At 33.7% G+C, this 57319-nt stretch overlaps 2 protein-coding genes across 2 annotated transcripts; one reads left to right on the top strand and one right to left on the bottom strand.

Annotated features, from left to right (window-relative positions):
- The first annotated feature begins 201 nt into the window (after positions 1–201).
- LOC132739732 (superkiller complex protein 2-like) lies at positions 202–34830 on the top strand. Its single transcript, XM_060727520.1, has 26 exons — positions 202–283; positions 2986–3132; positions 3718–3824; positions 4074–4191; positions 6970–7087; positions 7671–7742; positions 8323–8525; positions 9222–9422; positions 10683–10828; positions 11498–11644; positions 12326–12410; positions 14496–14602; positions 15090–15236; positions 16033–16126; positions 16548–16760; positions 20244–20354; positions 21134–21231; positions 21766–21898; positions 22310–22471; positions 26222–26335; positions 27083–27495; positions 28673–28883; positions 29854–29964; positions 30680–30898; positions 32061–32198; positions 32509–34830. Exons 2-26 carry the CDS (start codon positions 3007–3009, stop codon positions 32707–32709), a joined length of 3795 nt encoding a protein of 1264 aa, XP_060583503.1. The 5' UTR covers positions 202–283; positions 2986–3006; the 3' UTR covers positions 32710–34830.
- A 651-nt stretch (positions 34831–35481) lies between these two features.
- LOC132739733 (WAS/WASL-interacting protein family member 3-like) lies at positions 35482–53721 on the bottom strand. Its single transcript, XM_060727521.1, has 10 exons — positions 53499–53721; positions 47133–47311; positions 45986–46147; positions 45415–45483; positions 41817–41885; positions 40005–40058; positions 39304–39369; positions 38854–38922; positions 37762–37875; positions 35482–36724 (listed from the first exon to the last, which is right to left on the bottom strand). Exons 2-10 carry the CDS (start codon positions 47293–47295, stop codon positions 36693–36695), a joined length of 798 nt encoding a protein of 265 aa, XP_060583504.1. The 5' UTR covers positions 47296–47311; positions 53499–53721; the 3' UTR covers positions 35482–36692.
- Between the last annotated feature and the right edge of the window lie 3598 nt (positions 53722–57319).

Raw genomic sequence — 57319 nt, 5'->3', positions numbered from 1 at the left:
CTTACTAGTCTGGAGTTCCCTTATATTACGTTCTTTAGTAAATGTATGCAGGGAACCAGACTAACTCCTTACTTGATCAGCACAGTTCCTTTATTTGTAGTTTCACGGGAGACTCTTTTCGATAAATTGATTTACCATTTCGCGGAAAAGGGTCTTTTCTGGTTTCAGATATACCGGTTAAAGTACGTGACATAGGTATGGGTTTTAAACTAGGCTGAACATGAAAGAAAGCGAAATTAAAATATATCGGCGTTTTTTTTGCAGACTTATGATTTATTTGGAGGTAGGAGACAACAATCATTTAATGTTAATATATTGCTGAAAGCCTATTAAATGTCAACACGCTACATAAGAGTGATACACAAAGCTGCCGGCTTACAAAAATAGCGGTATTCCGGATAAGACAGTTGTCCGAATTATTATTTGTTTTCTGTAGGCATCCAAAGATGTCTTGGGCAATGCCAATAAGGAAAGATAATTGTATTGCATCACTGTTGGCATAAAATAAACTGTTATCCATAAGATTTCCCTTTTTGCCCCACATTTACACAAGTTTTCCCTATAGAATCTACTTCTTGTACTTCTATGTTGAGCTCGTCTGTAAATCCGCTGTGCAGACATCAGCGACGAGTAGTACTATTGCAGATTGATTTAAACAAAAGGGTTTACAATACACCAATAAACATGTTCCCATCAAACAGACGACAGGCTATTCTTATCAGTAGTTTATCAAGTAAAGATAACTGGTTGCGTATCCAGTGTTGCATCTAGAATTTCAAAATTATGGGGGATTGTCCCCCACTCAATTGAAAAATGTGGGGGATTTGAAAAAAATGTGGGGGACATACATTTACCTTACAATATGACATACCGAAAAGAATTAATTTATTTTCCGTTCAGGCATTTTTGACAGTTATTGTCCGCTCAAAAACGGAAGTAGAAAAAATAAAATATTGACGAATACTACAAAACACACGCGAGATGACTCAGTCGGCTGCTACACACGATTTAGTACGTATTTTAGTCATAACCACGAGTGAAAACAAACATGGCTGAAGTGTTTGAGATATTTCTTAGATACGATGAAGATAAACTGAATTAAGTTGAAAAGATCGTCAGATGCGCGACTTGGCGTGCACTGACTTCATTGAAATGCGCGATCTGCATAAAAAATGCGCAAATCGCGCAATCGCGCGGCCTAGATGCAACACTGTATACTCGCTGTATAAATCATATGTAAAATAGTCTGACATATGGTAGGTTTAACAGTTAATTTAAATACTTTTGTGTCAAAAGATGTGTTGAAATATATACTGTGACAAAACTAAGGTCCAAAACTTTCCATTGATGTAGTAATTTATAAAATCAGACATTTAATCACAACAAACTAGCGGTTTAAAAACAGTTTAATTTGTATTGTTTAAGCATAAGAGATACCGATTTTACTCGAAGATAAGGGAAACAACTTGTTTTTTTTCACTCGATATACCTCGGTTATTTACGTAATTCATATCAAAAGTGTTAATGGGTGTATTAATTGTGCAATATGGTGTCGCTTTTGCGAAACCCTACTAAGTTTCGGTTCGTTTGGAACCATTTGTTAACTTTTGAAACGTATACCATACAGTGCTACACCCCTCTCCATGGGCACTCACTGCATTCCCCAAAAAGTGCAAAAAAGCACTCAAGATTATGATTGATTGATTGATTTTCTTTAGACCAGGCGGTCAAGGATAACCTTTGAAAGTGCAAGCACTTATTTCCAGTAGGGTCCTTACCTCAACAGACTGCAGAGACAGCTATGAGATACAAGGAAATCCGGGAACCAGTCCCTTGCTCTTACTGAATAGATTCCTTGGTTCTTTTACATGCCCAGTGTATAGTACTGATACATGCGAGGATTACCTGGGTTTCCTACCAGTAAACCTCTAGTTAGGTGGGAAACACTAAAGTGTTTCTGAAAAATCCCAAGGGTGTTACCCAGGATCGAACCCGGAACCTCAGGACTGACAGTCAGTGGTCTAACCAACTGAGCTATTGCGCCACCTGTAGATTATAGTTTTTTCATGACATCATATTTTCTGGCAAATATTATGAAGATAGAAAGAGAAAACAAGGTAGATATTACAAAAATAAACTTAGACTGTTGTTTTTAGAATTTTTTTTGCAAAATGGAAGACTGTATATATATTTGCTGATTTTATGAAAATTATTGTTCAGACAGTATGGGCCCAGACAACTGACAGTTCTGATGCATGCCGTCATCATGGCCTGTTTTCAGTTTGAACTTATTAATTTATAAATTTTACCAAAGAATGGCTTTGTCAGATTAAATAATGGACAAGTCCAATTAAGATTTTAAAGCGACTCCACTGAGGTTTAAAAGCCTAAGAATATAAAATTTGAATTTTCGTACATAATGAGCTGGGGCACTTTAAACTGAAATATATGCAAAGATAGTCAAGAAATATACTTCGAAATAAATTAAAAATTGTATTTTTATGCTTTTCTTTGCTCGGTTTTTGTGAAAAGCGTTTAAACGCATTTAATTTTTTGGTCATATTTTTACAATTTGAATAATTATTCTGGAAAAACGAAGTGCCCGAATGATCTGAAATTTTGCACAAAAATTAGTGGTCTAAATCTAAATCAAATGGTACATTTATCTGGAAAAACATTTTCAGTTCCATCATTTCAAAAAACCTCAGTGGAGTCCCTTTAAGCACGATGAGGGTTGGAATGTCAACAACCTTTTTTTCATAAATTCATCCCTGAATGTTGGCATTTATCTTGTTCAGTTGTCAGTGAAATTCTTAAGGATGTTTAAAAAAGATTCTTTATTAAGGAAATTTTATCAGAAAATTTGGAATAAATAATGGATTTCATAGTTGGGCCTCAATTATATGAGGGTGAAAATGTCCTGATTTACTGATATATATAAAGATATCTTATGGTCAGGGGGTGATTGTTTGTTTTTATTTTCAGAATTTATTTTAAAGTGTAGTAATGGCAAACGGTGAACCAGGATTCGACATGAACTTTGACCTTGTAGAAGTAGGCGTAAGTGGTTCAGTTCAAGTGTGTCCAAAAATAGACAGGTCAAAAGAAAGGATACAGCTGCCATTGAAAACAGTGAGGAAATTATAATTATTTATACACTCAACAAGACAATACTCAACTGGAATAAAATCTTTGATGGAAAGCTGTCTAGTTTAAAGTCATTACACTGCATATAAGTTGATAACTTTTACATCTAGATTAAAACCTGTTTATAAAATGTTAATTCGAAGTGAGATAGTGCAACTGATTCTTCCAGTTCTACCAGAGCAATTCAAGACCAGCTGGCTGATCATGTTTTGCACTGTTCGCTTTTCAGATATAGTACAGATTATGAAATATCCCCCAAAATGATCAAAAGTTTTGTCCAGGATGAAAGATGGACAAGTCCATTTAAGATATTTAAAGAGTTGAGGGTTACACAGATTCACCAAGGCAAGCATAGTCCTGTGCTTATAGTTTTAGACTAAATCTTAAGTCCAATTGACATTGGAAGGGAATTGTTTTTTTTTTATTCAAGTCCCTGCTATTCTTTGCGGACTGGATGGGGATCTGGTTTTACAATTGAATGCATATAATGTAAGACTAGAAATTATATATATGTACATTTATAAATAGTTTACAAGGATAGTCATCAACTGTAATTTTCTCTTTTTCAAGGTGCCCCTTGGTTTACCACCTGTCCTTCCAAAAATTGAAGATGAGTTTGAAAAGTTCCTCACCAACCTGGAAGAGTTACCAATACATGATGTTGATAGGGCACAAAAGTATGAACCTGAGTTTAATTTAAGAAATCATTACATATAATGTTTTCATAAATTGTGAAAATTTGTTACTTGAGCTTAAATTCCCATCATAAATTATCTTCATTAGTAAAATATTTGTCATTCCTCTTTAATAGAGGGATGGAACAAGCGAACCCTTGATTACATATCCAACTCTCTTCTTACCAAGTTAAGCTGTCGGAAGAACAGAGGTTAAAACCAGATACTTAACTTAGTTTCTCTTTGATTCAGGTTCATCCCAAGGGTTCCAGACCCGCTGAATTTGTTGCACACAGATGTGACATCGTTGCAGACCACTATACAGGTGGAGCGGAATCCCACTACTGGCAAACTGCTAGGATATAAAGAGGTAGTTATTCTAATCTATTTTGTTTGAAGTCTATAGGTTAGCTCAATAGGTAGAGCATTGGACTGACCATGAATTGGGTGTCCCTAGTTTGATTCCCGGACGATGCAGGTCACTTTCGTTGTGATTGATCATGAAATCTTTAATACGGTCATTCACACTGTACCTCTGCTCTGGCAGTTTCAGTTCCTTGCGGAAGTGAAGGCATCTAGTACTTGTAAACTGACAGCTTGCCCAGGAACAATGCCGTGGCTGAACAGTGCTTTGGTAAATTCAATGTGGCTTACTGTTGTGATCTGGAGTGCAAACTACCAACACCACCACCATCTATTTTATTTGAAATAAGATAATATACTTATGCAATTGAATAAGCATATTTTTGTATGATACAGCATAAAAAAATTAAGCATTGACATGTTGATACAATTAAGAATTCATTAAACTTTGTAGTCTGTGATGATATATAACTATATCTCACTCTAGTTAGCAAATTAAATACAAATAGTTACAAATTAAAAAGATCGTATTTGTTGATCAGAGGTGTTGATTAATCTTATTAAAGACAGACTATTCAACTTGAAATCACAATTTTATTATGAAGGTATTAGTTATTAATGAAAATGTTTTCATGTTAATTGTTTGATGTTTTCTGAAGCTTTTATCAATATAATATGAATTAATCTTGTCTTACGAGTAGAGGGAACTGACTGTTTGTAATACTGGGAATTAATGTTCTTCATGGCTAAATATGGGTAAAAATTATTGTTGTTATGATTGCACAAAAGTTTGTCTCAGTGAATAACCCATGGTAAGAATAATTGATAATAACTCAACATATTGTATCCACTGAAGTTATTGGTAATACATTATTTTGTTATTATGTCGAAGGATGTCATTACTTCTCTAGTTTATCAATACATGTTTCACTTTAATAAGCTTACGGTTTATAAATACATGTTTTGCTTTATTAAGCTTACAGTTTATCAATACATGTTTCACTTAATTAAGGTTAAATGTTTATCAATACGCAGTGTTCAATCTAGAACAAATTCCCAGGGTGCCCTTCGGGCCCATAAACTTTTCAAAAGGGGGTCATTTGAGAAAAAAGGGGGCCCACACTTAAAATGAACATCAAATTCAAATAAGGTATTGTATCTTTTAAGTAACTTGTTCACGTACCATATTTAGACCAAAAACGGTTGCAAAATTCCAAAACAACTCAACTAAAAAAATGACATTAGCGTTGATACAGATTCAATTTTAAGAACTGATTGGAAAAGAAACGCGATGACATAAGTTCAAAGAAAAGTATTAATCTTATTTTAATGTCACCAGGGATATTTGATAATAATGTTCAATTTTTTAATCAACGCCGAATATATAAAGGAAAATCATATTTTGAAATTAGCTTTGTTTATGAAGAATATAAACTTACAATAGTCGCTAAAAACATTTACCCTTCTCAATATATCCAAGAGAAAAACAAAGTGTCAACAGGTGCTAAGACACTGTATATTGACATACCGGTACCTTTGATCTTTTGTCAGGGCAGCAGTTCTTACGTCACGCTTAAGATGTCTGTGTTGATTAATGATATGCACAATGTTTTAGCGCCGACCAGCCAAAGACCAATCAAAGTTAATTTACTTAATTGTCAGACACTCCCTAGCCAATCGTGTTTGATTGCTCCATGTTTAAGACTTTTTTAATTGGATGGAGGCGTGTTCGTAATAATTTATGCACACTTCTCTATAATTAACTCGCACTTTATATTTTTTTCCTTTGGGGGGTTATTACATATTTATTTGTTTTGACCGTGAAAAAACTATAACTACACGCACGTATTGGATTACCTGTGACGATTTGTTTTGCTTATAAAAAACTGTGACTCAAAAGTAAGTAATAGTTACGGTACAAAGAACAAGTCTACATAGTATTTACAGACGCGGACCGAGAGAGCGTAGCGATAAAGGTTTTAAATGGGTTACCGAGTGCGGTAAACTATCTTACCAACATGCTCTTGTTTTTATATACAAACTTCAGTTATTAATATTATTCACAAGAAACTTCTTTTATGTACTTAATCAGGTTTAAAAAAGCATTCTAATGTCATTTAGGGCATTTTCTATGAGTGCGCCCGTCGGGCCCACAGTTGATTTTTTTTTGCGCCGGCGGCCTTTTCAGGGGGTCAATGGCGCAATGGCGCGCTCTAGATTGAACACTGAATACGTGTTTTTGCTTTATTAAGTTTAAAGTTTATAGATACATGTTTCACTTTATTAAGCTTACAGTTTATCAATACATGTTTCACTTTATTAAGCTTACAGTTTATCAATACATGTTTCACTTTATTAAGCTTACAGTTTATCAATACATGTTTCACTTTATTAAGCTTACAGTTTATCAATACATGTTTCACTTTATTAAGCTTACAGTTTATCAGTATGTTTTTGTTTTATTAAGTTTACAGTTTACTATGATAATTAACCTAATGCACAAAAAATAGTGTAGGAGTAACTACACAAAATATGAAGTAGAACAGTCCAATATTAAGAGCATACTATCCCTGACTTTGCTATTTCTTTTAAATACTGAAAGCTGGTCTTTGTTATTTCTGTTAAAATACCGAAAGCTCGACTTAGTTATATCTCTTAAATACCAAAAGCTCTTGACATTCTATGAAAGGTTGCTTCAGGTATGGATACTGCAGAATAGAGGTAACTCTACAATCCTAACTACTGGATCATGTGATATAATGGTTTCACTTTTCTGGATTTTCAGGAGTATTTACCAGACATGGGGAAGACTGCTCAGAATTCACTGTCATTACACAGAGCCCCAGATCCGACGTCTACAGGAGATGTCAGGGGAAGTAGCCTTAATTTTCCTTTTTGGCCAGGTACACCTTTTCCCCCCCTTTCACTTCTTTTCATTTTTTTAACCAGTGTCTGGTATTTGTACAAAGCAGTTATTTTCATTTGAACTGACAAACATCATATGATAATGTGAATGACTTTATGATTTGTATTAATCATTACACAGCTTTATAATTATGTAAAATGGACTTGCCCTGATCTCAATCTGGAATAGTCCATTATTGTCTGTATAGCCTTAGGGTTTTTCTGAAAATGAATTTAGTACTAGATAGAAGTGTTTGGTCTGTTCAGACTGCATGGATTTGCTTGCTTAACTATATAAGGTGATGCCTAGCTCTGTAAGGTGATGCCTTACTATATAAGGTGGTGCCTTACTCTTTGTACTGGTGATGCCTAACTCTGTAAGGTGATGCCTAACCTTATAAGGTGATGCCTAGCTCTGTACTGATGGTGCCTAGCTATGAACTGATGGTGCCTAACTTTGTACTGATGGTGCCTAGCTCTGAACTGATGGTGCCTAACTTTGTACTGGTGATGCGGCTGATGCCTAAATCTGTAATGGAGGTGCCTAACTCTGTACTGATATAATATTATGACATATTATAGGTGGCCAAGATGAACCAGAGTTAGAATCCTTGCTGAAAGCTACAGATAATGTGGACATCAACTTTGAAACTGGTAACTTTAAGTTTTCTCTGCTTTTTAACCTTTTACCACATGAGCATATTGTGAAAAATGGCTGTTTTCATTGAAAAGCCTCCTATTACAAGTTCAAACTGCTATAAAACTATAAAAAATACTTCAATACTGATGGCGCTTGGCACAAATATTGACTGAACCATAACCTCTGTAACAGCATGCTCAATCTTAAATTTCCTGTTACCATGGCAAAGGTGGATGTCTCAAAATTGCCAAAAATCACAATTTTTAATTTTTTTCTTCATCAAAACTGATTTTAAAGTGCTGCAACTTCTCAATGCATTGAAATAGAGTAAAGGGCTTTTCAGTGTTGGTTACACGTTACATTAAGATTGACCTGAGGCCAATTTTAGCCTGTCACATGTCCAAAATTTTCTTGGCGATGAGGAGGATTGCTGCCCCCCTTCAACCCCCCAAACAGAAGGGGGTACATCCAAAGTTTTATTTCTTATGTAGATAAAAGTAGCTTTATTACCCAGTTAAATAAAATATTTAGTTTAATGATCATAAAAAAACAACAAATAAAACAAACACAATGGTTATAAAATCTATTCTGCAGACCTACTTACAGTAGCACCTGGCTTATTAGAAGGTATGAACTTCACGGTTACACCTCAGAAACACACTGTAGAAGATGCAACCTCTGTTACCGAGCAACCAAAGGTCATGACCTTAGCTGATATTATGACCTTGGGAGATGACCTTGATGACCTTGAACTTGGGGATGATGAAGATTATGATAAAGAGATTGAGGAGACTAAGGTAGGTTAATAAAGGACGCTGATATGCTCCATATGTTTATCTCTTTGTTTGTTGACCATTTGAGCCGCGTCACGACAAAACCAACATAATGGGTTTGCGACCAGCATGGATCCAGACCAGCCTGCGCATCCACACAGTCTGATCAGGATCCATGCTGTTCGCTATCAGTTTCTCTACTTGATATAGACTTTGTAAGCGAACAGCATGGATCCTGATCAGACTGCGCGGATGCGCAGGCTGGTCTGGATCCATGCTGGTCGCAAACGCACTGTGTTGGTTTTGTCATGATGCGGCTCATTTGAGTTATGTATACTAAACATAACATTATTGTGTAAATGGTGCTTGTAAAAGTAAAATTTAAAATAACTTTACATTTTGCTATGATTGTGTTCAGTTGTATATTTTGCTATGCAAAAATAATCAATAGATCAGTTAATCAATAAATCACGAAGGAAATTTCTGTCAATATGGTTCAGAATGTAACGGTATTGTTCAATTTTTTAAAAGATTTTGAAAGTCTTTATAAATTGGGTAGTTTTGATATTTTATTCTAAACATTTTTTATCATCATTTATTGGTCAATCACCATTATAATTGTGAATCTCTGGAAATATATTACTAATTCAAGACAACTTGACAGCCACAAAAAAATGAGCATAATGTCATATTAATACTACGTGTATATTCTTTTTCCAGGAGACATCCAAGGAAAGTGTTAAACTTCAGAGAAGTGAAAGTTTGGAGAAGTTAGTCGACACACCAGCTGACAAGGGTAATGATAGTCCTTCATCAGCACCAGTCAGGAGGGCGGAGCCAAAAGAGGAGTGGGCTATCAACATAGATGTTAAACAACCTGTGGATGATTTCTATAAGAGAATACCAGACATGGCTTACACGGTGCTTATTTGTTTACTGTAATAGTAGATATTTTTGATGATGTTAAAATTTAACAAAATCATCATTTTGGACGTATTGGCGACGTTAAATATAAGTGAATATGTACTGTCAGTTCAATTAAATTCATATGATACTTGGGGAGGTATTTTAGGGGAGGGGGATGGGAATGGTCATTTCACAACATTATTAAAATTTACTCCTTTACAACAATTTATGATTCAAACATATCTGACTGTTCAGTATATCATAATGTTACGACAATAAACATAAGCTCCATGATGATAGGCATAATAATTACAAGTCTGTGCCTGCAATATAGAGACAGTCTAGCCTGGATATGCACATTTATGCAGTTTGACCAGGCTTTATGATGTTGGTAGCTCAATTATTGCATTTAGATACTGAAATTCCTTAAACATTGGACAATCCATTTTACAGATTTGTCAGGTTTAGAGCTTATTAAACTGTATCTGTACATATAGTATAGGAGGATCTCATGGCCAAGTCAATTAACTTTCTTACTATGGATTACCTGCCCTTGATTGTCAGGGACATATGAGTCTTTCATGTAAGGAAGCTATCAAGCAAGTGTATGGAAAGTGGATTGTGTGATTTTTCAATCTGACTCAAGTTCAGATTTATTATAAGTTATTTCTTGCATGTAGATTTGATTGCCGCCATATTTGTTCCGCCTTTGTTGTGAATTTGATTTCCAGAGAAAGATATTTTAAGCCATGCAGTCAAATCATCCTTGACAGATAGGCATAAGATAAAGTATTAAAATATCGCTGTTTGTGGAAGTAAAATTGTATGGAAAAAATGTTTGAAGTAATTTGAAACAAAAAGACTGGAAATAATAGACTAAATATTTATGTAATGGACAAGATTGTTATGCCAGTTTACCTGACGTCTATATAAAGGGCACCATGTTTGCTTTCGAAACCGTGAAAATTACCTGCTCAGTATTGGTTTTCCAGTGGTGAAAACAAGAAACAGTGTTGCTTTCAAAAATATGAAAGCTCACCAATGATTGTCTGTTTGAAAGGTCATGAGAAATTGACCTCCTATTGGTGTTTATCAAATCCTAATGCTAAGCGTTAATTAGGAGCTGATTTAAGTCAGATTGTGCCACATTGATGCCTTCTTGTACCTGACATCTGAGGTCTTCTGTTACCAGTAAAAGCGGCAAAATAGTGATATGACTTTTACATTGTCATCAAGGCTAAAAAAAGTAATAAAAAAAAATTTCTTTTATTTTAGTGGCCATTTGAACCGGATGTGTTCCAGAAACAGGCAATACTTCATCTGGAGAGCCATGACAGTGTGTTTGTAGCGGCCCATACATCAGCTGGTAAAACTGTGGTAGCTGAATATGCAATAGCCTTATCTCTTAAACATATGACAAGGTATAACGATATACATGCAATTCATTAACTCTTACCTTGCCAATTGTCTGAAATGGACTTGTCCATCTTTCAATCTGGACAAAACCATTTATCATTTTTAGGGAGAATTTCAAAATGTGTACTGACTGAATAGCAAGCAGTGCCATGATATGTGTTACAGATCAGTCATCATCTGTGCTATCTGATCATGGTCTAAGCTGGTCACATGGGTAGGTTCTGAAGCAGCCAATAAGCTACTGGTTTATATAACACTTTAGCTTATTGTTTGTAGTACTATATGAATATGTAATTACATGTATTTGGAATTAAACTTGTATAGAGCCTTCTGTAAATGCTCTTTCTGTTGAAAGACCTTTAACTACATGGCATTGCATAAAAATTAAGCAGTTTTTGTCTTTAAAAGCCATATTAGAGGTAAACAATGGTTATTTAAATTATTTTCTCATGTCTGCTTCTTTTGACTAACCAGTAGTGGTGTTATGTAAGGAAATAGGGTGATATGCCAACTTGAGCTTGAACCCTAGATCCTAGAGTTGAGTGGCAGACACCTCAGGCTACTTTAACCACTTCACCCCTTTTTAATTCAAAACCCAATAATGTGAATAGTAGTATTATTAATAATGCAGAAAGTTGTTACATGAATACACAGAAAGTTTTGTAATATTTTAGGACAGTGTATACATCACCTATTAAGGCATTGTCCAATCAGAAGTACCGAGATTTCAAGCAAACATTCAATGATGTAGGGTTGATAACTGGAGATGTACAGATCAATCAAACTGCTGCCTGCCTTATAATGACCACAGAAATTCTCAGGTAGGTCTGCTGATTGTATAAGGTATAAAATGTTTGTCAGTATTTCAAATTATCATAAAAGAAGTGTTTTCTTCTAGTAATGAGGTCGTCCCTTTGTGTCCAACCACTTGACTCAATAGGGATAGCATTTGATTTATAATGCAAGGATGGCTGGTTGATCCTCAGGGGAAGAAAAACTTCTGAGTGAGAATTTGATTGGACATGGCATGTAAATTGTCTGTGACAGCTGATTCAGGAAGTGACCATTCTAGTTTTTAGCAGTGAAAATATTTATTATATTCTATTCATTGATATGTCAACTACTAACAAACAGTAAAACAAATAAAACCAGTGAGTTTGTATTATGCCAGTATAGTTATTGGGTAGCTGTTTGGCCAATTTGCATAAAACTGTAAACACTAGGAATGTTCATTATGTGGGACAGTAGTTGGTCTTTTACGAAGAAATTGTTTTTTTTAAAAGCTTTAAGAATAATTGTATTTATTTCAAAAAAACAAATAATGAACTCAAGTTATGAAGTTAAATGGTTGATAATTGATATCTTGATGTCTGTAATATAGTTTTGATTGTTGAGCAGTTTTTGATATTAGAATAAATTATATGTTGAACAGAAATAAGTGTTAATGGGTTTTATTTTCTGATGGTTTTATTTTCAGATATTGTAATATTATAATTTTACAGGTCAATGTTGTACAACGGATCCGATGTGATTAGAGATTTAGAATGGGTCATATTTGACGAGGTCCATTACATCAATGATGCTGAGGTATAAAAGAGGAAGACATTTATTGAAATTTTCAGACCAATTTTTAGCTCACCTGTCACAAAGTGACAGGGTGAGCTTTTGTGATCGCTTTTCGTCCGGCGTCCGTCCGGCGTCCGTCCGGCGTCCGTCCGTAAACTTTTACTTTAAATGACATCTCCTCATAAACCACTAAGCCAATTTCATCCAAACTTCACAGGAATGTTCCTTTGGTGGTCACCTTTAAAAATTGTTCAAAGAATTTAATTCCATGCAGAACTCTGGTTGCCATGGCAACCGAAAGAAAAAACTTTCAATATCTTCTTTTAAAAAACCATAAGAGCTAGAGCTTAGATATTTGGCATGAAACATCTTCTAGTGAGTGTCTAACAAGTTTGTTCAAATAAAAGCCCTGGGGTCATAATTGGCCCCGCCCCGGGGGGTCATTGATTTTCCCTATATGCATATAGTAAAAACTTAAAAAATCTTCTTTTAAAGAACCCAAAGAGCTAGAGCTAAGATATTTAGCAAGAAACATGTTCTAATGGGTGTCTACCAAGTTTGTTCAAGTTTGTTCAAATAAAAGCCCTGGGGTCAAAATTGGCCCCGCCCCGGGGGTGGTCATTGATTTTCCCTATATGCATATAGTAAAAACTTAAAAAAAATTCTTTTAAAGAACTCAAAAAGCTATGGCTAAGATATTGAGCATCAAACATGTTCTAATAGGTGTCTACAAAGTTTGTTCAAATAAAAGCCCTGGGGTCAAAATTGGCCCCGCCCCAGGGGGTCATTGATTTTCCCTATATGCATATAGTAAAAACTTAAAAAATCTTCTTTTAAAGAACCAAAAGAGTTAGAGCTAAGATATTTAGCATGAAACATGTTCTAATAAGTGTCTACCAAGTTTGTTGAAATAAAAGCCCTGGGGTGAAAATTGGCCCCGACCCAGGGGGTCATTGATTTTCCCTATATGCATATAGTAAAAACTTAAAAAATCTTCTTTTAAAGAACTCAAAGAGCTATGGCTAAGATATTTAGCATCAAACATGTTCTAATAGGTGTCTACCAAGTTTGTTCAAATAAAAGCCCTGGGGTCAAAATTGGCACAGCCCCGGGGGGTCATTGATTTTCCTTATATGTGTATAGCAAAAACTTAAAAAATCTTCTTTGAAAAAACCCAAATAGCTAGAGTTAAGATATTAAGCATGAAACATCTTTTAGTGAGTGTCTACAAAGTTTGTTCAAATAAAAGACCTGCGCCCCGGGGGGTCATTGATTTTCTTTATATGTGTATAGCAAAAACTTAAAATCTTCTTTGAAAAAACCCAAATGGCTAGAGTTTAGATATTAAGCATGAAACATCTTCTAGTAAGTGTCTACAAAGTTTGTTTAAATAAAAGCCCTGGGGTCAAAACTGGCCCGGCCTCAGGGGTGTCATTGTTTTTAACTATATGTGTATAGTAAAAACTTAAAAAAAATCTTCTTTTAAAAAGCCCAATGAGCTAGAGCTTAGATGTTTAGCATGAAACATCTTCTTATGGGTGTCTACCAAGTTTGTGCAAATAAAAGCCCTTGGGTTAAATTGGCCCTGCAACGTTGGGGAGGGGAGGGTGGGGGTTGGGGGGGCCTATATACAGGTGAGCGACCTCAGGGCCATCATGGCCCTCTTGTTTTTTTACCCCGTCTTTAAAAAAAAGTTGTTAAAAAAAGGTGCTAGAAATTCCTTTTTTGTTAACCAAAATTGATTATTGGAAATTCACCTTCATCGTTTCTAAGAAAAAGTCCAGCTGTTATAATTGGTGTGCCATTGTCCTTGTGCAAAAACTTAAATGTAGCCCATTATTCTCACATTTTAAAAAATATCAACATGAAGCTTGGAATACTTGCTTATGCAGTTTTAGACAAGGGGCATAATTCTGAAAGCTAAATTTTTGTAGTTATGCCCCTTAGAACTTAAATTTTTTGTAAAAAGTGATTATTTTAACAGATGAGTGTTAACACTACATGCAGTGCTCTTTGTTTCTAGTTTTCTGTAGAATATATGTTTTATTATATTTTGTTCTTTTCAAACATGCTTCTGAAGTGCTTGCATTATATATATATTTACAGAGAGGTGTAGTGTGGGAGGAGGTATTAATCATGCTACCCCAGCATGTTAACATTATTCTACTTAGTGCAACTGTACCTAATACTATAGAATTCGCTGCATGGATCGGGTATGTTATAATTTCATCTCATTCAGATTTTAAAACCTTTAGCCTGCTGGAACCAAAAGACATTAGCCATTACCACAGGTAAGGAGCCAGGTCAGCTCGCATGTCCGTGCAGTCTGACCAGACTCTATACTGTTGGCAAAATAACTTTAAATTTTCATCTTAATAGCCCTAGCGACAGTTCCAAAAAAGGGCTGGTTTTGGTTTGCACTGATTACATGGGTTGATATAAAGGTGCATTCAGCAGTGTACCAGTAATTGATGTTCTTCCTTTTTATATGCCCAAAAGAATTATAATTCCAAAAATGGAACAATCGCAACTTTTTGGATTAATAAACTGAAGCGGTGCCTGAAATACTAATTGGCACCTTAAAAACAAATAAATTGAATGATTTTCCTGACCGACTTCCACGTTCAAAGGCTTTGCCTAATTTAATATTATATTTGTTAAAGTTAGTGATATTGAAATAGGTTACTTTTTGTTTAACAGGAGAACAAAAAAGAAGAAGATATATGTTATAAGCACAACAAAGAGACCTGTACCCCTAGAGCACTTCCTGTACACAGGAAACAGTAATAAAACTAGCAGTGAACTCTTCAGAATTGTTGATGCTAAAGGCAGTTTTAGTACTACAGGGTAAGTTGTAGGGTCATTTCCTTTCCATGTCTTTAAAGGGACTTCACTGAGGTTTTTTGACATTTCTTCATTATACATTTGAGGACACATCTTTTGCACATCTTTCTGTTTTATTTTTTTCATGCTGATATTTTTAAAAACATTAAATTTTAGATTTTTAGGTCTTTGGACTACAGTGGAGTTCCTTTAATATTGTACATTTTATCTGTGTGTTTGTTTTTATGTCAATTTCAATCCCTTCTGGGTCATTTTCACCTAACCAGCTTTCCTGGATAAATAACCAGGAATTGCCAATTTCTCCATAAGTGTTTGACAACTAACCAACCCCATTTGATTTCTGAATCAGTGGTTAGAGATAAACGACCATTAAACTCAATGTCTAATATCAATTGTCTATCCAAGTTACAGCTCTTAGATTCATTACTCCACATTTTCATTCAATAAGGGTGTATGTCGCTACATAAGATAATTTCAAAATTTTTGTATTTTGATATTGAGGTCCCTTAAACTTTGTAATGGATTATTCCAAATTCAAAACTGGGCATATCCATTACACAAATATGGCAATTTAAGGTCGGATAGGGAAGATGTTAGAGTGTGAAGGACTGTGCATAGAACTCATTGTTTTTCGAGCATGTTAGCACTAAACAAAGATCCAGCATTTTTATAACTGTCAAGCTACACAATTTTTTTTTCACACTCATTGACGTAAAGATATAATTCTGGAAGTGTGTTTTAACTTTTACTCAATATTATTATACAGTTTTATGTTAATAGTGCTCTTATATTCCACCAGTTACCAGAAAGCAATCGATGCAAAGAAAGAGAGAGCCTCAAAAAGTTCACAGAGTTTTGGCGCCAAAGGTCACAGAGGAGGTCACCCAAGTCAGGTCTGTTGTGCTTTATATTTGATGTTTATCAACCCATCATTTAAGTCAGAAATGGTTTTTGTACTTTTACATTGATTGTATCATTCTTTTAGTAAATGGATGAACCACTAGGATCTTCATACATGGGGCAAGGCTTTCACAATTTTTTCTGAATTCCAGGTTTTTTAATTTCTTTTTCTGCTCTGGATGATTTGGTAGGATTTTCCCTTTTATATACTAGACAAAGGAGAGAAAAACACTTCAAATTCATTTTGCGTTTTTCTGAGTAAAGCGGACTGACTTTCATTGGAACTTTTGTTTAGGCAGAATTTTATTTACATTAAGTGCTATTATTGTATTTTCTAATTTTCTTAGATCCCACTAATTGAAATTTTTTAGACCACTACTTACTAACAGTTAATAAATCTTCAATTATGTACAGGATAAGAATGTATGGCTGTCAGTGATAGACATGTTGAAGAAGAAAGAAAAATTACCTGTGGTGGCCTTCACCTTTTCGAAGAAGAAAATTGATGAAAATGCCAACAATCTGCATAGCCTGGATCTGACCACGGCCAAGGAGAAAAGTGAAATACATATCTTCTTTCATAGTTCTATCAAACGACTGAAAGGTTCTGATCAACAACTACCTCAGGTAAAAAAAATTTAAGTTTATTACTTGTTGTGGTGGCTGGCATACCTCAATGGAGATATTTTACCGTAAACTGTCCATCTATTATCTGTGAGATTAATTGATGGTTATAGGTGGTTATATTGCTTTCGTAATTAATGAATGGATTATCTTCATACTTTGACACAACAGTTCTTTTGACTAGACATTAAAGGAGATTTTTAAAAAATGACCTATACCTGTAATTGACATTGACCTTCAAGGTCAAACTATTGCATTTTGCTTGAATTGTCAGAACTTTGTTATTAATTATTATTAATTATAATTGGACAGATTTGATTCAAACTTGGACAAGACAACACTTACTGCAACACTGACATGTCGAATAATTTAAATATGATCTTGATATGTAAATGACCTTGACTGTCAAGGTCAGATATGAAATTTTGACTATATTTTGTACAAGAAAATAATGTTTTCCAGGAACATTCTTTGCTACAATATTCTTCCTCCAAATTGTTTGACTTTGGAAATAGAAAAACATAGCGTGGTCTGCCTGGCAGTTTCTTTTGTTATATTTTGAAATTGAGTTTCCTTAAACTTTAAATAGAATGTTTCAAATTCTGAGCTAGGCAAATTCATTTTACAAATTCAGCAGATAAGGGTTAATAGATTTAGGTATGTATGTATTTTATGAAACCATCTTGTATCATATCAAAGCAAGATACCGTATAAGTACTTATTTCTGCGGGCTTAAAATTCTGCGATTTTGTTTAAAATAAGGGGTTTTAAATTTCTGCGTATCTTATTTCTGCGGTGTCATCATTCTCGCATCGATGTTTTTTATTTCTGCGTTTTAATTTAGATATTTTTACAAAATTAACCGATACAAACAGACAACATTTCAAGATATGTTGATGTAACATGTATATTACTTCCGGTAAACATGCAGACGACTTATAATGTGTGTTCATGTGATCACCATGTATCGGTATATAAAATATGATAAACAAGATCAACAAGGAAAGGTGGCGTTCAATGAACACAATAAACAAAACGTTAATAAACAAAAATCAACAACATGCAATGACAACAATTAATTGTAATACTGCATGTGTATAAATATGAAGTGTGAAAAATACAGTACTGGACACGCGAAACCCGCAAAAGTCGCGTTATGCCGCGAGTGTAGTCTATGTCGCGACGGGACACTTCGCGGTAAAACATCGCCGCGTGCAAGTTCGCCGAATTTCGTGGCGGGTCACGAAAAATCGCCGCGATGTATCGCCGTAATTTACGGCGAATCTTCAGCAATAATTGTATTAGAAAGTACTACTTGGTCCTTAATTCCCGTGATCTTTAATTTTGAAAACTTTAAAAAAATCTTGTAAACGTCTTGTATATTTATAAATATTTAGCATTTGAACATGTACAGCGTATACATTTTGTATATTAAAACAAAGCAATCAGGTGCTGGTGAAAATTAGTTAACAATAAAACGAGATTGAAATTACAAAAGGTAATTGGTACTACATCAAAGAACGCACGATAACAAATTGTCCAATTGTTATTTTGATAATAATACAAATGTAATTAAAATCCATTGTTTACTTTCGCACATATTCTATTTTTAGAACAATGCAAAGCGACATTTAGCACCGATTCACAGGTGTAACTAATTATTACGTCTAATACGCTAATTATGATTGTTGAAAATTGTAAAAGTTTTATCACTTAAATTGACATTCTTTACCTTCAATTTCACGAGTAAAAAAATGCCAGGTGCATGAGTAGGTGATGAGAAATGTAAATAAAATATCACAATCAAAATGCACTTACGATTAATAATATGTCAATAATTGACACAATCAATATCCAACATTTTTTTTACTTGAGCAATAATTAAACATGTGTAATCATTCCTTGACAAAAAGAAATGACAGTTTTTTTCTGATATATAAAAAAGAGGTGAAAAACAATCGAGTGTCGGCATTTCTTTGATGATTCGGCAACAACTACAGGCTTGTAAACATCAAAGATTCACAGATTCTTCAGAAGAGCCGACCAGTCATTTGTCAGAGGTCATTTCATGTGTAAATTTTGTATTTATTATTTAACAATGGAAACATTATATTCCTTTTATTTATGGATGCTTCTTTTTGCGCGAGTGTTTTTGTGTCTTTTAGCGCTATGGAATTTCAACAATCGGCGATAATTTTCGGTAACTAACAATTAAATATTTTAACATTTTTAAAACAGGGGTGCAAATATCCGCCATTCAGAAATTATAGCAGACAAATCTTGCGTGTGTTATTTTTTACAAACGTGTAATAAATTGAGTAATGATCACCCGAGAGAACGAAATGTCCCGGTGATCCACTACATTTAGAAATGAACAAGTTAATGTCGTATCAATTATGTATCTTTTTATGTAACCAAATATCTTTTTACACATATATTATATTTATATCTCTACTTTAAACTCAATATGTACCCCCCCCCCCCCCTAAAAATAGTTTTACACGTGTACATGCACACTATTTACCTGCAGATGGAGCCGCATACTTGTACTGCGTCGCATTTATACATTGAGGTCATGATTCCGCCATTCACGGAAAGTTTTTAACGGTGTTATTTTGATTTCGCCGTGGTTATTTATATTTTGCTGTTGGCATCAAAGATAAATAGAGAAAGGGCATTTTAGCAAATTACAAGATTTTCTTGATACAACTTCATGTAGATCTACTAATTAATTTTTCGTACTTGTACATGTATATCTGGTTTCAAGTTCACAGACTACACTTATAAATAGATCTACATTTATTATACAAATGAACATGTATTATTCCCCGCGAATCGCGGCAAATGTTCACGGCAAAATCGCCGCGAGTTGAATTCGCGGCGATTGTCTCAAGTTGCCGCGAATTCGCTCGCGTTATAAAGCATGAGAGTTCGCCGCGAATACGCGAATTGTGCGGGTTTCGCGTGTCCAGTACTGTAAACAATGTAATATCGCACTTAGACACAATATATTGTACAATTACAAAAGGGTAATGTTTATTGCACCCGTCTAACTGTAATAGTTTTATTTTTAAAATAAATCAAGCTTAGGGTGAGCGAAAATCATACAAACATGATATTTTTTAAACAAAAAGAACAAGTAAGGTAACTTTTTTCTAATATTTTATTCATGACGGATACATAAAGAAAAATTATTCCCATCTACAAAAGCTGATAACGGTACATGGTAATGTAATTATGCAATACATGTAGTTGACATATTCCGACATTCATGTAGACATAGCGAAAGGCTTAATTTTCGCGGTTTTTAAATCTGCGGTGTCGTTATAAACCGCAGAAATAGCAGAAATAAAGTTCCCGCAGAAAAAAGTACTTATACGGTACTTTATCAAATTAATCAACGTGCATCAAGGAGTTCACAGAGCTACTTTCTTATGAAGAATATTATCAAATAAATAGATATATTGCCTGCTACTTTTATAACAGGTTTTACACATGGAAGATACATTGAAGAGGGGTATAGGAGTACATCATAGCGGTATTTTACCTATACTGAAGGAGGTGGTAGAACTTCTGTTTCAGAAAGGTCTTGTTAAAGTAAGTGGTTTGAGATAATTTTATATTATAAAGATAAAATTTTGTGGCATCCACAGGTCTTTCATTAATATCGGGGAATTTTTGAATGCCACAGTTGTGGGCCTAAAGTTATTACATCATTTTTTGAAATAATTTCTCATAATGATCTCTACAGACTGTTGGGTAACTTTTGAATGCTATTGTTAAGTTAGTTTTAAAGTATATTGTTAAGTGGTTTTTAGATTTAATGAAATGACATGATGTGAATAAATTCTCTTATTTAATGATATAGAGCTGAAATTTCTTGTTTCATAAGTTAAAACAAGGGATCATTTACATTTGTTTGAACTGTATTTAAGTTGATTGCTTAAATATTTGCATTTTTTATCATAAAATAATACAATTTTTGGGCTCCTGTGGTCATTCAGCTGTGGGTTGGCGTTGTTCTTGGGACACTGCCTCATGTAAGCTACCTGAAGGCTTGTAGTTTCCTATGATAGGAAGCTACTAGTCTTTCGGTAGCTTATAAAAGTTTTTTGTTCTACTTGGGTACCTGCTTGTGCCTAAAATGACAAGTGTCTTTCAGCACCAGTAAAGCTAGAAAAGTCGCTACATGATAACTGTGTTTGTGTATCTTGAAAACCCCACTTGCATAAAAAATAATACAATGTTATTCAAAAACACAACTTACATAAAAAAACAACAATTCAAAAACTCTGATTTTACAGTAATTTTTGTTTGTTAATATTACATTTTATTTTACTGTCTTATTTGAGATATTTTTAATTTTCCGACTTCAGATATTATTTGCTACAGAGACATTTGCTATGGGTGTCAACATGCCAGCCAGAACTGTTGTGTTTGACTCCATCAGAAAACATGATGGCACACATTTTAGGTAAGTTCCACTCTGTTTCATCAGGATATATCGAATAAATTTGAAAAACTCTTATTCCATTAAATGAAATAGTACAGGCAAATAAAACTCTTGTATTGACTTGTTGATTTAGCCAAAGGTTATTCATGTATTGGAGTAAGCACAGCATTAGTTTAAACATGAAATGATTTTATATAAAAGGATTTTTCATTTCATTTTTTATGTCATGAATGGAAATAAAACATTAGGTCTTGAAGGGAATAAAATGAAATTTTCACAGCAGAATTTTGTCATAGGCTTAAACTGCCTAAATTTACAAAATGGTTTTGCCTTGCTTTGAATTTAGTTAGAGCAGTCCATTCCATGTACGAGAAAATATTTGAGGCATCAACAGTGTAGAGCCTGGTCAGATTATATGGAAATTCCGAAGGGCCAGCTGGCGGCATAGGCTTTAGCGCTTTCATTTCCAGCTGGGTAACTTAAAGAAGAATAGATTAGAAGAAAATCAAAGTTTAAATTTCTCCATAAAATTCACGATAATTTTTCAATTTACAGAGATTTGTTACCTGGAGAGTATATACAGATGGCAGGTCGGGCTGGAAGACGTGGCCTTGACACAACTGGCACTGTAATCATACTGTGTAAGGGTGATGTACCAGAAATGTCTGACCTTCATAAAATGATGTTGGTAAGTATTGTTGTACATGTAATTAATCTAGTAATAAATTTGTATTTTGCATCTCAGGGCAAAAAAGTTTGTTAACTAAGCATGGTGATTTAGTTATGTAGATTTTATTTTAGCAATTCAAGCTTATAGACACACTCTGGAATCTGATCCCTGAAACACTTAGCACTGAGCAATAAGTTTAATACTTCTTGCTCAAGGAAGCAACAGCTTGCCCCTGACAGGGTTCAAACCCACATGGCTAACAATCCTTAAATTTCTAGTAAATTTAAATTTAAAGTTTAAATCTCTGTAAACTTGATAACTTTAGTTATAAAATTGTGAGAAAATGTTTTTTCCCTTTGTTAAAAAAGGCTTTTCTCTCAGAAAATGGCCTAGAAAAACTATATTACTAAAAACTTTACTTATTTTAAGGGCAAGCCAACACTGTTGCAGTCCCGATTCCGGTTGACATACTCAATGATTCTTAATCTACTACGTGTTGAGCAGCTACGTGTGGAGGATATGATGAAAAGAAGCTTCTCAGAGTTTCACAGCCAGAAAGACGTGGCAAAAAGAAAAGAAGATCTACAAGTGGTAAAATTTGCCTGTTACTAACATGTTTTGATGTTGAAATTGTAAAACAATTGACAAATGTTTCACACTATATAAAGCATTTCAACTGAACTTAATAGGGAGAGCATGGGATATGTAATCCAGATGTGCTGGTGTGATCCATAAGTGAGGCAATATTTCTTAGTCTTTGCTTATCTTGAACTTGGAGTCTAATGGTCATTTGCCTTACACAGCTGATTCATTTTTAGCTCGACTTTTCTATGAAAAGGGGAGCTATCCTACTCGCCCCGGCGTCGGCGTCGGCGTCGGCGTTAGCGTTGGCGTCACACCTTGGTTAAGTTTTTCGTACCACCCCACTTTATTTCAGAAGTATTACAAGTATGGCTTTGAAACTTACCATACTTGTTCACCATCATAACCTCCATCTACAGACAAGAGTACATAACTCTGTCAAGGTTTTTGACAGAATTATGGCCCTTTTTTGACTTAGAAAGTGTATTGAGCTTGGTTAAGTTTTTTGTACCACCTCACTTTATTTCAAAACCATTGGAGGTATTGCTTTGAAACTGACCATACTTGTTTACCATCACGACCTTCATCAACAGACAAGAGGACATAACTCTGTCAAGGTTTTTGACAGAATTATGCCCCTTTTTGACTTAGAAAATACATTGAATATGGGTAAAATCCACTTATTGCCTTAACCCTTTGAGATATTGCTTTGAAACTTTTAATGCTATTTCACATCATTACCCCCATCTGTACGCAAGAGAAGGTAACTCTGTCAAGGATTTGTGTTTTAAAAATTAAGGCCTTTTATCGACTTAGAATCTTGGTTAAGTTTTTTAGTACCAGTCCACTTTTTGACTGAACTGTTTGAGATATTAATTTGAAAGTTGGAATACTTGTTTACCATCATGGTCCCAAAACATGGGCAGGAGAAGGTAATTCTGTTAAGGATTTTATTTGAATTATGGCCCTTTTTGACTTAGAAACTCAGTTAAGATTTTCATTCTTGTCCACTTGTTGACTTAACCATTTGAGATATTACTTTGGAAGTTGGAGTTCTTATGTGCCATCATGAGACCTATCTGTAAGCAAGAGAAGATAACTCTGTGAAAATGTTTCTTGATTTGTACTTAGAAATTCCTAGTTAAAGTCTTGTGTGCCCTTAACTGTCAAAGTTTTGTTTTATAGGCAAGCACTAAAAAAGTCGAGCGCGCTGTCCTTCTGACAGCTCTTGTTAGCTCACCTGTCACAAAGTGACAGGGTGAGCTTTTGTGATCGCTTTTCGTCCGTCGTCCGTCCGTCCGTCCGTAAACTTTTACTTTAAATGACATCTCCTCATAAACCACTAAGCCAATTTCATCCAAACTTCACAGGAATGTTCCTTTGGTGGTCACCTTTAAAAATTGTTCAAAAAATTTAATTCCATGCAGAACTCTGGTTGCCATGGCAACCAAAAGAAATAACTTTAAATATCTTCTTTTAAAAAACCCAAAGAGCTAGAGCTTAGATATTTGGCATGAAACATCTTCTAGTGAGTGTCTACCAAGATTGTTCAAATAAAAGCCCTGGGGTCAAAATTGGCCCCGCCCCAGGGTGTCATTGATTTTCCCTATATGCATATAGTAAAAACTTAAAAAATCTTCTTTTAAAGAACCCAAAGAGCTAAAGCTAAGATATTTAGCATGAAACATCTTCTAATGAGTGTCTACCAAGTTTGTTCAAATAAAAGCCCTAGGGTCAAAATTGGCCCCGCCCCAAGGGGTCATTGATTTTCCCTATATGCATATAGTAAAAACTTAAAAAATCTCCTTTTAAAGAACCCAAAGAGCTAGAGCTTAGATATTTGGCATGAAACATGTTCTAATGGGTGTCTACCAAGATTGTTCAAATAAAAGCCCTGGGGTCAAAATTGGCCCTGCCCCAGGGTGTCATTGATTTTCCCTATATGCATATAGTAAAAACTTAAAAAAATCTTTTTTTAAAGAACCTTAAGAGCTAGAGCTAAGATATTTAGCATGAAACATCTTTTAATGAGTGTCTACCAAGTTTGTTCAAATAAAAGCCCTGGGGTCAAAATGGGCCCGCCCCAGGGGGGCATTGATTTTCCCTATATGCATATAGTAAAAATTTAAAAATCTTCTTTTAAAGAACTCATGGAGCTAGAGCTAAGATATTTAGCATGAAACATGTTCTAATGGGTGTCTACCAAGTTTGTTCAAATAAAAGCCCTGGGGTCAAAATTGCCCCGCCCCAGAGGCTCATTGATTTTCCCTATATGTATATAGTAAAAACTTAAAAAATCTTCTTTTATAGAACCAAAAGAGCCAGAGCTAAGATATTCAGCATGAAACATGTTCTAATGGGTGTCTACCAAGTTTGGTCAAATAAAAGCCCTGGGGTCAAAATTGGCCCCGCCCCAGGGGGTCATTTTTTTTCCCTATATGTATTTAGTAAAAACTTAAAATATCTTCTTTTAAAAAACTCAAAGAGCTAGAGCTAAGATATTTAGCATGAAACATGTTCTAATGGGTGTCTACCAAGTTTGTTCAAATAAAAGCCCTAGGGTCAAAATTGGCCGAGCCCCAGGGGGTCATTGATTTTCCCTATATGTATATAGTAAAAACTTAAAAAAATCTTCTTTTAAAGAACTCAAAGAGCAATAGCTAAGATATTTAGCATGAAACATGTTCTAATGGGTGTCTACCAAGTTTGTTCAAATAAGAGCCCTGGGGTCAAAATTGGCCCCGCCCCGGGGGTCATTGATTTTCCTTATATATGTGTATAGCAAAAACTTAAAAAGTATTCTTTGAAAAAATCTAAATAGCTAGAGTTAAAATATTAAGCATGAAACATCTTCTAGTGAGTGTCTACAAAGTTTGTTCAAATAAAAGCCCGGGGGTCAAAATTGGCCCTGCCTCGGGGGTCATTGATTTTCCTTATATGTGTATAGGAAAAACTTAAAAAACATCTTTGAAAAAACCCAAATAGCTAGAGTTTAGATATTAAGCATGAAACATGTTCTAGTAAGTGTCTACCAAGTTTGTTCAAATAAAAGCCCTGGGGTCAAAACTGGCCCCGCCCCAGGGGTGTCATTGTTTTTAACTATATGTGTATAGTAAAAACTTAAAAGATCTTCATTAAAAAAACACAATGAGCTACAGCTTAGATGTTTAGCATGAAACATCTTCTTATGGGTGTCTACCAAGTTCAAATAAAAGCCCTTGGTTAAAATTGGCCCTGCCGGGGGAAGGGGAGGGCAGATCATTGTTTTTCATTATAAGTGTGTACATCATGAAACGTCTTCTTATAGGTGTCTTCCAAGTTTGTTCAAATAAAAGCCCTGGGGTTTAAACTGGCCCCGCTCCGGGGGCCTACATACAGGTAAGCGACCTTAGGGCCATCATGGCCCTCTTGTTGGATTAGTAGTAGTTATCTTGTTTAAATTTGCTTTCTTTGCCTTTTTATAAAAATGTGAAAACTAGTGGAAACATCTTTAACATGAAGTGTGCAAATTTTTATGAGCGTCCATTTATCTTATATTTGTGTATTCTTTATTTATGATGGAGCTATTTTAGCTTGAATTTGCATTTGTTGATAAATATGTTTGCAATTTATGTAGACTGAAATTTTTTTCGATAAAGTTGTCATGAAATTATTCAAATGTAACTCACCTCCAAATTTCAGTAATCTACTAATGTAGTAGTAATTAAATGAAATACATGTTATAGAAAATGCAAATATACAATGTATCTTTTTCTACAGTTACATAAGAAAGTGTCTGATCTGGAGGATATAGAATGTTTTATGTGTTCTAATGACCTGGAAACATACTGGGAAGCTTGCAGAGACTATCATGATCTACAAAAACATCTTCAGGTATATTTCTTACAAATTGTACATCTTTGTGGTCATTTAAATACTTTGCAGGAGTTTTTTTGGTGTTAAACTTGAGAGGCCTTTAATGCTAAGTCTGGTAAGCTCAATAGGTAGAGTATTGCACAAATCAGGGTACACAGGTTTGATTCCGGGACGGTGTAGGTCACTTTTGTGATTGATCATGAAATCCTTTCTAGAGTCATTCTCACTTTACCTCTGCTCTGGCATGTACAGAAATTATCAGTTCCTTGCTAAAGTGAAGGCAACTAGTACTAATAAACTACCTGACAGCCTTCTCAGGAACGATGCGTAAGCTGAACTATGCTCTGGTAAATTCAATGAATTTTTATGCAATGATCTGGAGTAAGAACTACCAACACCACCACCATGCCAAGTAGTAAAAGTGGCTAAATTTGTAAAATAAATACTTGTTGGCAATGGGAATGCTTCCTTTGTAGCTAGGGTAATTTTACAGAGAAAAAAGGCCTTTGTATTAGTGAGATATTACTGCTAAAGATAGAAACTTGTACATACTAGATGAAAAGTTTCAAATAACATTTGATAAAGGGTCTTTTATGTGATACATGTTCTTTTATAGTGAGTAAATTTGTGAAACTGTTTATAGCTTATTACGTATGTGTTGTGATCATTTTAAAAAAGAAGTAAGTTTTATGTTTCAAATTTAAGAACCCTAGTTAAAGAAAGATAAAATTTTGACACATTTTTTGTTTGTTTGTTTATTTACAGGGTATTATTTTATCACACCCTGCAGCTGTGAAAGCATTGTCTCCAGGACGTGTAGTCATCGTTAATCACGCAGTAAATAATGAGGTGCTTGGTGTTGTATTAAAATCATCCTCTGGTGCCAACAATGAAAGAAACTTCACAATTTTAGTCATCTGTGATAAAAATAGTGATAGTTCTAAAAATAGTGACAGTGCTATAAATAGTAACAGTGCTATTAATAGTAACAAATCAGAAGAAAGTAATGCTGTGGCACCTGTGATAAAAACGAAATTGTTCCAACCGGAAGGAGCCTGTTGGCATGAAATGGTGCAATGTAAAGCTGACTCTATTGCCATAGTAACAACGAAAACAATAAGAATTGATGGTGAAAAGATAATTAATGATGTGAAAAAGAGAGAGCAACCAAGATTCAGGTAATTTAACTACATGTATTGTTTAAAAGCTTTTCAACAGATTTTAATTTTTCTGCATTATAGAAATATTTATAATGATGCGAATAAATTTCTAGAATTCTGATTGGCTTAACATTTTGTATACTATGTTGTTTATACAGTGAGGAATGGAAGCATGCAAAATAAATACTAGGTATTTGCACATAGTAGATGGTTATTTATGTGGGTCAATAATTTTATTATTGCATTTTGTTCTTAATGGCATATTTCTAGGTTCAAAAAGTCATTACTTCAAAAATTTAGATTAATTTAAAAGTTGCACTGCTAAGATGAATTTATAAGTGAACTACTTTCTATTGACGTCATCCTAGTTACATCCGACATCAAAATTGTGCATTTTTCCTGCGCTTCTTTGAAAACAGTTCAAAGTTGCTAGGTTTTCTTTTGAATTTAGCATCAATAACAATTTGCATAATTATAAAATGGTTATACAAGTTAGTAACTAGATATATGGGAAAATATATAGCCTAGCTGACATAATTATAACCCTCGGCTAGGGTCTCTGGTCATATTTATCTCATTCAGGCTATATTCTCCCACATATCCAACAGCAACTTGTATAACTAAAAATATATCAATGTGCATCATAAACATAAACAGTGACGCTTATATCAATGAATATATATAAAGTTTATGAAGGATATTTTTATATAAATTGAATTTTAGTTAAGATACATATCTTTATATCAGTTCTGACTTTATATTGTTATTTGCTGACATAGATGCATATCATGAAGTTAATTTTTTTCATCATAGCTTTTCTATAACAATACTTTTAATATAGTTCAACTTTATTTGTGCATGCATCTTTTGCTAATTCAATTTTCTCCGATTATTAGACGATTATTAGAGTGATAAATCCACAATGAAATTTTTGTAATCCATTAATGATATTTAAGTGGCAGTTTATTTCTAAACTTGACCCTACTAGAACCAAAGTTGATGTACCTTTGCCACCAGTATAGAGCCAGGCTGGCCAGCAGTGTTGACTGATACTACATGTACTTTTGGTGAACCATTTCAAATTTTGATAGCCCTAAACTTGGATAATGGACAGTTCCAAAAGTTGAAGCTGGACAAGTCCATTTAAGAAATTGAGCAATATAATTGTTAATGAAATGAAAATCACTGTTTTCAGAAATGATCCACCCTCTCAGTCGGTTACCACGGCAACTCAAGAGCTTCTACGTTTAACAGAAACCAATAGCGATGGACTACCTGGCCTTGACCCAATTAAAGACCTTCATCTTAGAGATATAGAGCTGGTGGAGAAATTTCGATCTTTAGAATTGATGAAGGAAAAGTTCTCCAAATATAACTGTGTAAATTGTCCTAGATTCACGGAACATGTAAGTTTCCTGTGACATTAATTTCACTTTCTTATCATTAGTGTTAGATTTTTTTTTTCTTTCAATATATTTACATTTAGTGTCCTAAAAGATAAGATTTTGCTAAATAAAGTTAGAGATTTTTGATACTAAGCACATTGTTGTTTTTGTTAGATAGTTTGTGTTTCTGGTTAGGCTCTTATTAGACAGTAAAATAGTAACAAAGTCTGTAGTCTGTCTGAAGGGCAGCGTGGCTGAGCAGACTAGTAATCTAAGGATTTGCTGACCGCGTGGGTTCAAACCCTGTCAGGGGCAAGAAACTTTTCATTTATTGCTTAGTACTGGTTGGTTCCAGGAACTGACAGATTCGAGAGTGTTTCAATAAGCTTACAGCTTCCAACACAATTCGACTAAAATAAATTTGTATAAACTAAACTTAAGTCTGTAGTTCTGAATTTTTAGGACAAGGAATTGGACAAACATCACTAGAAATTAGAATTATACTCTATACATATTTTTAAATGCATAAAGGAAGTGAGCAACAAGAACATATGTTTTGGGACGTATAAGTTACTTGATTACTGTATATTGCCTTATAGCCATGTATTGATACAGTAACACCTCTGTAGAGCAACACTCATGGGGGAGACAAAAGTTATCGGTTGTTACTGAGAGGTGTTGCTGTAGTGAGGTAGAATTTACAGTAAATTGTTAATTTGTGTGGCTGTAAAGAGGTTATAGGTCTTCAGAGAGCCACTCTACAGAGGTCAGGGGTTACACTATTTATAGATACCTGTACTGTGTCCTTTCTTACAAAACCTGTAAATCAAGTTTGTGGTCGCCATTTGACCATACCAGTTTGACTTGAACTGACTTCAAACCAAACAAAATAGATTAATTTCAATAAATTTAACATTCCAAAATAATAATGCATTTTGAAGTTTTAAACAGGGAAGAAAGACAAATAAATGTTTGAATGATATTTTTTCAGTTTAGTCAGATTAGCTCTAATATGAAGTTAAAGGAAGATTATAAAAGGCTACAGTTCTTGTTGTCAGATGCCAGTTTGACTTTACTACCAGAATATCAGCAGAGAGTTGAGGTGAGTTGGCTATATCAGACTAGATATTCTAGTATTTGAAATTGCCCTGGAAAATGTTGTCTTAAACTCTCTAAAAGCTTTTGTTGGCACCATTCTGCTACTGTTATGAATATAGTCTTAAATGCAGATGTTGGTGGCGTGGCCAAGTGATTAACGCGTCCTACTAGTAATCTAAGGATTGCTGAACACCCAAACCAACAATTTAATGTTATATTTTACCACTATGCATTATTACTCCGATAGACATTCATTATAGATTTTTATCGGGGGATAAACAAGTAGCTGTAAAACTAAAAGTAGGTTAAAAGCTTGGATTACTTGATTTTGCGCATTTTGTGCAAACAGTTTTGTTAAAATTTAATGTAAAAAATTGACAAATTCATTTCGAGAAAATGAAAATTAAACTTGGGTCTTGATTCAAGTGTACGTTGTATACACATAAGGGAAGCAGTTCTGTAGCAGTTTCTGTGCAGTAGAAATCTAGATTTACAGTGAAACATTGAAAGGAATTTCAACAACAGAAATATCAAAGTATATATGATTTTAAAAAATGATACTTCTAGATCAATAGGTATTAAAGACATTACCAGAAAGTGAATAAAGGCCCTGAATTAATAATGCTCTCAGACTGAAGCCCTCAGGTCCATTATTCATTGATAATCACCTTCCGGACCTACTCTGCCATGAATTAATCTCTTATTATCTAAATAAACAGGTATTAAAGGCGCTGAACTATATAGATGAACATAATGCTGTACAGTTAAAGGGACGTGTGGCATGTGAAATATCCACGCACGAGCTGATGATCACTGAACTCGTGTTCGAGAATGCACTCACTGACCTACATCCAACCGAGATAGCAGCATTGTTGTCGTCAATGGTGTTTGAACAAAAAAATTGCAGTGAACCACGACTGATCGATACACTCGAAAAGGTGGGCCTTTACTTTAACTAGTTTGCATTACATCATTTTCCAACATGAAATCGGCAATTGAATTTATCTCATTGCAAGTTTGTAATTTTTTATGGTAATGCATGTTAAATAAATGGTAACTTGCCAAAATCGTGAAATTTGCTGTATGCAAAAATTACCCAATATATAGTATTTTCATGTGCTATGTATAGTCTTCTTAACTATTTCACATGGTTTCTACTGTTTCCATAGTTGCAAGAGTGTGGAAAGTATACAATGCATGTATATGTATGTAGTAATGAAAGTAACGCTGATATGTTATGTCATATACAATGATTGACATTAAGTAAATTATTCTCAGATTAATGTAGGTTTTTAATTTTAAATAACTCTTTTTCTTTGAGCATATAAAGAATTGAAATAAATCATTAATTTTCTTGCATTTTCATATACATGTAATATTACATTGTTTATTGTTCAGATGCTTTGTAATTTTGTAATAAATCACTGAAGTCTATGTTGTATTATTGCACATCCAAACTCAAACTATGCAGTACTTTAAAATGCTATAAGTTCATGTTGTCAAACTTTCCCAATTTTTTTACCAAAAAATGTAATTTTCTTTATTTGTGTATTCATTACTTTGTATCATTATGGTGATGAAAATAGGACGTGTTGAATTTGAAGTATCTTTTTGAAATGGCAGGAGTTTATATTATGATAAAAAAAATGACTAAATAGCAAATTTACTGATACATTTGTGTATACATGTATCTTGATTTTGGTCATACATACAATGTATCTTATCATGATAATTATGAATTCGACCTTGAAAATGACTGGTGAATATTAGCGAAAATCAACGTAATGCAAATAAAACTGGTTCTGCAGTATTTTACAACAGAGTGCTGAAAAGTAAAATGAGCCGCATCACGACAAAACCAACATAATGGGTTTGCGACCAGCATGGATCCAGACCAGCCTGCGCATCCGGGTAGTCTGATCAGGATCCATGCTGTTCGCTAACCAACCCTATTACAAGTAGAGAAACTGAAGGCGAACAGCATGGATCCTGATCAGACTGCGCGGATGCGCAGGCTGGTCTGGATCCATGCTGGTCGCAAACCCACTATGTTGGTTTTGTCGTCACGCGGCTCAACTAAATTTTCCTAATATATTGCAGGGTAGAGATAAGATATTAGAGAAGGCAGGACAAATTAGTAAGATTCAGAAACAAATGGGGATGCAGGTAGATTCAGAATACGAGGAAACGTTTAAATTTGGCCTTATGGAAGTTGTATTTGAATGGGCAAGAGGAATTGTAAGTGTTTATAACATATATGAATTTTAATTAGAACTATGCCAGATTGTTAAAACATTTTTTAAATAATAAAAAGAAAATTTTACAAGAATAGAAATAGTTTAATTTAATAGTTTAATTACTAAATTTCATCATATTTTTAATTCTTGTTTCACATCGAGATGTGGGTTCGAAGTTGCCGTCAAAGGGCAAGTCCATTATACAATTATAGAGATGTAAGGGTAATAAATTCCTCCAGATGCCGACTTCGTTCAAACTGATTATTTAGTTATCTTAATATGAAAATGAGTACTTATATTCTTTATTTCAGCCATTTTCTGAGATCACTAACCTGACGGACGTGCAGGAAGGAATTATAGTGCGTTGTATACAGCGACTTCACGAGACTTTACGAGATGTCCGTAATGCGGCACGTATAATCGGTGATCCCGTCCTCTACCAGAAGATGGAGGAGGCGTCCTCTATGATTAAGAGAGACATTGTGTTTGCAGCCTCGCTTTATACACAGTGATAAAAAGTGCTATTTTAGGATATTATAAATTTAAAGTGACATTGTGCCCGTCTAATGGTATATTAAGTGAGTGAACTGCTGAAAGTCAGAAAAAGTTTAAATTTTGCCATAATTCCTTTCAATTTTATAATTTACTTTGCATGAATGATTAATAACTCACATGGCTCAAGGGAATCACTGTAGATATCCATTGGAAATTACATGTAAATTCAATTTATAAAAAGAGTGTGGCAATCATTTTATATTTAAGGCAGATTTATGTTTTAATCCTAAACATTTTCCAATAAATCATTATTATAATAATCAATCTTTTGAAATATATAGTCAATTCAGCTAAACAATAAAAAAATGAGCATAGTGTCACTTAAATAATTTATTGAAAATTGTGATTACTCATAATGCTCAAACCAAAATTCAAAGTCTTCATGCTACCAATATAAAGCCATCTACGCAGTATGATGAGAGTTTCAAGGTTGGTTGAAAAACTGCCTAATTTTCATAGTGCTAATGTTTATATTGATGAGGGACTGTTTTAAATTGAAACTTGGACAAGTTCACAAAGGATATTATGTGGGTTAGGGGTACATTTTAATGATTTAAAAAAAACATGCAGCTTATGAACAAGGAAAACTTATTTTTGTATTTAACCTTAATACATTAAGAAAATAATCTTCTTTGTTTAATTTTGTGCCATAAGATGAAAAATAATGAATAATAATAAATTGTTATAGTTAGAGACATGTAATATACAGTGAGCGATATGAAAAATATCACACTTCAAGGATTTTAATGATTAACATAGCATGAATGAATATATTTTAGTGTATCAAGCCAAAATGAATGAATATATTTTAATGCATAATGCCAAGGTATTGTTTTAGATTACATGCAGCTGTTAATAAATTAAATTTTTCCAAATTTTTTATGATTTCTAAACGTTTTGAAAAAGCAGATAGTTACTGAGGACTTTCTCATACAACTTCAATAATTGACTGAAGACCGAGATATTTGTTGTTTTGAAACATTCCATGTTCTTTAAGGATTGCGAATGATAAGGCCACTGAGGATTAAATAGATTTCTCTGCTTTTTTTCTCGGAGTAAGGTCTTATTTGTTTAATTTCATCAATTTGAAAGCATCTTTGTGGTGCATCCAGTAGTCTTACTAGTTTATTTATTGATGATTAATAATATTCCTTATTTTCTGATAACTTACTGCTGACTTTTTAATATTATGTATGAAGACTTAAACTTTTTTTTGTTTTTGTTGAATGGAATTGAGTTATATACATGTAGCTGGTTTTTCTGTCTTCATATTTACTGCATTATTTTTGCCTTCTGCTTGAGCTTATTTTGTTTAATGGACATCTTTAACCCTTACTCTGCTAAGACAGGAAGTGATAGACTTTTTACCACTCTACAAAAATGGCTGACTAAACTATTGTCATGATATCCCCAAATTTGATAATGAACTGTCCCAAATATGGAAGCTGGACAAGTCCATTTAAGAAATTCAGTAGGTTAAGGGATAAAGGTGAAACAACATTTACATGGATTGACTTGGGGGGGATTACAAGATGGAAATAAAATGAGAAAAAGTCAGTTTTATTGTTATGTATTGTCCTTGCAAATATTTTAAGTTTCTTTTATAACAAAGGTCAGGAAGCTTTAAACTGTCGTATATTTTCATTCATGTTGTCCATTATTTATGTTTTTAGAAATGCATGAATGACTTGTATGTGACTTCTGAATTAAGTATACATGTAATAATATTCTGAACAAAGAAATACATGTCAAGGTCACAATCAATATTTTATTTATTTATGTTTTTATATAATATATTAGCATCATGTTATGCAATTGATGAAAAAACGTACAAAGACAAAGAAGCACTAGGGTGACTTCCTATATTAGATAAGCTGGAGAGTTGCGTTGTGATCTTGATATAAATGATGTGTTCCTAAGCAGTGAATGAAAATTGAATATAAGATTTTATCTATAGTATGTGGTACTTTAAAACCATACCAAGCTACTTGTCCATCTTGCAATTTTGACAAAACTATCACCTTTAGGGGAAAAATTCAAAAATTCTGACTGAATAATGAACAGTATATAGTATACCATGATATGAGTCCACAAATGTGTTGGCTGATTCTTAGTCTGCACTGGTCACATGGGTACAACTTTGCCCCCCCCCCCCCCCCTGGATACTCAAGATTACATTACCAGAAAAGATAAACATTGAACACAGTAAAGACAGGTCCTAGACACTTAATTCTCTGTTTGATGTAATGTTTTTCTTAATGTCTTTATTTTGAATAATAACCTTAGATGAAATTTAAGTACAATGAAATGTTATATGTGTTTAAGATATGTTTAATACATGTTTATCAGTGTTTATCAGATGCCTACAATAAAGATAATGACTCTAATAAAAAATTCTTTTTATATATTGTTTATTGATTTGACTGCTGTTATGTGTAAACGGTAAGGTATCCATGTGTTTTACTTGGAAAAATATTCACAATTGAAAATTAACAAACATATGCTAACAGTTAATTATACTTTATATTATACTTTATATTAATATCTATATTTAAATTCTAAAAAATACATTTTAACATTACAAGGAACATAAACCTGAAAATGAAGAGGAAATAACTCCGTTATATATCTGGCCCACCAGAAGAATACCAATTTTATATTACAAACAATATTACCCCAAAATAAGTGTCTATATACATGTATTCTTTATGTATAATAAAGAAAATTGCCACTTTTATTTTTTTTTAATGTCAAACAAGAAATGTCCATCTGAATGTCAATAAAAGATGTTCCTCTCTATATGTCAAACAAACAATCCTCTTTTTCTGTGTCCAACACACATAAATGTCAACTAAGTCATTCCTTTTTCTATGTCAAACAAGCAATGCTCCTCCGTGTCAAAAAACAGTGTTCCCCACTATGTCAAACAAGAAACACTCCTTTATTTTAAGAACAAGCAATCTTCTTATTCAGGTCAAAAAGCAATGCTTCACTCAATGTCAAACAATTATTGGTCCGCTTCATGCCAAACAAGCAATGCTCCACTTCATGACAAGCAAGCAATGCTCCATTTTATGTCAAATAATAAGTGTTTCACTTCTTGTGAAACAATCATTGCTCCTCTTCATGTCAAATAAGCAATGTACCACTTCATGTCAAACAAGCAGTGCTCCACTTCATGTCAAAATAAGCAAAGCCTCTCTCCATATCAAGCAAGCAGTCCGCTTAGAACGTTTCATAAATTGCTTTGCTGAGTGAAAAACACATTTACATTTAATAACATACACTGTATATTTCGTCAATTTAAAGTTTTCATTCAAATTGCCACATAGTTATCAAGGGTATATAAACTTTTCATCTAAAACATCACAAAAACAAACAACAAACATTCAAAACAAAACGATTAAAACTTCACATTTTCTTAATTCGGTTGTCAGGTCGTTGCTTAGGAAAGTCAATTTTCTGCATGTTAATTACACCATTTACCGGAAATTAATGACGCTTTACAATGAATGCACGCGCAGATCAACATTACGCAATATATTCAAAATTTTGCTCTTTAATAACGCTACAGTACGCTTCAGAAGATCTAAAATAAAAGTCAGATTGAGAATTACAAATTTACATAACAGGTACATTTTAGTTTAATAAAAACAAATGTATATTACACTATCCTGTCGGAAGTTAACAATTCACTTCCGGCTTTGTTATAACTTGTACACATTAAATAAGTTATTTAATAAGTTATATTCAAAGCGCACAACTCTGCTGTACAACAACTGGCCATCGATACCGCGACATATATTTTAACACCAGTTTCATATATAAAAAAAAACAAATATCCACGGAAACGCATACTATAAAAACGTGTATAAGTTATTGCCAAAAGCGTCTTTCAAAATATTTGGAATATAGATGTCAAGAACCGTGTAGAGAACTATCATAATGCTCCAAGGCTGTCGTCATGATATTCTGAAATGAAAAAAGAAGAGAAAAACAACCATAAAAAAACAGTGTTTAGTTAAACAAAATTAAGCGTCTGTGAAATGATAATATATTTTGAATTTGCTTTACCAAAAAAGCCCCACTTAAATATTTTCATGAACGAGGGCTACGGATCATTTGCATTTGTACCATTTTGTAATATGAGAAAGATTATGAACAGATTGGGGGTTTTCTGTATGAACATCGAACATGTCTTTATGGCACATTTATTATCGTCTTATGTATAAATTTTAATTTTAACTTTCAAAATAAATAATTACTTGTCCTTTAACGAAAACTGAAAAAAGACGTCAATACAAATGGTCAAAGGATGTTTTCTTGTTTTGCTCTGTAACCCGTAATTTCTTAAATGGACTTGTCCAGCTTCCATTTTTAGAAATGACCATTACCAATTTTAGGATTATCCAGAATAAAATTTGAATGTGGCCACTCATTTGGCCAATAGACAATTATTATAATCAATCTGCACCGGTGTGTATTGGTGTGCATGTTGGCCGTTGGTGTTTTTGTTTAATATCAAGCGGATATCTTTTCAAAATGCGCATAAAAGCAAAATTTTAAAGAATAATGGTACTAAAATGCACACAAGTTTGCCACGAGAAAAGAAACCCATTTTATATTAGAACGCTACCTGGTTAAATGATATTTTACCGAGTAGTACTGTCTCGTTATATGAAGTGTGCCAGAAGGTTTTTTTCCCCTTAATTTACTTGAAAACAGATTTAATACAAGCTCTACGGTACAGAGCAACTCCTTCAGAAAACAAAGATGTTGGCTGTTGCTTAAAGGGATTGCTCTACAGAGGTTAACTTTAAATATTGTGAAGGTTTTTTGTTAGAAGAACTGTTCAGTTTTGTTATCACTTTGAAAATGATTTTTCATCAAAGACATACAAAAGTAACATGCCTGAATTCAGTGCGTAAATCAATCCTCTTTCGGAAATACATACATCTGGACCAATCAAAATGCTTCTTATATTCGTTATGGCAAATCAAGATACTTACTTCTAGATTTTCTTTTAGCTTGTAGGCTAGGATATACTCTGTTATCAGTTATTTGTGACGTTTCTGGTTCCGGAAAATCTGCAGGGTCATGGAACCGAAATCTATTTTCAAAATCTGAAAGAATATCATTTTCAAGATGAATATAAAATAACTTGTGTACTATATACAATAGGTACAAGTCATTCAATTGCGGGTAATTCTACTATTATTCTGATGTATTTTTTTCATGTAATAAAAGCCACCTTTACACTTTAAAGTGATGTTAATAAATGAAAATTTTATCAAAAAATAAAACAGTTTACTTGTATGAGTTAAGTTTTTTTATGATTCTTAGACATGTTTGAAGTGCAAATGTTACCCCTGCAAGCTTTAGAAATACAAACGTGTTATCACTAAACGTTACAAGAAGAATATTGAGCCGTGTCACGACAAAACCAACATAATGGGTTTGCGACCAGCATGGATCCAGACCAGCCTGCCCATCCGTGCAGTCTGATCAGGATCCATGCTGTCGCTAAAAAACCCTATTACAAATAGAGAAACTGATAGCGAACAGCAAGGATCCTGATCAGACTGCGCGGATGCGCAGGCTGGTCTTGATCCATGCTGGTCGCAAACTCACTATATTAGTTTTGTCGTGACATGGCTCATTAATGATTGTCTGTATTCACCTAGTTATTTTTCGTGGAATAGGGTTCATATGCTTCTAATATTGTTATAGAATTTCAAAAATTGTCATAGATCGTTTATATAGATAGAAGTTTTATTAAAATTAAATTTGGATTATTTTCAGCAAAGTTTGTATATTCATGTCTACGCAAAGTTCGTGAAAACAATTATTTCTGTATGAGCGGTATTCCGAGGGTTCCGGGTTCGAGGCCCAGCCAGACTGCACGTTTTTCTCGCCCTGTAACAGTTGCTATATGACCAAGAATATGGTCAGTATTACTGAAAAGTCATCGGAAAGTTTTTGAAACCAAAATCAATTAGTTTTGACACATAATTTTAATGAACAAGCCATACGCTCTGATAATTTGATTCATGAAGATGTGATATGATAATATATAAAATAAAATATATATTACAACTTGCCTTCAAACGAATGTGCTGACCGTAGCTGACCTTTAGGAGGTCTGCTAGGGACCGGTGCATGCCCAGAATCTGCAAAATATATAATGAGTAATATATATAAGACATTAAAATTTTGTTGAACTTTCCGTTAATGTCAACGACTAGTATAAATTAAACTTTGTGCACGCCTGTATTTTATTAAATCCGAACGATTGAACATAAATTTAAGCGATGCATGTATTTTCATCCTCGTAACTTGTTGATATTGTATGCGGAAACACGCTCCAGGTAACGGTTTATTGCAAGTCGATTAAAGCAATTGAAATTGATAATGTTGAAAATATCAGAACACCTTTGATAATTAACAAGAGACAATTTAAATAGAATAAATGTAATAAAGTGTAAAAATTATCTGATCTGCATTTTGCATATCTAATCAAAGAGTACAGAAAAAAAAAGAATTACACAAACCTATCGATGAGTTGGAGCTAACGGATGTTTTGGGGGGTCTGGCTGGTGGCAGCTCTGGTGGGACGTCTGGAAAGAAAAAGAGACAATTTACCGCTTAAGTATACATTTCAGTACCTGAATTTCTACATGAAAAAGTTTATAAGTTAGACATGATAATGCACAAATTATTTGATGATATATAATTTGTATTAGCCTTAAATAAAAAAAATGTTTATTATTGTTGAACTATTTTCATTTTATTGACATTGTACATAAATACTACTGTACATGGAAACAGTCTTTGATATAAGAACTGATGTTTCAAATATATATAGCGATAAGAAAATATACGATCAATTCTGTCGTTAATTTACATATAAAAAAGGAGATCGATCATTCTACAGGTGAGTTGGATACAGTTTTTGCCGGTTGTTTGTGAATTAGCGTCCCTGTCATTCCGTGCTATGTAATGCAATGAAAGACAAGTGCCGCGTGTTTGACTTATCTCTGTTAACCCCAAGAAAGTTCCCTTAACTTGACGAAATAAGATATATGGCTTTTAAAAACAGGTGGTCAGATTTTATAGAGATGTTTTTACTGTTGAGGTCAAAAAAATAACGTGGGTAAATGTAATACTGTACGTGTTAATATCACACGTGTCATAATAATACAACGCGTGCGATAATCACGTGACACCCTTTCAATAGTAATGAGTTGTGTACCTTGTGTAGACCGCTGCCTTGGCAATGTGTGTGCGGAACGCTGGCCTGTTGCATCTAAATATAGAAACAAAAAACATAAAAAATCAAACAACATAAATTTTTTCTCAAAAGTTGTCTATGAAAATTTTATATAAAAGTTCAAATACAACTTATTTTTACTCAAAACCCATTCCTTTGTGTTGTCAATGAAAATTTCCGTCTTAATTTAGCTTGTCTCACATTCACGAAGTAGAATTAGTATTGCAAAAAGGAAAAAGAGAGAAAAAGCTGATCGTCGTATGTTTTCTAATACGATTGATAATGTCAATTATTTTTCGTTTTATAAAAGTTGTGTTGTTGACCTGCAGTCACGAAAAGTAATCATAGCCTTTACCCAGGCAAGAGGCAAGCCTGCAAGCTCGGCTTTTTACGGTCAGTTTTATAATTTTAAGCTTGGTAAATCCATTTAAATATATATAGATCAAATTCAGAAATAAATCACAGTCAATACAAAGTCTCAAATGACTCGTAGTATAGTAACAACTTGAAGTTTTTATTTCAAAAGTCTTAAATCTAGATTTTTTTTATTTTTATTATAACAATTTCACTATAAGTCTGAGCAGGATCCATGCTGTTCGCTTACATACTCTATAACAAGTAGAGAAACTGATAGCGAACAACATGGATCCTGATCAGGCTGCACGGATTCGCAGGCTGGTCTGGATCCATGCTGGTCGCAAACCCATTATATTGGTTTTGCCATGACACGGCTCAAATGTAGCACTAAATGTGAAATAATGTGTCTCAAAAGTAACAGAATGTATAAACAAACTAGTATTTTGTCTTCCATATAAAAATACTAAATCACTTTATACATGTAATTGTACTAATCACCAAAAGGCAACAGGAGAAAAAGATGGCGCAGCTTATTGGCCTAGAGGAATTTTTTATGAAACTATAAAAGTACACTGAAAATACATGTAAAAAGCTGTTAAGAGCATTTCTGGGACATAATTGGCCTTTATATATTTCCCTGCTGAATAAACATAATGGGGCATGTCATTCTTTTGAATTTGAATTTGATTTAAGCATATTTGTTTTGCCAAACATTAAATATGCATAGTGTCAGTTACATTGCAGTGGTCGATAATAATTAAAGCTACATTAAATAAATATGTTAAAATATTTTTGCCGTCGGCCTAAAAACCAAGCATTCTACAGTTTCATTAACCTTTTTAACAGTATCGTTGTAAATCTCATAAAAAATTGTTCATAAATTAGAATTTTAAATGGAAAACCCCACGGTAACACTAAAGTTCGTATACGAATTTTAATATGCAAATGAAGACTATAATCAGCTAATGTATGCACTAAGTCACGGTGTTATAGTTGCTATCCGGAACACAGCAAATATAAGATTTTCTTGTGCAAACACACTTTTACCGTTTAAGCTTCACGGTACACTAGGCCTGTGGTTCAGAAAAAATAATCATCTCATAAAAAAGATTAAATTTGTATGAAAATATCCGTTACAATGCGGAAATATACCGTTAAATTAGGACTGCTACTTATAGTCATGTTTGTTGATTTAATATTGATGTACGGATGATCTGAAGGCGGAGTTTCTCATTCAAACAGATATTGTACTTCCGAATTCGCCACAATGAGGTTGCACATTTGTATGCTCATTAAACTCATTTTGGTTGTCTAGGCACCAAAATAAGATCTGGAGTCGATATGAAACCCGATTTATTAATGAAATGTCGCTAATTCTTTTTTTATGAAATTTATTTAATGTAACTTTAAGTTTGTATGAATATTTGGATGGCTTACTTGTCTCTCGTTGACTAAGCTGCTTTCTGACTGGCATACGTTCAACTGGTGGTGGTGGTGGGCTGGTCTCTGCGGAAAAATATGTGAAATAGTTCTATATTTTTATTTTATCAATTTATATTCTATATCCTCTTTAAGGTTTTACTATATAAGACTGTCTGTGCATGATCGGTAGAATATTTGTTTGCATAAACTTGATGAAAAATCATACCAATGTACATAAATTGAAAAAAATGGTGTTGGTCAACTTGAAGGACTATCCCCTTTTTTGACATTTTTGTATTGTTCCTATAAAGCGGATGGCACATACATGAACTTGGCTCTACAACAAGTCGAATAATTTCTTGTATTGTCAGGGGTTCTCGTATTATCGAGACATGCTTAAAACTCGAAAAAAAGTATCTTCGTTGTAGCCATGAATTATTTATGTCATTGTTCAGATTTAAATGCGAGAAAAGCAAATAATAATAATAATAATAATAATAATAATAACAATAATAATAATGATAATAATAATAATAACAATAATAACAAGCAATTATCATAGTATTGCAAGCAATCCATAAGTCCCCTACCGGTTAGAACCCCATCAACATTCTGAAGGGCCATTGGCCATTCACTAATGTTTCAATTTTCTCTATTTTAAGTAAACTTGTTGGAAAAGTTCTTTAAAAGTGATCACAGGAAACAGTTTTTATGAACAGACAGACAGACGGACTGAAGGACACTCTGAAGTTAATATTTGAAACATCCCTGTTACCAAAATATAACATTTTAAAAGCAAAATTCTTAAAGAGGAGATAACTCTTGAATTAAAGATGCAATTTCATAAAAATTTTCAGCTCTTTTTGACTAATCACAAATATTGTTATATTTGCCATGTTTTAAGCCTATTTGTTGCCAAGGCAACTGATATTTTTTCAAAATAGGAAGAACAGATAAGACATGCATCATCTCAAGACTGCTATCTACCCATATGTCAAGTTTCATAAAAATATTTCCAGTACTTTTTGAGTTATCACTGGATTCAGTTTATGTGTAAAATTTGCCATATTTTCAGTCTATGTGTTGCCATAGCAACCAGAATTCTCAACATAGGAAGAAAAGAAAAAGACATGCATAATCTCAAGACTGCCATCTACCCATATGTCAAGTTTCATAAAAATATTTCCAGTACTTTTTGCTTTATCACTGGATCCAGTTTATGTGTCAAATTTGCCATATTTTCAGCCTATTTGTTGCCATAGCAACCAGAATTTTCAACATAGGAAGAAAAGAAAAAGACGTGCATAATCCCAAGACTGCCATCTACCCATATGTCAAGTTTCATAAAAATATTTCCAGTACTTTTTGCTTTATCACTGGATCCAGTTTATGTGTCAAATTTGCCATATTTTCAGCCTATTTGTTGCCATAGCAACCAGAATTTTCAACATAGGAAGAAAAGAAAAAGACGTGCATAATCCCAAGACTGCCATCTACCCATATGTCAAGTTTCATAAAAATATTTCCAGTACGTTTTGCTTTATCACTGGATCCAGTTTATGTGTCAAATTTGCCATATTTTCAGCCTATTTGTTGCCATAGCAACCAGAATTTTCAACATAGGAAGAAAAGAAAAAGACGTGCATAATCCCAAGACTGCCATCTACCCATATGTCAAGTTTCATAAAAATATTTCCAGTACTTTTTGCGTTATCACTGGATCCAGTTTATGTGTAAAATTTGCCACATTTTCAGCCTATTTGTTGCCATAGCAACCAGAATTTTCAACATAGGAAGAAAAGAAAAAGACGTGCATAATCTCCGTACTGCCATCTATCCATATACCAAGTTTCATAAAAATATTTTCAGTACTTTTCAAGTTATCGCGGGATCCAGTTTTGTGGACGGACGGACTGACGGACTGACAGACAGACGGACGGACAGACGGACAGACGGACGGAGGGTAAACCTAAAGTCCCCTCCGGTAAACCGGTAACTCTTGAATTAAAGATGCAATTTCATAAAAATTTTCAGCTCTTTTTGACTAATCACAAATATTGTTATATTTGCCATGTTTTAAGCCTATTTGTTGCCAAGGCAACTGATATTTTTTCAAAATAGGAAGAACAGATAAGACATGCATAATCTCAAGACTGCTATCTACCCATATGTCAAGTTTCATAAAAATATTTCCAGTACTTTTTGAGTTATCACTGGATTCAGTTTATGTGTAAAATTTGCCATATTTTCAGTCTATGTGTTGCCATAGCAACCAGAATTTTCAACATAGGAAGAAAAGAAAAAGACATGCATAATCTCAAGACTGCCATCTACCCATATGTCAAGTTTCATAAAAATATTTCCAGTACTTTTTGCTTTATCACTGGATCCAGTTTATGTGTCAAATTTGCCATATTTTCAGCCTATTTGTTGCCATAGCAACCAGAATTTTCAACATAGGAAGAAAAGAAAAAGACGTGCATAATCCCAAGACTGCCATCTACCCATATGTCAAGTTTCATAAAAATATTTCCAGTACTTTTTGCTTTATCACTGGATCCAGTTTATGTGTCAAATTTGCCATATTTTCAGCCTATTTGTTGCCATAGCAACCAGAATTTTCAACATAGGAAGAAAAGAAAAAGACGTGCATAATCCCAAGACTGCCATCTACCCATATGTCAAGTTTCATAAAAATATTTCCAGTACTTTTTGCGTTATCACTGGATCCAGTTTATGTGTAAAATTTGCCATATTTTCAGCCTATTTGTTGCCATAGCAACCAGAATTTTCAACATAGGAAGAAAAGAAAAAGACGTGCATAATCTCCATACTGCCATCTATCCATATACCAAGTTTCATAAAAATATTTTCAGTACTTTTCAAGTTATCGCGGGATCCAGTTTTGTGGACGGACGGACTGACGGACTGACAGACAGACGGACGGACAGACAGACGGACGGAGGGTAAACCTAAAGTCCCCTCCGGTAAACCGGTAGGGGACTAAAAATAGTTCCTGTAGTTAATCCAGGGAAAATGTTTTGAAAATATCTACTTTAATTAACAAACACAAGTAGTTCCTAAGACAATTGATCTTAAACACTTATTTAAATGTGGCACCAATAGATTGAAGTGCTGTATATATGGTATAAAATCATCACATAGCTACCAGTCTTCAGCAAATTATCAAATTCCCAGTTCATACGAGAAAATACTTAGTTCATAAAGAGTTACAACAAATCTTCGAACTGTTAATCATTTGTTAAGTTCATCCACACCAGTCCCACGATTATAAATAGGAGAAAATAGGATATAGGCAAAAGTGACATCTCTTTCACAGAAATTATTAAAACTTTGCATGTTCTTAAAATATGATAACAGAAGCATTTTAAAAGCGAAGGGGGGGGGGTATCTGTTTGTCTTAAAACAATGTAGCAAACGCCATTGATATATATATTACAATAACATTATAAAACTGTTATATAATATGCAAGAACATTAATTGTTGCTAGCCGGTAAAATTGTCGTCAATTATTTACTGTTACTGTAAAACTTTAAAAAAAACCCATTAAAATTTGATTTTCAATGTATTACTTATATAGCAAATATTTACCATATTGGGGCGGAGGTCTTGTCGGAGGTCGGGATGAAGGTGGGGGCGGTGGTAGAGGATCGTCTGCCGCTAAAAATATATAAAATAAAATACTAAGGAGCTTTGAGCCTGTTCGCAAAAAAAGACGACCAGATAAAGTATCGTCAAAACTTAAATCAAGCATAAATATGGTAAGAAGAACTTCAATAGATTGACAAGAAACTTGAATCAGTGTGGTGAGATGTAATCATGTCATTGTGGCAAGCATTTTTCATAATTTAAAAGAATAACTTTTTGTGGAATACAAAAAATCATGATATTTCACTTAATAACTTGTAAACAATCTTTCTATTAATAAGCAATTATTTAAACTACTGTATAGATAAACGCTTCTCAAATATTGTTTTATGACAGAAAATCAATAAAGTGTCAAGGTAAAATATAGCTATTATAATTTAAAGAACGTGCACTCTTAGATAAGAAAATTAAAAACAAAAAAAAAGTAGCTAATTCCTAAGTTTTTTGATGATTAGGGTTTGTTTTACTTATATCACCATGATAATATAATTGTGTCCTCTTGTTCCGTTATTACCTGCTTTAGGTTGTCTTTGGCGTGACTGTTGAGCTGAATGCGCATGCGCATGACTTTGTTGATGCGCGTTGCTATGATGATTTGATTCACTTTGTGATCTTCCAATGTGAGCTGCCCGTTGTGGGTCAGAATATGCCTTCGCTGTGTTTCTATCCACAAAAGCTGAAACATATGAGCTGCGTCATGACAAAACCATCATAATGGGTTTGCGACCAGCATGGATCCAGACCAGCCTGCGCATCCGCGCAGTCTGATCAGTATCCATGCTGTTCGCTATCAGTTTGTCTACTTGTTATAGGGTTTGTAAGCGAACAGCATGGATCCTGATCATACTGCGCGGATGCGCAGGCTGGTCTGGATCCATGCTGGTCGCAAACCCATTATGTTAGTTTTGTCGTGACGCGGGTCATATGACATTTTTTTTTTACTTTTTAACCCATATTGTCGCCATTGATTGTTGCTTGCAACCAACAAGTATAATGCAGAACAAGGCCATCCTTCGCAGCCATACAGTCGGACCAATTGTTATTATTTAACGTGAATTACTCTTCTTGTTAATATTCTATTTCAACTTAAGTATTCTTGGTACGTTAAGTATTTTGTACTAATAGTATTTAATTGTACTTTTGTACATGAAAATCGCAACTTTATATCATTATATTTATGTATAATTGTAACGTATATACATAAGAGTTTGACTACAATTTAGCATTACATTGTATCTGGAGTCCTCACTTCAATGGCTAAATTAGTCCGCATTTAATAGATAAACACAAAGTACATAGATGCTTTTGTCAGCCGATTCATTTTTTTTTCTTCATTTTTTTTAAAAGAATAGAATACGGGATAAAGATAGCTTATCAAAAAATAAATATCAATGTAAATTCATTCACAAACGCTTTGCTCGGACACAATACGAGTAAAAGGGATGTGTATTATACTTCTTTGTAAAGTAAATAAGGCTCTAATCCTTTTTCATTCGTGTATCTAATTATTGTTAATGTATTAACAACATGATGTACTTGTATCATTGTTTTTTTAAACTAATACTTCTTATTCGAAGTTTGACGGAAAGGGCCGAGAAGATGCGAATGACTCTATTATATAATTATGTATGTCAAAATCACAGACGATACGAGTTACTCACAATTTGTTTCAAACGCCTTTCTCCTTAAAGGATGGTCCCTCGAGGGTAGAGGGGGTGCGGTATCGCTGGCTTGACTGTGTCCTTGAAAGCCTATTCGAACATGAGCTGGGGTATTTGGTGTTGGTAACGAGGGTCTACGAGGTGACGTCATCACTGTTGCCATCACGTGTCAACTTAAACTGAAACAAACCAAATGACATAATTACTCTAAGGCTCTTAATATTTTCGCAACTGCATTTGTATGTCATTTGTTAAGAATGTGCTTAATAAACGGATTTGAATTAGGATGCATTTATAAAAAATATTAATATTTTATGTTTTCATCCTACCAACAACCCTTCCACCATTGCAACTCCACCTGGCCGTTTCACCTACCCAACCTTTCACATCACTTAAACACATGCTTCAATATGCTATTTATTATTTTGTAATTGGCTATGTATACTTTGTTAATTTACCTATCTTTCTTCATTCATTTTAACAATATTAAACCGGTGTCCATCTTTCAGTCTGGACAAAACCATTTATCATTTTTAGGGAGCATTCCGAAATATATGGTGACCCGATCTAGCGAACAATACCAGTGCAGATCATATGATCAAAGGCACTTGGTTTCGGGATTAAAACCCCTGTGGGAGGTTTGTAGAACTCAAATTTGATTTAATGTAACGCCATTTTCCCGATGTTACTAATTTTTTGTCTGCACTGGTCGCAGTGATAGAATCAGTTGCAGCTAGCAGGCCATGGGTTAAAGGCGGTTCATTTTCAAAAGTACAATCGGAACATCTCGGCTAATATCTTATCCGAAGTTTGACGGAGAGGGCCGAGATGATGCGATTGTCCAAAAGCATTGTTTGATATATAAATCTAATACTATCTATTTCTTGTATCATAGTTTGAGGACCTTTCTGTTGAAAAAGTCAGAGTTAAATCGTATACATATACATGCACAGTGCGGTAACTGGAGTGCAGGTATCAGTTACCCGCACTCCAGATAATGCCCGTTGATTGGTTCATTTTTGCTGGGGTTTACTTATTGTGACGGAAGGGAAAGGGAAAAGGGCAGAACTATCATATTCAAATGCTCGTTTATTGGTTAATTTTCTCTGGGGTTTCGTATTATGACAACAGGGAACGTGCTGTCATGTTTGACTATGATACAAAAGAGAAAGAACACCAAAAACACTCGGCAATCTGATTTATACTCGGGGGCTACGCCCCCTCGTACAAATCAGATAGCCTCGTGTTTCGGTGCTCTTTCTATTACAATGAATCACTTATTCATGTAATATGATAAGAAATGATATCATAGATATTCCTAGTTGTTTTTGTATCTACCCATATTGTGTATACCGTGGCAAACTATCTTGTTTTGTATAATACAAATATGAATTACTGAAAATATATAATATGCGCACCGTAGGTTTATATGCCGCTGCGACAAGAGTTTATGATATACAAACTTTCTAGAGCATGCAACTTGCAAATTAAGATAGACAGATAATTTAAATGACGAATTTGGGAAAATGGGTGTCTATGAATATTCATGCATGTAGTTATTGTTGTTTTTTGTTGTTTTCATCATATTTTTGTTGTTGTTGTCTGTTTTATTTTCGGGGGGATGTTTTTGTTTTTTTTTGTTTTTTTTTTGTTTTTTTTTAGGGGGGGGGGGGGTTGCTCGTTCTTTATGTCATTTGATATTTTGTCATTGTCGTTCTATACACACCGTTTGCCCCAAAAAACGTGGATTATTTTTGAAGAAAACCAAACTCTTATACGTAAAGAAAAGTGTCATCTGCATGTAGAGAAAGAAAGCAATTGGGTAATAAATTTCCCCTCAATTTTATTGTTGCTTATTTTTGACAATCGAGTTATTGTCACAAAGCGTTTCATTTAAAGATTTTGAACTAAAAATTAATCATTCAAGAGTGAGTGGTTTTCCGGGTTTTTTTTAACAAATTAAATATCATTATACACCTTTGTAAATCTGTAAATTACATTTGTGTGCTCAGCAATAATCAACAAAAAAAACTGCAGATTAAACGAAATGTTGATGAGACTCCAATGAGGTCCAAAACCTATAAAAAACATAAATTTCGAATTTCTTGCATAGATCAACCGGAGATTTTGGAGAATTTAATACAGAAAGGTATGCAAAATATAATTAAGAAATATACTCACAATTAAAATAATCATTCTGGAAAAACGGAATGAGGGAATATTTTGAAATTTCGCAAACAAGTTATTGGTCTAGACCTACACTATATGGCACATCAATATCGAAAAGTGATTTCTAGTCATGTCATGTAAAAAAACCTTTATTTTTTTTATATTTCTTCATCCTCATTTAGCTTGGGCTTATTTAACGATCACCTATGTTTGAGTACTAGCATCAATGTTTTTCTTTCATATTATTGCATTGATTTCACAAGTTATGCTGTATGATGATATACTATGTACAGATAAAGCAATAAAGATTCTGTTCTTTTGATGTTAAAGTATTTACAAATAAGGGTTTATCCCTTTATAAGTTCAAATATCTATGTTTATTCTATAATGGGTTAAAGCTGGTGTAATAATGAAGAAAAAACAACAACAAATAATGTGTCAGCCTAACTACCTAAGTTATACAAAAGGTGTTTAATTAATCTTTAACAATAAGTGTTCTATATTTCAACCGTACAATTAACCTGCATTAACAATATCAAATCATATCTATGGCGTCCAATAAGTGACATTACAACAATCGTGATTGTATGTGGCATTGCAAATAGTGTGGGAATTTTGTGTTGTGTAAAAACCAAAACAAATGCAATTTTTTAAGAATTTCGGCTGAAACATATCTATTTTATCGAGTTAGAATTCTAGGAGGTCAATACAATATTTCTTTTTATTTAATAAGTGGATTGAACTAAAGAAAGAAATCAAAGAAAGAAAATAATTACAAAGATACAATTAAGTGTAAAGTTATAAAGTAGGGTGAACTGCGGAATGGCGCCTTTTATTATTATTTTGTCGCCCTTGGATCAAGTGGCCAGTATTTTTCATAATTTGTACGCTCATGTTCTATAATAAATTACTGATAGAATTTACGATATAATTAACAAACATAAGGAAATACATAAGGAAATACATGTCCTTGAATATTTATGAATGTGTTGTTAATACATTAAGGGTCAGTGAAAAGACAATAGGGTGATATAATAATTACAAGTGGGAAGTACTCCTATTTATAGCCATGATTTGAAAGTACATGTATGTAATATCAAATTGTTATTGTAATATGTAATAAACTAACCAGATTTATGTTTTCAACAAATGCGTTTAACTTTCTACGTTTAGTTTGCTTAGTGTAGGTTTACGATTAATGAGCGTAACTACGCTTACGATTGGTTTGTATATACGAGGGCTGTTCAATAAATACGCGGAAAAGTGTCGCTATTTCCTTATTTTCCAAGTTAGCTGAATAAAACTTATACCGTAATAGAGACAAACATATTTTGAAAATATACAGCAAATATTGCCGGTCTGGCATGAATCATATGTAAACAAACGGTCGTTATGGTAACCACATGTAGCGATTACCGGCCCACTTTTGTTCATTCTCGTATATGTTAGGATTAATGTGCATCGTTGGCTTATATACGCATACGATTAGTGGGCGAAGATAAGGTTACAATTGGTGTAGGACACGTGGGCGTAAAAAAAGTTTACGATTAGTGGACGTATAAACGCTTACGATTAGTGGGCGAATATAAGCTTACAATTGATGTGCGAAAATAAGTTTAGGACACGTGTGCGTAAAAACGCTCACGATTAGTGGGCATATAAACGTTTACGATTAGTTGGCGTATATAGTCTTACAATTAGTGGGCGTACAATTGCTTACGATAAGTGTATGTGTATTTATGTTTACATTTAGTGTGCATATTAACGTTGACAATTAATGGGCGTGTAAACGTTTACGATTAGCGGGAGTGTAAACGTTTACGATAAGTGAACGTGTATACATTTATGATAAACGCACGTGTATACGTTAACAACAAGTGAACCTTTATACGTTTACATTCAGTGAGCGTATATACGTTTTCAATCAGTGAGAGCATAGACGTTTACGATTGGTGTTGATGTTATGCACATATATGTTTACAATAAGTGGTGTTTAAAATGCTTGCGATTTGTGGGCGTATATACGTTTACAATTTATAAGACATACATAATTATGTTAACAAATTATAATGACTGTATAAACGTTTTAAATTAGTTCGGGTACATTCGTTTACGACTTGAGCTCGTATATATGTTTACGTATGTACGTTAATGAATGATGTGCTTATATAATTATGCTTACTACTATAGTACGTTAATAATGATTAGTAGGTAGAGCTGGGACATTTTTGTCCCAGGGTAGAGGTAGACTATATTTCGCATTTCTATTAGAAGGTAGTCATTTTAGTCTACTTCCAGGGGGTGGGAGACGAGTGGTGCGGTGTATATCCAATCTTGGACTATCAAACTCGTTCTTTTTACGCACAGGAGAACATTTATTTAAAAACCCTATATTAAGTGTCAAAACGAACGCTAAAATGAATTTCTTTGGATTAAAAAAGCCACCGGATTCGCTCTTGATAATGTTATTGCTCTTGAATAGCTAAATGTTATCATAATGAGCGCTTCGTTGATATTGAATCAAATCTGCATTAAGCAGATGCTTTATGAATTACTATTTTAAACATTAGATTTATACTTAAACTTTGTAGTTCGTGGGAAATAATATGCGTGCAATGTAAATAAAAATGAATAAAGGAAGTATAAATATACCATACAACGTGACCTTGTCAATTCTCAAAATGAACTTTAAAACATAAGTACAATTAAATATACCGGTATTTGATTATCAAGTTAATATAATCAATCATATACAATACAATCATAACACGTATTGAACTTATCTTCTTGTTCAATACAGATATTCAATACATTGTAAAATATGACACACTTTTAGGCGTAATATAAATACAATCGATATTATCGGCTCTTTCCGTCAAACTTCGGATTATGAATAACAGCTTGGATGTTCCGATTGATATAAATATTGATAAAGAATGAAATATCGATCTCTCCAAGTACCCGGATTAATTCGTGGAGCATAAAATTCATATAGTGTACTATTTCAATTTTTTTTTCAAGTTCTTAAATTGAATTCAAATGTCATGATATAATGAAAAGTATTATCGTTCGATAAATAAAATAAGTGGATTTGTCCATATTTCAGTCTGGACAAGACCATTTATTCTTTTAGGGGAGAGGTGGTGGCCGGGGGAGTTGCAAAATTATCTAAGAATTTGGAAAATTGCAGTGTATGTTCTCGTTCATATTAGCCTCAACTTAAATCAATATGAGTTTTATTTTTATATATTTCGAAACATTTAATGTCTCGAAACCGAAACCTAAATAATGGCTAGTTAAATAACATTATTCTTCTTCAATTTTACATGTTATAAGTCAGTTTGGTTGTTGTTAGTTACTACTGCTGTTGTTGTTGCTGCTGCTGCTGCTGCTACGGCGGTTATTGTTGTTGATAATAATCAAATAAAGATTTGCAATGTGACCTCTTCCTAAATAAATCGTTGAATAGCAACCTTGACGTAAACATTAATTATTATAAAAACAAGATAACGGATGTAATGAAACCTGTTTTAATTTATATATCGCAATAAAATTGGCTACACCTAAAACATGTGTATTTAACCAGGTATAGACCTACATTTCTCATTCACCACTGTCTATGTGCATGTTATGCAAATAAACTTTCAATTTAAACATACGATGAATTGAGAATATATACCTACTGTATACATGTCTCAAGCAAACTGTCGGATACCTTAACACCAGATACACATATATAGAGGTAGATAAACTTTACTGATACATACCCCTAAGAAACTAACTGTTGAAATCCAAATATATATATATATGTATATATATACTGGTATACATAAAATATCTTGATACATACCCTCAAGAATTTGTTAAAAACCAAATATATATACTAGCTGGTATACATAAAATATCTTGATACATACCCTCCAGAATTTGTTAAAAACCAAATATATATACTGGTATACATAAAATATCGTGATACATACCCTCAAGAATTTGTTAAAATCCAAATATACATATATCTGTAAACATGAAATATACAGCTATATAAACCAAAAAAGAAAACGTTAAAATCCAAACATAAATACATATGTATTTATAGTACAAATATACGGATACTTACTCCGAGAAATTGTTAAAATCCCTATGTTATATACCTTTTTAACTACCATGGAGTGGATAAGTAACTTACTACACACTTACCTTATATAATATCACACATATTATCCATCTCTTAATATAATAACAAATCATTCACTTCTCATTCTTTAAAACGAATTAACTCAAGTATAACCGTGCGCTTCTATATAGTATACAGATCAAGTACATCGACAACCTTCTTTATTCTTAAAACACCCGGAAGTTTTATACATCCAGATTTTGTTTTTATCATGTATATACTCGGCGTTTCGTTGATAAAAGTTTATACAATAATCTATTTTTTTTACTGAAGGGAAAGCGGAAGTAGTCGGGGTTATTTTTTTTCTCTTGTGAATAATTGAAAAAGTAAAACTTAATTGCTTTAAGTTAACCCGTGATCTAATTTATTGGTATTACTAATACGCTCTCAAAATAAGTACACTTTAGAGTTTAAGTGTGAATGACATAGGTTAAGTTTTAAATAAAGATATATTTTATGAAACAAACAACAAAAATCTCTATATACGAGAAGTTTAACGCACAATTAATCATAGCATTGTTAATGGAGTAGATGAACCAAAAGATATGTACACATTAAATGTCTATATGCGCACAAAATGGTTTAAAATTCAAAACAAGACCGCAACATGATATACAGTTAATGGGAGATAAATCTAAATGATATGATATCATGATGTTTCCGGCTTTCAAGTGTGTGTATTATAGAGATATCGTTATTTGTTTTTATTTTGGACGTAATAGTCAGATCGTCTGACGGTAGAATATGGTGAATTTTCAGAAATTAAATGCACTTTGTACAGAGAAAGAACAAAACACTGGTCCATTAAATGACCATGCCATGAGGACATCTCTCGGACATATTATTTGGGTAAGAGCTTCGGTCCCCATTTTGTGAAGAGAAACCTCTCCAAAGATGTACAAAAACGAATCTGCAACAGAATCAGACACATTGTCTTTAAACGGTTGGCTTTAGAATATGGTATTTTTTTACGAAATGTCTTAAACCTATTAATTAAAGAATTAATCTTCAATCCAAAACAGGGACCATTTTATGCGGACATCTTGCTATCATTTTCTTTGCGTTAGCTAGAATTTATAGCCTAAAATAGTTGTGAAGACGATGGTCTGAACCATCACAATCAACTTGATTATTCCACTTTTTTCTTAAGTACGTAGCATTCATTTTACAATGGGTAACTGTGTATGACGACAATTCATGTAAGAACGTGCTCTATGCAGATGTGATTGATAAATATAATTTTAACACAATTTCAGGATGTTATTGTCTTCATGAATCAGTTTGAAATTTTTAGGTGATCTACGTATATATCGGAAACCGCAATTTCAGGTCCAAGAAATGGCCATGCCATGCGGAAATTTCCTGGAATAATTGTTTCGGTTAGGGCTTTGGTTCTCATTTTGTGCAAAGAAGACCCTCCAAAGTTGTACAAAAACGAATTTGCAACGGAATCAGACAAAGGGTGTTGTAGCGGTTGGCTATAGAATATGGTGTATTTTACGATACTTTATATAGACAAAGAACAAATCGCCGGTCGAAAAATGGCCATGCCACGCGAAAATCTCCTGGAAATATTATTTGGGTTACGGCTTTGGTGCTCATTTTGTGCAAAGAAGACCCTCCAAAGTTGTACAAAAACGAATTTGCAACGGAATCAAACAAATGGTGTCTTAACGGTTCGCTCTAGAATATGGTGATTTTTATGCATTTTATATAGGGAAAGAACAAATCGCCGATCCCAAAATTGAACATGCCACGCGGAAATCTCCTGGACATATCGCTTGTGTGACGGCTTTGTTCCTCATTTTGTGCATTATTCACCCTCCAAAGTTGTACAAAAACGAATCTGTTACGGATTCAGACACATGGTTTTTAAGCGGTAGACGGTACAAATTTGTGCTTTTTTTAAGTACGTAGCGTTCATTTTACAATGGCAGGCAATGCAGTCTTACCTCACAGAATTTCATTTTTATCAAATTGTTATCCATCAAAAATATTTGTTAAAACACTATTTCAGGTAAAATTTTATCTCCATGATTTGACTATGCACAATTTTTAGTTGATTATATCGAAAACAGCCAATATTCGGTCCAAAAACGAGCAAGCCATGCGGAGACCTCCCGTTCATATTTCTTGGGATAGGGCTTTAGTCTTCATTGTGTGTAAAGAAGACGTTCCCTAGTTGTAACAAAAATTGAATTTCAAACGGAATTAGACAAATGATGTTTAAACGGTTGGATGTAGAATATGGTGTTTTTTTACGAAAATGTACGCACTTTGTATAGACAAAGAACAAAACTCTGGTTCAAAAAATGACCATGTCATGCGGAAATCTCACGGACGAGGTTGTTAGGTTACAGCTTTGGTTCTCAATTTGTGCAAAGATGATCCTCCAAATATGTACAAAAACGAATCTTGAACGGAATCAGATGAATGTTGTCTTAATTTTTGTCTTTTGAATATGGTGTTTTTTATGGATTTTATATAGAACGAAACGACGATCCAAAAAATGGCCATGCCATGCGAAAACCTCCCGGACATATTGTTCTGATTAGGGCTTTGATCTTCATTATGAACAAAGAAGACGTTCCATATTTGTACAAAAACGAAATTTTAAATGGAATCAGACAAAATGGTGTTTTAAACAATTGGCCATAGAATATGGTGTTTTTTACGAAAAATTTAATATGCACTTTACATAGTGGAGAAAACAGGTCGCCGGTCCAAAAAATGGTCATGCCACGCGGAAAATCTCCTGGAAATATTATTTGGGTTACGGCTTTGGTGCTCATTTTGTGCAAAGAAGACCCTCCAAAGTTGTACAAAGCGAATTTGCAACGGATCAGACAAATGGTGTTGTAGCGGTTGGCTATAGAATATGGTGTATTTTACGATACTTTATATAGACAAAGAACAAATCGCCGGTCCAAAAAAATGGCCATGCCACGCGGAAATCGCCTGGAAATATTATTTGGGTTACGGCTTTGGTGCTCATTTTGTGCAAAAGAAGACCCTCCAAAGTTGTACAAAAACGAATTTGCAACGAATCAGACAAATGGTGTTGTAGCGGTTGCTATAGAATATGGTGTATTTTACGATACTTTATATAGACAAAGAACAAATCGCCGGTCCAAAAAATGGCCATGCCACGCGGAAATCTCCTGGAAATATTATTTGGGTTACGGCTTTTGTGCTCATTTTGTGCAAAGAAGACCCTCCAAAGTTGTACAAAAACAAATTTGCAACGGAATCAAACAAATGGTGTATTAACGGTTCGCGCTAGAATATGGTGATTTTTATGCATTTTTTTTAGGGAAAGAACAAATCGCCGATCCCAAAATTGAACATGCCACGCGAAAATCTCCTGGACATATCGATTGTGTGACGGCTTTGTTCCTCATTTTGTGCATTATTCACCCTCCAAAGTTATACAAAAACGAATCTGTTACGGATTCATCCACATGGTTTTTAAGCGGTAGACGGTAGAAATTTGTGCTTTTTTTTCTTTTTTTTTAAGTACGTAGCGTTCATTTTACAAATGGCAGGCTATGCAGTCTTACCTCACTGAATTTCATTTTTTATCAAATTTGTTTATCCCATCAAAAATATTGTTAAACACTATTTTCAGGTAAAATTTTATCTCCATGATTTGACTTTGCACAATTTTAGTTGATTATATGGAAAACAGCCAATATTCGGTCCAGAAACGAGCAAGCCATGCGGAGACCTCCCGTTCATATTTCTTAGGATAGGGCTTTTGGTCTTCATTGTGTGTAAAGAAGACGTTCCATAGTTTTGTACCAAAATTGAATTTCAAACGGAATTAGACAAATGATTGTTTTAA

The sequence above is a fragment of the Ruditapes philippinarum genome, unplaced genomic scaffold (assembly GCF_026571515.1).
Source record: "Ruditapes philippinarum isolate M1 unplaced genomic scaffold, ASM2657151v2 ctg1717_1_1_1_1, whole genome shotgun sequence".
NCBI classification, from domain to species: Eukaryota; Metazoa; Mollusca; class Bivalvia; order Venerida; family Veneridae; genus Ruditapes; species Ruditapes philippinarum.
Note: the sequence above shows the minus strand (reverse complement) of the source record. Positions and strands in the feature narration are given on the sequence as shown.

Coding starts and splice junctions, on each gene's coding strand:
- LOC132739732 (XM_060727520.1), top strand. CDS start 3,007: ATGGCAAACGGTGAACCAGGATTCGACATGAACTTTGACCTTGTAGAA. Junction 27,496..28,672: donor AGAGAGCAACCAAGATTCAG/GTAATTTAACTA, acceptor CACTGTTTTCAG/AAATGATCCACCCTCTCAGT. Junction 30,899..32,060: donor TGATCGATACACTCGAAAAG/GTGGGCCTTTAC, acceptor AATATATTGCAG/GGTAGAGATAAGATATTAGA.
- LOC132739733 (XM_060727521.1), bottom strand. CDS start 47,295: ATGGCAACAGTGATGACGTCACCTCGTAGACCCTCGTTACCAACACCA. Junction 41,886..45,414: donor AAGACCTCCGCCCCAATATG/GTAAATATTTGC, acceptor ATTTTTCCGCAG/AGACCAGCCCACCACCACCA. Junction 40,059..41,816: donor GCTTAGTCAACGAGAGACAA/GTAAGCCATCCA, acceptor TTCTATATTTAG/ATGCAACAGGCCAGCGTTCC.